At 26.8% G+C, this 60,948-nt stretch overlaps 4 protein-coding genes across 7 annotated transcripts; 2 read left to right on the forward strand and 2 right to left on the reverse strand.

Annotated features, from left to right (window-relative positions):
- Positions 1-27,710: 27,710 nt before the first annotated feature.
- On the forward strand, positions 27,711-34,971 carry LOC122503661. The gene is made up of 5 exons (XM_043614287.1): positions 27,711-27,989; positions 28,542-28,701; positions 33,646-33,811; positions 33,929-34,050; positions 34,769-34,971. The coding sequence occupies exons 2-5, from the start codon at positions 28,545-28,547 to the stop codon at positions 34,969-34,971; spliced, it is 648 nt and encodes a 215-aa protein (XP_043470222.1). The 5' UTR covers positions 27,711-27,989; positions 28,542-28,544.
- Positions 34,972-36,553: 1,582 nt separating this feature from the next.
- Positions 36,554-50,403, reverse strand: LOC122503639. 4 transcript variants are annotated; one of them, XM_043614262.1, is made up of 8 exons: positions 50,279-50,403; positions 49,396-49,733; positions 48,909-49,166; positions 48,180-48,389; positions 47,787-48,109; positions 45,759-45,895; positions 37,900-38,091; positions 36,554-37,822 (listed from the first exon to the last, which is right to left on the reverse strand). In XM_043614262.1, the coding sequence occupies exons 7-8, from the start codon at positions 37,927-37,929 to the stop codon at positions 36,827-36,829; spliced, it is 1,026 nt and encodes a 341-aa protein (XP_043470197.1). In that variant the 5' UTR covers positions 37,930-38,091; positions 45,759-45,895; positions 47,787-48,109; positions 48,180-48,389; positions 48,909-49,166; positions 49,396-49,733; positions 50,279-50,403; the 3' UTR covers positions 36,554-36,826. The 4 variants fall into 4 exon arrangements, with proteins under 4 accessions (XP_043470197.1, XP_043470199.1, XP_043470198.1 ...); XM_043614264.1 differs by lacking the exon at positions 45,759-45,895; XM_043614263.1 differs by lacking the exons at positions 49,396-49,733; positions 50,279-50,403 and having other exon boundaries at positions 48,909-49,268.
- A 1,481-nt stretch (positions 50,404-51,884) lies between these two features.
- Positions 51,885-54,836, forward strand: LOC122503633. The gene is made up of 8 exons (XM_043614255.1): positions 51,885-51,918; positions 52,196-52,232; positions 52,597-52,860; positions 52,953-53,102; positions 53,211-53,673; positions 53,793-53,952; positions 54,309-54,412; positions 54,599-54,836. Exons 2-8 carry the CDS (start codon positions 52,212-52,214, stop codon positions 54,823-54,825), a joined length of 1,389 nt encoding a protein of 462 aa, XP_043470190.1. The 5' UTR covers positions 51,885-51,918; positions 52,196-52,211; the 3' UTR covers positions 54,826-54,836.
- Positions 54,837-56,829: 1,993 nt separating this feature from the next.
- On the reverse strand, positions 56,830-59,786 carry LOC122503662 (protein ALP1-like). The gene is made up of 6 exons (XM_043614288.1): positions 59,747-59,786; positions 59,433-59,469; positions 58,940-59,081; positions 58,533-58,713; positions 57,752-57,989; positions 56,830-57,567 (listed from the first exon to the last, which is right to left on the reverse strand). The coding sequence occupies exons 2-6, from the start codon at positions 59,451-59,453 to the stop codon at positions 56,830-56,832; spliced, it is 1,320 nt and encodes a 439-aa protein (XP_043470223.1). The 5' UTR covers positions 59,454-59,469; positions 59,747-59,786.
- Positions 59,787-60,948: the final 1,162 nt, after the last annotated feature.

A 60,948-nucleotide genomic window follows, 5' to 3' on the forward strand; every position in this document is an offset into this window, starting at 1 on the left:
CCATTTTTAATTAAAAACAATTTTTTTTAAATATTTATAAAGCTCAATATATGTACTAAAGCATCAATAAATGTAAAGAAGTCCTACCTCAAACAGTTTTATCAAAAAAATTCCTAAAAAACCATCCGATTTTCCTGCGTTCAGGGTGGCGTAATTCTTTAAAAATTGCAGCAAATTCATTGGAACTTTGAGAATTGTATCTATTTTAATCAAAGCTTTTTTCAACGTGAACAATAATTGTAAGTCAGGAATTTCTTCCTTATTTGTCTTGCTAATTCGCTTCTATTCGAATTACCTCTGACATCATCATGTGAGATTTTGTGTATGCATTAGAATTTCTCATAATATTTTCTATAAATTTTAAACCGTCTTCATCCAAATTTTCGTTACTTTTTAATCTGTATCTGATTGATTCCTCAGGGTCATAAATAAATAATTGACCAAAACATGGAACCTCACCTTTATCCGGATATAAACAATGCCAGATTTGGATTTACTATATGTCCACTTTTAAAGTGGACAAATGGTGGACATATAATAGACATACGGTAAGAGTGGAAATGAACTATTTAGAAGGTGTTATATAGCAAAAGGAAGTATTGATAATGTAAAATTGATATTTAAAGATTCGATTTAATCAAAAATTGCAATAAATAAATCTCTAAATAATTAATAATTACTTAAAATTCCTAACAGATTCGATAAACATAAATGTACATAAGTGGTTAGACTTTAAATAGTGGAAAAAAGTTCATCAAAAAAACTAAAAATGTTAGAAAAAGCTCTTATAATTATTAAATTAACTATTCTACAGTCGATTTATCTATTATTTAAGTTGAATTAAATCGTAAATTGTTCAATTATTAATGATAAATATGCAAACTGTGAGACCTGTCAATGTATTCGTAACATGCGTGATTCTTGTAGCAGACTACGATTCACTACGATCAGGGTGGAGTCCCATGACAGCGTTTTGCGTTGCGTCGTAATGGGAGAGAAAAAGACGCAAATATACGTTTGCTGCATTCTCTCTTATTACAACGCAACGCAAAACGCTGTTATGGGACTGCGGCCTTATATTCTGAACGGCGGAACGAAAGGAACTGATTTGGATAAACGCGCGAAGTTTTAAAATGATGTGTAAATATAGTAAACATTGAAAAAAATTGCTTTCTTTGATTTAAGAGATATTACTAAGAAATCATATCTTTTACTTTTAAAAAACGTTTTTTTAAAACAATGTGATCAAAAATTAGAAATTTAGCAAAACTTTTTCGATTATTTAAATAAATGAATTTATTTAAATAAATATTATTTAAAGCTAAAAATCAGTATTTTACTTAGAAAAATAAATTTGAATAAAAATTTTTTAAACAATTTCATGTAAAAAATAAATAACATGAACAATTTATTTTGATTGGATATTGATTATTATTGTTATATTTAGTATAATATAAAAAATAACTCCTCCTACTTTAAGAAACCAATTTTTTTATTCGTTGGTTCAACAGTACAAAGAGGGAGTGAATATTTAATTTTTAAAAAGTTACATTTAGTCTTAACTCATTAAGAAAAAAAGGCTTCTGGCCAATAAAAATAAGCACCTCCTATTTTCAAAGTGCAATTTTCTATTTGCTGGTTGAGTTAAAGAAAATAGAGAAAGTAATTAATATTTGAAAATTAACATATATTACCAACCCTTATAGAAAAAATGGATGATTTAGACCAATAAAAATAATAAACAAACTCCTCCCATTTTCAAAATAAATTCTTTTTGTTTTGAGTTAAACAAAATGGAGAAAAAATTAATATTTAAAAAAGAAATCATATAATTCCAACCCCCCCCCCAAAAAAAGTTCATGATTTAGACCAATTAAAATAAAATTTAAACTCCTCCTTCTTAAAGAAAAATATTTTTTATTTGTGGCTTCATTAGAACAAAATAGAGAAAATATTAATATTTAAAAAATATAAAATTTAGTCTTAACCCCCAAAAGATAAAATGGATGTTTAAGACCAATTAAATTAAAATTTAATCTCCTCCCTTTTTATAAAAACTATTTTTCATTCGTGGGTTCAAAAGAACGAAATGGAAAAAATATTAAACTTTAAAAAATATAAGTCTCAACCCCTCACAAAAATAATGCTATTAGCCAATAAAAAAATTAAACTCCTCCTATATTTTTATCCATTGGTTCAGTTAAACAAAATGGTAAAAAATTTATTATTTAAGAAATAAAACATATAATTCCAACCCCCAAAAGAAAAAATGGATGTTCTAGACCAAGTAAAATAAAATTTAAACTCCTCCTTCTTAATCAAAGCTTCTTTTCTATTTGTTGGTTGAGCTAAACAAAATGTAGAAAAAATTAAATATTTAAATTTAAAACATACTATTCTAACCCCCAAAAGAAAAAATGGATGTTCTAGACCAATTAAATTAAAATTTAAACTCCTTCCTTTTAATAAAAACTATCTTTCATTCGTGGGTTTAAAAAGAACGAAATGTAGAAAATATTAAAATTTAAAAAATATAAGTCTCAACCCCTCACGAAAAAAACTGCTATTAGCCAATAAAAAAATCAAACTCCTCCTAAATTTTTATTCATTGGTTCAGTTAAACAAAATGGAGGAAAATTTATTATTTAAGAAATAAAACATATAATTATAACCCCCAAAAAGAAAAATGGATGATTTAGACCAATTAAAATAAATTTCAAACTCCTCCTTCTTAAAGAAACCTTTTTTCTTTTTGTTGGTTCAATAGAACAAAATGGAGAAAATATTAAACTTTAAAAAATACAAAATTTAGTCCTAACCCCCAAAAGATAAAATGGATGTTTAAGACCAATTAAATTAAAATTTAAATTCCTCCCTTTTAATAAAAACTATTTTTTATTCGTGGGTTCAAAAGAACGAAATAAAAATTTAGGAGGAGTTTAATTTTTTTATTGACTAATAGCAGCTTTTTTCGTGAGGGGTTGAGACTTATATTTTTTAAAGTTTTATTTTCTCCATTTCGTTCTTTTGAACCCACGAATGAAAAATAGTTTTTATTAAAAGGGAGGAGTTTAAATTTTAATTTAATATTGGTCTTAAACATCCATTTTATCTTTTGGGGGTTGGGACTAAATTTTATATTTTTTTAATATTAATATTTTCTCTATTTTGTTCTATTGAAGCCACAAATAAAAAATATTTTTCTTTAAGAAGGAGGAGTTTAAATTTTATTTTAATAGGTCTAAATCATGCACTTTTTGGGGGGAAGTTGGAATTATATGATTTATTTTTTAAATATTAATTTTTTTTCTATTTTGTTTAACTCAAAACAAATAGAAAAATTTATTTTAAAAATGGGAGGAGTTTTTTTATTATTTCTATTGGTCTAGATCATCTATTATTTCTTTAGGGGTTGGTAATATATGTTATTTTTCAAATATTAATTACTTTCTCCATTTTCTTTAACTCAACCAGCAAATAAAAAATTGCACTTTGAAAATAGGAGGTGCTTTTTTTTATTGGCCAGAAGCCTTTTTTTCTTAATGAGTTAAACCTAAATCGATACCTCCATGTATTACAATCCTATCTTATGGTGAAGGTTAATACAGTCCTATCTTGTGGTAACGTTCTATACAGTTCTATCTTGAAGTGACCGTTTATACCATTCTATCTCAAATTTGCCAATTTTGCGTAAGAGCCAAATTAAAAGTAAATTCCATATTAAAAATATTAATGACAGTTTGATATTCATAAGATAATTTTTATGTAATTCTTTAAAGATTTTTCTATCATAATATACATAAATAAAACACAATTATATAAAATCAAGCCAAGAAAATGCATTCTTAATACGTCTACAAAGGTTAATTAACCTAATTTTATGACAGGTTAATATTTCACGGGATAGTGGAATGATAAAAATAATGTTGTTAGTTTTCTTGTTTAATTTTAATTATCAATTATTATTAGTTAAAATAAACGTATCATTTTTATGAGTTTTAAGTATAGATACAAATATTTAAATAAGTAAGTAAACGAGGTTTTGATTGTAGAAAATTTTTACACAAGTGAGAATACAAATAGAATAATAATAAAATAATTTAAAAATCTACATTATTTTACTTTAATAAACGTTGAAAACGTCACTCCAATATAGAATTAATAAGTATGTTTCAAGGATTATATTATACTAGTATTTTATTATATATTTCACAAACGATAACAAGATTATAAATTACAATATAATTATAATAATAAAAGTATCTGTAATATTAGTCAAAATAGTCAATCCGAGTCTGAATTCGAATGATCTCAATTTCTACGTCAGAACAAGTCTCTCCTGGTGTAAGAAAAGTTAAAATAAAGCAAAATTAACAGATAAAATAATCACTTTATAAATTTATATATTTTTATTATTATTCAGTAAAGAATTTTTTTCCTGATGGCATACTTAAATCCAAAGGGATATCCATTTTCTACCTTTTGTTCTTTTTTGCTTTTCTAACGCGATTATACGAATCACATGTGTATATTTTTTTTGACAGATACAAAAACAAAAGAAAGATAGAACACTTTTACTTGGAAGATAAAACTTGTTATTATTTCTAATTACTGTTTTTTATAAATATCCTAATTAATATAACTATTTTAGGTGTTACCATCTAATACAGAATATTTTCTTCTATAATTTTAGCAAAAAACTGAAAAATTGAAAATTTTGAGATAGAATGGTATAAACCGTCACTTCAAGATAGAACTGTATAAAACGTTACCGCAAGATAGGACTGTATTAACCTTCACCGTAAGATAGGATTGTAATACATGGAGGTATCGAAATGTAACTTTTTAAAAATTAAATATTCACTCCCTTTTTGTACTGTTGAACCAACGAATAAAAAAATTGGTTTCTTAAAGTAGGAGGAGTTATTTTTTATATTTTACTAAATTTAATAATAATAATTAATTTTCAATCAAACTTAATTGTTCATGTTATTTATTTTTTACATGAAATTGTTTAAAAAATTTTTATTCAAATTTGTTTTTCTAAGTAAAATACTGATTTTTAGCTTTGAATAATATTTATTTAAATAAATTCCTTTATTTTAATAATCGAAAAAGTTTTGCTAAATTTCTAATTTTTGATCACATTGTTTAAAAAAAACGTTTTTTAAAAGTATAAGATATGATTTATTAGTAATATCTCTTAAATCAAAGAAAGCAATTTTTTTCAATGTTTACTATATTTACACATCATTTTAAAACTTCGCGCGTTTATCCAAATCAGTTCCTTTCGTTCCGCCGTTCAGAATATAAGGCCGCAGTCCCATGGCAGCGTTTTGCGTTGCGTTGTAATAAGAGAGAATGCAGCAAACGTATATTTGCGTCTTTTTCTCTCCCATTACGACGCAACGCAAAACGCTGTCATGGGACTCCACCCTGATCGTAGTGAATCGTAGTCTGCTACAAGAATCACGCATGTTACCAATACATTGACAGGTCTCACAGTTTGCACATTTATCATTAATAATTGAACAATTTACGATTTAATTCAACTTAAATAATAGATAAATCGACTGTAGATTAGTTAATTTTTTAATTATAAGAGCTTTTTCTAACATTTTTAGTTTTTTTGATGAACTTTTTTTCACTATTTAAAGTCTAACCACCTATGTACATTTAAGTTTATCGAATCTGTTAGGAATTTTAAGTAATTATTAATTATTTAGAGATTTACTTATGGCAATTTTTGAGTAAATCGAATCTTTAAATATCAATTTTACATTATCAATACTTCCTTTTGCTATATAACACCTTCTAAATAGTTCATTTCCACTTTTACCGTATGTCTATTATATGTCCACCATTTGTCCACTTTAAAAGTGGACATATAGTAAATCCAAATCTAGCAGGGAAGCACTATTAATTTGATAGTAAATTTGACCTTGTATTTTGTAACAGAATGGTCCTCTTCTTCTGCCATTAAAATTAATTACATTAGCATTTAAAGATGCAAAAAAAAGAATTATTATACAGCTTTATATTCTTTTTAATATGACCTGATTTTTTATGAAACTCTTCTAACAAAAGCCTTAATTCATCTGGATATTGTATTAAAGTTAACACAACACCTCCATGACTACAGCAGTCATTAAAACTAACTTTTTTACCAGTAACTTTTTCATCTTTAAAATGTTTAGCTTGACAATGTGTGCAGTAATTATTTATCGGACCTAGATAATTTTCAACATTTAACTCATTTTGAATTTGATGCTTTAATACTTCTTCACAATAATTTCTTTGACATCGAGTATTCTTTGTTTTTGACAAAGAACTTGTATCACTATTTTTATTTTTTAATTTAAGGTTCTCAGCATATTCTATTTTGAATGCGGTTTGAAGTTTTTTCTTAGTTGAAGTGTGTTTTTCACTTAATAATTTACGTTATTAATTGTACGTTTTAATTTTTGCCTCTCACGATAATTTTTTTAAATTTCAGCCCTACTTTCTTTAAGTGTTTTTGATGCAATATTTATTTCTTTATTCCATTTATAATTCTCGGGAAAGAAATGGATGTGTATGCTTCCTCTGAATAATTTTTATTATCAATTTTACGATTTAATTTTTGCCTCTCACGATAACTTTTTTGAATTTCAGCCCTACTTTGTTTAAGTGTTGTTGATGCAATATTTCCTTCATTTATTTCATTTATTATTCTCGAGAAAGAAATTTTTTCTTAATAGAGTTTTTAGAAAATTTTGATTCTCGATACTGAAGTTAAATATCTTTTTCATTTAAAAGGCAATTTCAGTCATACACAACTATGCAAGATCTTTAATTAGAAAGTTGTACAGAGGGAAATTTACATAAACTATTGATTTCGAACATTAACATTGTGTTTAACATGGATATTTGTATTTGTGTTAATATTTTCTTATAAACATTATATTATTTATATTTTGTTATCACGAAGGGATATTTAGTGACGAAGTAGGTTCGTCACAAATGCCCCCTTCTAATAGGCTGACGTCCCTTGTCAGCTGCGGAGAAGCGTTATCGAAGATCCTCTTTTGAAATTTATAGAATAGATATTACTCTTTCGAGTTTTACATAAATCGTGTCCTTGTTTTTTTATAAAAGTTCATCTTGGAGAAAAATTAAGTAAAACTTTTATGGAAAATAAGCTAACAAAATTAAATACATTTTCATTTAAAAAAAAGGATTCCTTTAAAAAAAGGATTTCACATAAAGTATGCTTAAGTCGTTGTTTGAAGTGTTTTTTAGCTAAAATGTTTTTGTTCTACCGTTCGTAAAGATATTAATGTAGGTTATTATTTTTTTAGTTTAGTTATATAAATTTAAAAGAGTTTTGTCGAATTTGACTTTAATCGCTGACAACGTCTTTCACTTTTGTATAATATGTGTTAACGTAACGATGACTACATTGTATTGCATGTGATTGTCATAATGAAAATTTTTTTTATTATTTTCGAAAAGAGAAGAAAAAAATTGTGACGACAATTCTGTTGTCATGCCCCCCTTTTAATTAGCCTGACGTCCCTTGGCAGCCATCTCTAAATGCTTTTGTTCTTTTCTTTTCTTTACAATTTTTGTAAAATCTTTTTGCGTTTTAAAGATTTATATCAATAGGGGTAATTTAATATTTTGAGTTATAGTATAGTTTCAAGTTTAGTTTACATTAGAAGCAAAAAACAAAACTGGTTTTCGATAGTTTACAAGTTATTTTTTTATTTAGCATGATTAATTTTATTATTTATATAAAAAAATTATATTTTTAATATTTTTGTTGATTTGCATATTATTTTTGTATTTATTTTGACGCATTTTTAAGTATTTTAAGGTCTAGAGTGGTAAAAAAACTGCTTTATTTTTTTTAAACTTAGCTTTTTAACTATATTACTAAAATAAACAGAATTTTAATGGTTTATATTTTAATTGCATTTTTACCAATCTAGGCATTCGTTTATTTCAAGATATGTAATTTTTCTAAATTTTCATTTCACTTTTTTTATAAAATTTGAGTAACAACGTTTATTATTTTAAGTATTTTTTAATTGATCCTTATCTTTAAATGTATATTGTAAATTATAAAACCTATAGCTAATTTTAGTATACAATTAATTTAGGGTGCTATTAATTTCAAACGAAGAATACATTAAATATTTTTTACTTTTAATGATTTGAAAAAACATAATTTCATAGTATCAAAATTTGGATTTATCATAACAAATTGTTTTTGCTGGAAATTTATAATTATAAACTTTTTTTTAACGAAGATTGTCGAATTTATTTATTATTTTAATTTTTCTTAATGCCGTTATAAAATAATTTTACATAGGTTGCAGTATATTTTTATTACACAATAATAAGATAACAAATTTTTATTTTCGCAAAAAAAAAAATACTTTCATAGGTTGGAATATTGTGAATTTTCATACTTCTCTTAAAAAAATTCTATTTAAAATATTTTTTTTGAATTGTAATAAAATGTTATTTGTATTCTTATATCATTAAATTATTTTAATACGTGATAGCGAGAATACATTTTGATTTAAAAAAATGTCTTTTTAACTATAAAACTTTTGTCATCAAAATAAGTAGATTTAGTCATTATAGATTTAGTCTTTGTGAATGTTTTATAGTTCTTTTAAAAGACGTTCAAAATTTAAAGAAAAAATGTAGGTGTAGTTAATTTTGTTAATAATAATGAAATTATGTACAATTGCACTTTTGTAAAAAGAAGAAAACGAAATTGTTCAAAACTTTCTTGATTTCATTTTTAAAATTTGTTTTAAAAATCAATTTTTTATTTTCATATTTTAATAGTTTTTTACAACGATAATTTTAATTTATTATTGCAGCATATCCCATTAGTTTAAGTTTATTATTTATATTAAAAGCATTTCCTAGGCTTATGTTTTTTTGTGTTAGTTTTTGTATTTTCATTAACTGTATTATGAATAACTTATTTTTTTACTAAATCAGTAAGCGAAATTATTTTAATAGAGTTGTTTGTCTTTATTTAACATTTTATTCTTACTGTTAAAAATATTTTGACTTTTTTTTGCTCTACGCGAGAATAAAATAGTATATATAATAAAATACAATACAATAGAAAATAAATGTCAAACCCAATTAATTTATATTTATATTACAATTAGTGTATGAGATTTGTAAGGAATAAGTAAGTTTAATATTTTACCCAAGAAAATTGTTAAATATGTTTCATGCTTAAACTACTGTGACTCCCCCCGCTTGATTTTGACTATGTCTAACCTATTCCTAACCTCTCCGAGTTAACTTTTGTTACTAATTTTCTCCATGTTTTATCCTGTAGTTTTTCGATTTCTTCAAGGTCAGGCGTATTTGACTTGCGTTTCGAATTTCCTTTAAGGTTAAATCCTTGCTCTTTAACCCCTTCAGTGTGTAGCTAAAATATAACAAAATGGTCCCAAAATGTGTAAGACCTTCTTGTGAATAAATTTTCATGACACTAGGTACTAAGAGGTTTTTGGGGTCGCTGATTACGATTCCGGTGTTAGTTTTCAAAAATTCAAAATGGCGGATCCAATATGGCGGACACGATTTTGAAAAATCCATTGGATTCGCTTAAAATTCATTACTCGTGGGTTTTCGTGGTTGCTGATTACGAATCTGACATTAGTTTTTTAAAATTTAAAAAGGCGGATCCAAAATAGCGGGCAAGATTTTGAAAAATTTATTGGATACGCTTAAAATTCGTTATTCGGGGGTTTTTGGGGTCGCTGATTACGAATCTCTTATTAGTTTTTCAAATTTAAATGGTAAGAATTTTTAAAAGAATTTATCCACTTTTGAAATTTTTCAAAATTTTTGGCAGCCATTTTGTATAAAAAATTATTTATTTTGAAAATCTTATTTCAGAATTGTGATCAGCGACCCCAAAAATTCCCGAGTAAGAATTTTTAAGAGAATGTATCCACTTTTGAAATTTTTCAAAATTTTTGGCGGCCATTGTGGATGAAAAATGATGTATTTTAAAAATATGACTGCAGAATCGTGATCAGCGACCCCAAATCCCTCAAGTAACAATTTTTAAAAAAATTTATCTACTTTTAAAATTTTTCAAAATTTTGGCAGCCATTTTGGATGAAAAATTTTGTATTTTAAAAATATGACTTCAGAATCGTGATCAGCGACCCCAAAAACCCCCGAGTAAGAATTTTTAAAAGAATTTATCAACTTTTAAAATTTTTCAAAATTTTTGGCGGCCATTTTGGCTGAAAAATTATTTATTTTGAAAATCTGACTTCATAATCGTGATCAGCGACCCCAAAAACCCCCGAGTAAGAATTTTTGCGAATATACGTTAAGATGTTTTCTTGTTTGGGCCATGACGTGTATACACGTCATCCACTGTTTGGGACAGTTTTTTTCATGACGTGTATACACGTCATCCACAGTCAAGGGGTTAACTATATGAACCCCTTTTTCTTTAACTAATTTTCGCAATATTGTCCGTATTTTTAAAGTGTGAAGTTTTCTTTTTGATTTTAACTTCCCCAAATTATTTTCCCGTGTGGTTGGCAGAATTTTCGTAGTAGACAATTTTTGCTGAGTTGTGGTGTTTAATAACATTACCTCCTTCTTTATTTCTGTGTTTATAGTGTCTGCTTTCATTTTTAAGTTATGTATATCTGTTTTATTTCTTATTTTCTTTTTCTTGTTCGTTTTGAGTAAAATTTTATCGCGAAAGTGTTTATGATGTTCTTCTTCTTCAATTGTTCCTTCACTTCTTTCTTGATCCGGTTTTATCTCGTTTAGTTCCTGACTAATTTCAGATTTAAAAATATTGTTTTCTTGCTGTAAAATTTCGTCATTATTACCACTATAATTCTTCAATTCAATCTTTTCTTCTGATTCGCTTATATTGTTGCTTCTTTCCGAATTTGGCCTTTGTGAAGGTTCCTTTTTATTCTCTTCCTCTTCTTCGAACGCTTTGCTGTCACAAAAATGAGTATCCACCATTTTCTTATTTGAAAATTCTTCACTGAGGCTGATATCTTCTTCATCGTCTAAAGTATCTATAACAGGATTCATGTACACTGCTGTTTGTTCTTCTTCTAGAGGCTTTTGTTTTTCGTACTCTAAAAGAGTTAGGTTTGTGGTCGAATCCTTGAAACGAATTTGTGGTATGATAAAATCATAATCATATGCTTTATTAAATTTTGGTCTTTTTTCTTTTAAATAATTTATTTCACAATAATCATTATTAAAAGATGGTTCCTTACAGCTCATATAAGATTCTTCGAAGTTAGTATATCTATGGTTTCTATGTTGCTCTCTTCTGTAAACATCCTGTATGTTGTTGTATCTTCTGTAGCCGTCTCCACATCCAACTCTTTGTTCATCAAAACTATATCTCTGTTGTGAATTACTGGAATTAATGTTATACTTGTCAAAATTCCAATTTTTCTTATCAAAATGCTGTCCTTCATAATCCTGTGACCTCATGTTCCTGTCTTGTTTACATTCTCTGAAATTCTTCTTTTTATTTAGATTGATAAATCCACTGTAGTTGTTGCTTCTTTTATAGAAATGCTGTTTCTGTTGTTGATTCCATTTTCGTCGCTGTTTCCTTGGTTCATACGAGTTATATTGGTCATTTTCGTCATAATAGGTCCTCGAAAAATTGTAGTTAGATTGATAGGTGCTGTATACATACTGGTCCACTTCGATGCCGTCTCTAAGTACTTCTTTCGCTATTTTAAAGGCTTCTTCTATTGTCTTAGGACCTCGTGCTGTTACTATAATTTTTGTATTGCTGGGAAGTGCGTTAGTAAATTTCTTTTTAGCCAGATTTTGTAAAAAATCTATTACACCCCGAATAGTATCTTTGTCATGATCTACCCGAAGTGTGTCTTTTGCATCACTAATGTAGATCCTTACTCGATCGTATAACTCATGTACATTTTCTTCTTTAAGCATGCGCAGATTGTTAATTTGATTAAAATAATATTCGAATGAAATTTTTGGAGAAAATCTATCTTTCAGATCGTCTAATAAGTCTGTCAAAATTTCAAATTGGATATATTTAGTGCTAGCTTTTGCGTCACCTTTTAATTTACTTAGTATAGCTGTTATCACGGAAGCTTCATAAATAACTGATATATGTGACGATGTGTATGCTATTTGTTGTATGAATTCTTTAACTGGTACATTATATCCATCTAATAAAGGAATGTCTTTTTTAAATTGTGCTAAAATCAATGAAAGAGCTAGTGCTTGATTCACTATCAAAGAATCTTCTCTGCGATTAATTTTCGACATTGTTTTAAATTTCAGTCTTCTGTCCGCGTAGTTCTGCTAATTCAGCATGATCTAGTAGATCTTCCGAGTGTTGGAGGTTATCTTTCAAAATGTTAATACCAATCCTTCTGTTTTATAGACTGATTTCACTAAAGTCAGAATATTCAAAATTTTTGTGCTATAAAATTTTAAATAAAATTCCTAAGTTTTCTTAATTTTCGAAGTTTAATAAAATACTGCACTTGCCTACATTTTTCTATGCGCTTTAACTAGGATGTTTATTCAATTTATAATTTTAGGTTTTTTAATTTCGTTAAAATTTTATTTGTTATTTATCAAATATGAATTTTATTGAAAAAGAAACAATAAAAAAATGTATTTATTTATTAAAATTATACAGAAATAAATGAGTTTTTTAATTGTCTATATAAGCATTTCTTTCAATGTTTACTTCCTACTGACCTATACACCTGAGGTGTAACCCGACACAGTGTCGCGTAACCGAGTTCGTATACCTATCTAATTTAGCACATTATCTCTCTATGTTTTATTTCAATTATTTCTTTTTATTATTCAAGAAAAATCTAATAAATTTCACGATTAATTTTTATCATTTTCTGAATATTATCTTCGTTGATGATCTTCAAGACGAAGGCTCCCTTTTTTTTGGTTTTTCTTCAAACTTTGAACCTTATTTTGTTGCTTGAGTTTCAATTCTTTATTTCAATTTTCGTTTATCAAAATTTTTTTTAGTTTATATTACTTATGTTGAAATAGTAATTTTCTTGTTATAAAATTTATTCACGATTTTCTTTTTATTAGACCCTTATATTTTCGATTTCTTTTTTCATTTAAAACATGAAAAGCTGTGTAGTATATTTTTAATGGAAGATTTTATTTAACCGAATAAGGTAATATTTATTTTAAATTGTTGTTTTACGCGATTACTTTTTTCGGAATTTTAAACCCCTCACTTGCCCAAGTGGCTACACACTTTCGGCAAGGTTATTCGGTGGAGGGGCGCGTTTTTTTAAAGAAATCACACTTGTCGATACAAGTGTAATTACTGGTCCCCTACAGTCCGACGTTAGCGAACTGCTTTAGCTACTACCCGCACTTTCTCTAAGCATATGTTTTTTTTAATATATTTCTTTTGTCTGAAAAAAGTTTAAAATGTATTAGTCACAATATAATTTTCATTCATATAAATTGCATCAAAGCAAAATTTCTCAACTAAAAAAAAATGTTGTGTAAGTGTAACTTCTGTTTTTTTTGTGTACCTACAACTTTTAAAAATCCAAATTCACTATTGCAAAAGTAAAGGAGAGCAATCCCACCGCTGCCACCAATTGTAATGTATTAAAATTATAAATAATAATTTAATTAACTAACAATAAAATAATTTAAAGGAATGTTACACAGTATGTACTAGCTGACACCTTTAAATCTGTTTGGTAGTGGATCCCCTCCTTTCTACTTATTGTTCAAGTAGTGAGGTGAGAATCTCTACTTTTCACTAGTGGAATTTTAGGAGATTAGAATGAGGTGTTAAATAAAGTTAAGATAATTATAAACAATTACAATTTATTATTCGTTCCTCGAAAACCCTAATACATATTTATTTATCCCTTTTTTATTCTCTTTTATATCTTTAATTTATAACTATAATATATTCGTGTTAATATGTATATATAATTCTAACATAATCTTTATTCTCCTCAAATGTATATTTGCGTGTGTGTGAAGTATTATTTAAGTGTATGTATACAATTGACTCACCTATTCGTTATTTGATATTATTCCATTAAACTTCTTATAATCCTTTTCTATAATATTTATTTTAGATCAACTTTTTATAGCACAATTTCTCATTTAGAACTTTTATTATTTTTCACATTTTATACATAATTATTAATTATCTGTAATAAGAATGAGAACTTCCTTATATTCAAAATAACGGCCAAACTGACCCACGACTTACTATCGCGAAGACTCACGGGCAAATGCCTAGATTTCCCTGTGTCAATCGATTTTATTAATCGACATTACAGTGGTGAAATCATACTTTAGTTTATTGCACCTGCTCGTTGGCAGGCGCTTTTCTGCAAGCTTGCAGTTTTAGGCAGTGGTGTGATCATGGTTCATTAACCTAGACACACTACTCCTTAAGTTTCACAATACATTGGTATCTGAAGCCTCATCCTTTTAATTAAAGTTAAATTCTTAATCTTTTTCAATGTAAATTTATAAAAATGTTAAATATAATTAACTGCAACAATTGAGAGATATTATATTTTATTAATATTTAAAATCTTTTTAAACGAGATTATAACGAAAAGATGAACTAAGTATGTTTCGTTATTGTGTTTAACATGGATATTTGTATTTATGTTAATATTTTCTTATAAACATTATATTTATATTTTGTTATCACGAAGGGATATTTAGTGACGAAGTCGGTTCGTCACATTTAGAATTTTTTTTATTTCATTTTTGAAATTTGTTAAAAATATGTTTTGTTTGACATTTTAATGTTTTCATTCAGTACTATAATTTGAATTTATTATTACAGCATATCCCACTTTATTAAATTTTGTATTCCATTAGAAACATTTACTAGACTTATATATTTTTTATGTGTTAGTATTCGAGGCATTACACAGCCACACAAAAAAAAAGTTCTGATCTGGGGGTCTCACTATGTAGACTTTATGGTTTTTGGGTCGCTGAATCCGAATCCGAGGTCCATTTAACCCCATCAGATCAGGATTTTGACATAACCTCAAAAAACCAATATGGCGGACACATTTTTGAAAAGTTTATCGGATTCGCTTAAAATTCGTTACTCGGGGGTTTTTGGGGTCGCTGATTACGAATTTAAAGTCTGATTTCAAAAATTCAAAATGGCGGATCCACTATGGCGGACACGTTTTTGAAAAATTCATTGGATTCGCTTGAAATTCGTTACTCTGGGGTTTTTGGGGTCGCTGATTACGAATCTGATGTCGGTTTTTCAAAATTTAAAATGGCGGATCCAATATGACTGACACAGACATATTGGATCCGCCATTTTGAATTTTTGAAATCAGACTTCAAATTCGTAATCAGCGACCCCAAAAACCCCCGAGTAACGAATTTCAAGCGAATCCAATGAACTTTTCAAAAATGTGTCCGCCATATTGGTTTTTTGAGGTTATGTCAAAATCCTGATCTGATGAGGTTAAATGGACCTCGGATTCGGATTCAGCGACCCAAAAAACATAAAGTCAACATAGTGAAACCCCCAGATCAGAACTTTTTTTTGTGTGGCTGTGTTATTAAATGTATTAAAAAAACTTATATTTTTTTTACTAAATTAGTAAGCGAGAATTTTTTAGCATTTCATGCCTTATTTTTCAATCTGATAATTGTATTCTATATTTTTAATCATTTACTTAAGTGTTGATTTAGTTTTCATTTTACTTTATTTATCATTTTATTTTGATTGTTATAAATATTTTGACCTTCTTTTTTTACTCATTAAAGCATTACTGTTTTTGAAGTACTTTACGTTTATTAATGAAGTTAGTTTGGAATTTTCTTAGTTTTATTTTTGTAATTTATCAGGCAGAAAAATTTTAGTTTGACATTTTAATGCGGCCCTTCATGACGTTAATTTTCATTTATTATAGCAGCGTATCATATTTTTTAAATTTACTAAAAGCATTTATTAAGCTTACATTTTTTTTACATGTTAGTAATCTGCTGTTTATAAAATATGTTATAATTACTTGTTTTCCTTTTTTTTACGGAATTTAGTTGGCGATATTTTTTTTAACACTGTATGTCCTTTTTCTTTTGGACTATTGTTTTATAAGTATATCAGATATTTTACTCTAAATGAGTACATAAAATAAAAATATAGTAGAATGGAAAGAGAATGATAAACACAATTAATTAATATATATATATATATTACAGTTAAGTCTTTGAGACTTGTAAAGTGCGAGTAAATTAACTATTTTACCCGAAAAAATCGTTGAAGATATTTTGTGCTTTCACTATTATTATTTCTGTCTCCTGCTTGATTTTACATACGTCTAACCTATTCCTAACCTTTCCGAGTTAACTTTTGTTACGAATTTCCTCCACGTTTTATCCTGTAATTTTTCGATTTCTTCAAGGTGAGGCGTATTTGACTTGCGTTTCGAATTTTCTTTGAGGTTAACTTCTTGTTCTTTAACTAGATGAACACCTTTTTCTTCAACTAATTTTCGTAATATTGTCCGTATTTGTAAAGTGCGAAGTTTTCTTTTTGATTTTAACTTCAACAAATTATTTTCCCGTGTGATTGGCAGAATTTTCGTAGTAGACAATTTTTGCTGAGTTGTGGTGTTTAATAACATTACCTTCTTCTTTATTTCTGTGTTTATAGTGTCTGCTTTCATTTTTAAGTTATGTTTATCTGTTTTATTTCTTATTTTCTCTTTCTTATTCGTTTTGAGTAAAATTTTATCGCAAAAATGTTTTTGATGTCCTTCTTCTTCCATTGTTCTTCCACTTCTTTCTTGATCAGGTTTTGTCTCTTTTAGTTCCTGACTAATTTCAAATTTTGAAATATTATTTTCTTGGTTTGAAATTTCTTCACCATGACAACTATCATTCTTCAATTCACTCATTTCTTCTAAATCGCTTATATTGTTGCTTCTTTCCGAATTTTGCTTTTGTAAAGATTCCATTTTATTCTCTTTCTCTCCTTCGAACACTTTGCTGTCACAAACATGAGTTTGATTTTACGCTAATGACAAATCGAATCTTCTAGTTGAGTCCACCATTTTCTTATTTGAAAATTCTTCATTGAGGCTGATATCTTCTTCATTGTCCAAAGTATATATAATAGGATTCATATACACAGCAATCTGTTCTTTTTCTTCCGCAGGTTTCTGTATTTTTTGAATGGTCTTTTCGTTAATTGATTCTTCGCTTTCGTTTACAACTTGTGGCTCATTCGCTGGGGTTGAGACACTTTAATTTAATTGATTTTTAACCCTAAAAGAGTTTTGGTTTGTGAGCGAGTTCTGCAAACACATTGAATTATAAATATTAGAATATATTTCGTTAAAGCTCATATAAGATTCTTCGTAGTTGTCATATCTGTGGTCTTTATGATCATCTCTACTCTTACCATCCTGGACGTCCTTGTATCTTTTGTATTCGTTTCTAAATCTGTGTTGAGAATTTCCGTATTCGACATTGTACTCGTCAAAATTCTGATCATAGTTATAAAAGTCTTCTGTTCCATAATCCTGCGAATCCATGTCCCTGTTTTGTCCATTTTTTCTAAAACTCTTGTCCCTATTCTGATTGTTAAATTTATTGTAGCCTCTATTTTTTCTTCTATGTTGTTGACCATATTTTTGTCGCTGATTCCTTGGTTTATACGTGGTGTAATGGTCAAAGGAATTGTAATTTGTTCTCGAAAAATCGTAGTTAGAGGGAGAGGAGTCGTCGAATAGAACATTTGGAGAAAAATTTTCTTTTAGATGATCTAATAAGTCTATCAAAATTTTAAATTGGATGCCAGCAGTGCTAGCTTTTGCGGTACCTTCTAATTTATCTAGTATAATTGTTATTATAAGCGCTTCACAAGTAATTGGCATTTGTGACGCTACAAATGTTATTTGTTCTATGAATTCTTTAACTGGTATGTTGTATCCATCAAAAGATTGTAATTGTTTTTCGAATAGTGCTAAAGACAATGCAAGATTTAATCTTTGATTGACTATCCAAGAATCTACTCCACGGTTTACTTCCGACATTTTTTTTAAACGTTTATCCTCTGTTTGCGTATTTCTGCTAATTCAGCATGATTCATTTATTCTTCTTCCAACTGATGAAGGTTTATTTTTAATATGTTACTTTTCATTCTTCTATTTCGTAGACTGTTTTCACTTAAGTCATGATCTTCAAAATTTTTGTGCTATAAAATTTTAAATAAAATTTCTAAGTTTTCTTAATTTTCGAAGTTTAATAAAATACTGAACTTGCCTCCATCTTTCTATGCGTTTTAACTAAGATTTTTATTAAATTTATAATTTTAGGTTTTTTAATTTCGTTAAAATTTTTATTTGTTATTTATCAAATATGTATTTTATTGAAAAAGAAACAGTAAAAAGGTGTATTTTCATTTAAATTATACAGAAGTAAATGAGTTCTTTTAAATGTCTATATAAGCATTTCTTTCAATATTTACTTCCTACCGACCTAGACACCTGAAGTGTAACCTGACATGGTGTCGCGTAACCGAGTTCGTACACCTATCTAATTTAGCACATTGTCTTCTTATATTTTATTTCAATTATTCTTTTTATTACTCATAAAAAATCCATCTAATTAATTTCACAATTAATTTTTCGTTATTCCCCGAATAATTATATTCAACATTCTACTCTCATAATTTTTATATTAAACCTGCGCGATATTTATCTAGTAGATTACACAGCCACACAAAAAAATAAAGTGTCTTGATCTGGGGCCGAGACATATGTATTCCGATGTATTTCGATGCGCTGAATCCGAATCCGCCATCAGAATTTGGCCAATGGGTCCTGGTTTCGCCCTAACCTCAAAAAATACCCTAAAATCGCTAAAATGGTCACTTTTGATTTATCGAAATTGAATCTAACCGCATGTTGATAATTTTCTAAGATCCCTTAATTTAAATAAACTATTCTATAAGCTTTTCAATTAAAAATTCCTATAAAACATTAAATCTATCGAACCTAACCTCAAAAACATATCTAAGATTCCAAACATACAAATTATACCATGCACGGCACAATAAAAATTATGTATGCTCATGAAAGTTACAACTTAGGTGTTTTTATGATTGCTGATTACGAATCCGGTGTTAGTTTATCAAAATTCAAAATGGCGGATCCAATATGGCGAACAATATAATTAAAATTTGTTTGGATTGGCTTAAAAATCGTTACTCGGGGGTTTTCGGGGCCGCTGATGACGAATCCCATGTCGGTTCTTAAAAATTCAAAATGGCTGATCCAATATGGCGGTCTTTATTATTTTAACGATTATTTTAAATTTATTAGCTGAAGTGCGCCAGTTGTGGGCACCTCTGCGTAAACTTCGACGGCAAGCAGACTTTACTGATCTAAGTATTGCTAGTCGTGTTCGTTTACAATACGGACTTTTTGTATTAATAACGAAATAAATGTATGCATTCGTGTAATAGCTGAGAGCATAATAAAGAAAATTTGCATTAAATAAATAAAAGAGTAATTCTGTATTGTTTTTAAAGAGCAACATATGATCAGCCATTTTGAATTTTTAAGAACCGACATGGGATTCGTCATCAGCGGCCCCGAAAACCCCCGAGTAACGATTTTCAAGCCAATCCAAACAAATTTTAATTATATTTTTCGCCATATTGGATCCGCCATTTTGAATTTTGATAAACTAACACCGGATTCGTAATCAGCAATCATAAAAACACCTAAGTTGTAACTTTCATGAGCTTACATAATTTTTATTGTGCTGTGTATGGTATAATTTGTTTGTTTGGAATCTTAGATGTGTTTTTGAGATTAGGTTCGATAGATTTAATGTTTTATAGGAATTTTCAATTGAAAAGCTTATAGAATAGTTAATTTAAATTAAGGGATCTTAGAATATTATCAACATGCGGTTAGATTCAATTTTGATAAATCAAAAGTAACCATTTTAGCGATTTTAGGGTATTTTTTGAGGTTAGGGCGAAACCAAGACCCATTGGCCAAATTCTGATGGCGGATTCGGATTCAGCGCATCGAAATACATCGGAATACATATGTCTCGACCTCAGATCAAGACACTTTATTTTTTTTGTGTGGCTGTGTTATTGACACTAATATCAAATATTAAATTCTAATATCAAAATAATTCAAATAATTATTATTTTCTTATCTTCGTTGATGCTCTTGAAGACGGAGACTCCTTTTCTTGATTTTCGTTGAATTTTAATTTTAATGTTGCGCCTCGGGTTTCTATTCTTTTTGTTAGTTCTCGTATTTATCAATTTTTTCAGTTTATATTACTTATATTAAAATAATAAATTCCTTATATTTTCGACTTTTTTATTTTAAACATAAAAAATTGTATAGTATATATATTTTTGATAAAAGATTTTATTTAACCGAATAAGGTAATTTCTATTTTGAACCGTTGTTTTGCACGATTATGTTATTCGGGTTTTTTAATCCCTTCACTTGACCAAGTGGCTACACACTTCCGGCAAGGTTATGTCAGGGAATTGGGCGCGGTTTATTAAAGAAACCAGAGCTTGCCGTTGCAAGGGTAGTTACTGTTCTCTGTGTTCAACTTTAGTAAACAAAAAAAAATCTCTTTTACCACACTTTTTTTTATTTGTATATTTTCTCCTGTGAAGAAACAGATAGAGAATTTTATAGAATAGAATTTTCAATGCATATGAACATATATAAATATTTATATCTCATAATATATTAACCTTTTGTGTTAATGTGTACAGTGTAACCCTGTGTGTATAATCAAATATATATTTTTTTAAAAATTATTTTCTGGATTTTTACTATCTTCTATTTTCCAAGAATAAAGAGAAAGAATCCCACCACTGCCACCAGTTTGTTAAAGTAGGATTTAGAAATTTAATTTTAAAAGATTAATTTTTAAAACTTTAACTCACGTGTCCTTCGGACAAAAGAAATTGTAAAGGTAGTGGATTCCCTTTCTACTTAGTTATTGATTCAACTAAGAGGTTGAGAACCCTACTCTTGAGTAAAATGAGAAGATAGGAAAATTATTAGGATGTTTAAATTAAAATGCAATATTAAGATGAAATCAATTAATTGTATATTTTGCCCAAAAGTCCCTAATACAAATAATCTAATTTTTATGTGTGTAAAAGAGAGTATTTTGTATATGTGTGAATAAAATTGTAGTGTGTGTTATGTGGTGTATGATGTTTATACTCACTACTCAGTAATTTGATCTCCTTGAAATAATAATCCAAATGACACTTTCTAACTTTGTATATTTTAAGTTGCTTTTCCGAAAAACTAAAGAAATACCCAATGTAGGTTCACTAGATTGATATTTCGTTTTGAACTTTAATATCCCTTTTATTGCACAAATTCAAGACTTAAACCCCGTAAATAAAGGCTGTCTTTAAAAAATATATTTAAATTGATATTCTTTTAATAAAATTACTTTTATTTTATTCTTGCTGATACTAGGCTTTTTAATATTCTCTTTTAATTCCTTCACTTTATATTTTTTTCACAAATTCTAATATTTCTTTTTATTCACTTTGTTATTTTTTTCAATATTTTCTTTTATTTCTTTTATTATTTTTCACTTATCACTTTTATTAATTATTTATATTTAATATAACTTTTAAATTCAACCTTTCTTTACTTTTTTAAATTATTTTATATTATTCTCAATTATAATTCACTTTACTGAATAAACTTTTATCAAACCCTTACTACTTTCTAAGAAAATCCCTTGCTCAGGGATTCCAAATTTAACTTTGATCTTCACGATCAACACGGCCAATTCCTGGACTCAGAATTGCCTGGCCAAAACTGCCGGCTACAACTACAGGTGACTTCGACCTGTACTAAACTGCGGGCCTAAACTGCCCGGGCTAACTGCCGGCTACAACGGCCTGGCTTAAACTGCCCAGATTTCCCAGTGTCAATCAATTTTATTGAAAGACGATTTAGTGGGAAAATCGTATGTTAAGTTTATTGCACTTGACTGCTGTCAAGCCAATTCTGCAAGCTTGCAGATTTAGGCAGTGGCGCGATCCGAGTTCAGTGACTTAGATGCACCACTCCTTATATTGAGCAATTTACTTTTCATATTTTGAAAAAAACTGATGTCAGATTCGTAATCAGTGACTCCAGAAACCTTAGGGTACCAAGTTTCATAAAAATCCATTAAAAATTTTTTCAACACACTTTTGGCCCAAACAGTGGAAATCTCGTTGACAGCTAAGGGGTTAACGAAATATCTTTTTATAAATACATTTTATCATAAATTTATAAATAAAATTAATCATCCATAATTAAAAGGGCAATCCTGGTTGTAATTTTCATAAAATCGGTTTTTCTTGTCTTGTATTTTTTCTAAGTTTACCCACACAACACCGAAAATTTCCTAAATATTTACTAAAAATTTACTTGCAAGCTTGGAAGTATTCACTTGCAAAGTTTAGTGAAAATTCTGCAAAGATTTAAATGTCCCACTTCAATAAATGTTGAGCTATGTAACTTTACAAGTAAATTCTTTGAAGTTTGCAAGTAAATCTTTAATAGATTTTTAGAAAAGTTTCGGTACTGTGTGGGTAGTACGGTCTCAGACATATGTTTGTAAAATAATAAGTTGATATTTTAAAAATTGAGTGAGATATAAAGTTTTAAAGATCTGAAGTAAGGTTCAGTTAAGTCTGGCTTCCTGTAGCCCGGAAAAAAATTTCGTCTAATGAAAGAGCACAGTAAAAAGTAAATCTTAATTTAAGAGCTGCCTTAAATTCAACACTGTCTGCTATAATGTTAAAGGATACGAAAAACTTGCGTAAATTTAACATTGACTGTCTTAAAAATGTTGCATCTTAATTTAAGGCAGCTTTCGTGCCTTAAAATAAGATTTTCTTTTTACTGAGAGTATGATAAAACTTTAAACTCGTTTTTCTTAAAACAGCATTTTGAAAATCGGTGATCGCACTATTTCTCAAACCTACTGCACTGAATCTCCGATTTTTCTTGAGTTTAGTGCCCACTAAACTCAAGAAAAAAATACATAAAAATCTACTCCTCACATCAATAGAATAATATTTTTTTTAAGAAAGGGGTCGTCCATAAAGCATGTGATATTTGAAGGAGAAGGGGGGGTCTATAAAATATCATGCTTCATATTAATCATTAATGGAAAAAGCATCAAGATGGGGGGGGGTTAAATTTCGTAAATTAAGTATGCTTTATGGATGACCCCAAACAATATTTTTTTACAGCTGAGAACCCACAGCATTTTTTTATCTTTTACTTTAACTAAATTCGTTTGAATTTTGTATTTGGTGGATTCCCCGTCAGTTCAACACACTAATTTTTATGACTTGTTGGGATTTGGCTGCAATTTTGTAAATTTATTACTTTTATAGTGATAAACAACACCACCAAATATTTTTTCAAAATTTTAAAAATTACCAAAAATATGGCATTTTTAAAATTTTTGTCATTTTTTTTTTAAGTGCCATAACTTTGGTTTTAATAAACCGATTTTAGATTTTAAAAAAAGGATTTTTTTGGTTTTAAGTATATTTTAAGTTAAAATAATTATAAAAAAAAATTCAAAAAATATTTTTTTTTTGAAATTTTGAAAAATTAAAAATCCGTTTTTGAAAAAACATCATCTTCGATTTTTTTCAAAATTTTACTAAATGTTAAGGCAAATGTGCTTTACATGTCCTGTAAGTTTTATCTTGGGATCTCAAAGGGATTCGGAGTAAAAAAATAAAACGTAACCACATATTACGAATGTATGGGGCAAAATTCCTGAACTACCCAGGTAAAAAAATGAATTTTCTCTAAACTTTGCTAAAATGTTACTATTATTAGTGGAAGTATAAATATTAATTTTTTTTTAATTTGATAAAATATTTTTTGATTTATGGAGTTTCAAAATTTTGATTTATGCATATAATTTATAAACAATATTATAAATATATCCCGTGTGAAAATTGAATCTGGGCTCTAGCCGTGCCATGGCCGGGGAGCCCGACTTAAAGTTGGGCGCTAGTCGTGTTATGGGAAGGGATCATAGACGTAACCTGGGCACTTATCGGGCTTCTGGCTGGATCCCAGCCAGAATTGATACACCATTTTATTCGGTGGCTATTTGGGCGAAATCTAAGAGCACTCTACTAGGGCCTGACTAATATTATAATGGTTTTTTGAAAATTATTTTTTTTAACTAATTCGTAATTAAACTTGTGTTTTATATGCAAAAACAAATTGAAATGTCAAATTGACATCCTGGAACAATAACTGCTCGCACTAGGTTTTAAAAAAGCAACCTCTTCAAAGAAGACTTGCTCAAATTTCAATTTTATTTTTAAAAGAAAAAGTAAGCTATTCAATGCACAGGAAATGTTTGGAAAATTTTTTGTTTTTATGTCTTTGGTTTCCTGAAAATTAAAAGGTTAAAATAATAATGTGAAATTATTCATCTTTTTTATAACTGTCATTTTTGAGGGTTAAAAAACTTTATCTTTTTTTTATAACCAATAAGATTAGAATTCGAAGCAGAAATAGAAGAATAATTTCAACTGTAAAAAAAAAATATTCTGAAGAATTTTCAAACAAGATAATTTATCGAGGTAAAAATATAATTTACACATAAACTTTGTTTAAGTTTTTGTAACCTAAACAATTATTCTGTTAAACCTTTTGCATAATTGAATTTTACTTTGCTAAACTTTTACACATATTTTTTTCTTTTAATATAAAATACACGTTTATAAACACAAACAGTATTAATTTTCTATATTTTATTGTTAATCAGCTGTGTAGTTTGACAGAAAATAATTAAATTTTGAAAAGTTCAAAAATTTTATATGATCTACATTTAAATAATTGAAATATAATTATAATTTAATTTAAATATAATTTTCTATTTTTTTTATATTTTCTATATTTAAATGTTTTCTATTTTTATATATTTATTGTATGTTATTGTGTCAAATTTGTTAACTGAAAATTTTTGTTTGTTATTTTGAAGTCAAAATAAAAAAATTCCAGTTTTCAACTAAAGATGCAGATTCAGTGGCAGGTAAAAACTTTATTAATATAAAAAAAGAAATTCTGGATTAAGAAATATTACTTTTATGTCAAGATTACGTGAAATTTTACGTGAAAAATTAGTCCATCTAGCCCCTGACCAGAAACCGACTTCTATTCGGGCGAACTTGGGCTTTTTCCACACGGGATAGGATTTTATGTTTTATTAATTCTGTCCTATCTTTTGTAGCCTTAATAAAATAAAAATAAAAATAATAAAATAGTACCTGTTAAGTACCTTGTACGTAACAATCCACCATGGAAATTTTCTGTTTTCGTCCCCGAGAACTTTTTGCTCAAAAGATAAGACAGAAACCACGTAAAACATATATTTTATGTTTTTTTAACGAAAATTTTATATATATATATATATATATATATATATATCAATTTAGTGAACATACATTTCGAAATGTTTGTCATAGATCAAAGAAATTTTTTTTTTATTCAATTTACTTCTCAACTATAGTTTTGCACGTCTAGTCGGTAAAAAAGTCAGGTAAAAAAATGAATTTTCTCTAAACTTTGCTAAAATGTTACTATTATTAGTGGAAGTATAAATATTAATTTTTTTTAATTTGATAAAATATTTTTTGATTTATGGAGTTTCAAAATTTTGATTTTTTTGAAAATATCTTTTTTCAATTTAATATATTGATAAGTAAAATTAATCAAATTTAAAGTATGAATAGTGATTTTTATAGGGGTTTTCACGGGCTATAAGCTGGTGACCTTTTTTCTATGAGCCATGTAAAAATCAGAGTGGAACCATGAGAATTTTTAAAGAAGATAATAATTTATCATTATTTTACATAGAAAATGATGATTTATAATTAATTTCTTCAAACAGTTCGATGGTCTCACTCTGATTTTTACATCGCTCATATGAAAAAAGGTAAGCTTTCGATTGGGATAGGTTGCAAAAAAATAAAAAACACCGATTTTAAGATACAGTAGAACTTGGTTAATACGATTCTGTAGGGACCGCACTAAGAATACGTCTTATGCGGGAAAACATATTAGGCGGGATATAAAATGTATGTCTTTAATTGCAGGGACCACCATAAATGAGCGTATTAAGCGGGAAGTCGTATTAACCGGGTTCTACTCTTTATTGAAATTAAGAATTTGACCTTGAATTTCAAGGTCAAATTAAAAGAAAACAACTTTTTTTTATCACCAGCTTCTAGCCCGTGAAAACCCTTTTAAAAATCACTATTCATACTTTAAATTTGATTAATTTTACTTATCAATATATTAAATCGAAAAAAGATATTTTCAAAAAGATCTAAATTTTAGAACTCCATAACTCAAAAAATATTTTATCAAATTCAAAAAAAATTAATATTTACACTTCTACTAATAATAGTAACATTTTAGCAAAGTTTAGAGAAAATTCATTTTTTTACCTGGGCAGTTGATATATATTCGTAATATGTTGTTACGTTTTATTTTTTTACTCCGAATCCCTTTGAGATCCCAAGATGAAACTTACAGGACATGTAAAGCATTAATTAACATAATGTTAAAAGCTTTATTTGGGTCCTTAATAACGTTTTTCTTTCAAAAGCATCAATTTGCACTTTTTAATTTTTCAACGCATATTTAGAAAAAATTTGTATAAAATTGTACTTTAACATTTAATTATTTTCATAAATAATAATATTTCACAGCAATTCAATTATTAACAAATTTTTTATAAATTTCTTCGCAATAATTCAATTAACCACTTCACTGGCAGGGCGTTCCAAATGGCGTTCCACGCGCCGAGGCCCAGACTGGCAAAAACACCGAAATGGCGTTCCTAATAAAACTTTATTTTTAACTTCTACAAAGCAATATTTCTATAGTTTAGACGTCACAGAACAAGATTATCACAAAAAAAGTTTCAGTTTTTGAGATTTTGAATGTTTCTTCGAACGTTGAAATACTCAATTTACCACTTTTCAACAAATGGCGTTCCACTTTTTTTCAATTTTTACGCAGTAAAACTCATATTTTTTATTTTTAAAAAATGTATTTATATACAATAATATACCCACATAGCACAATAGTATGAGGTAAGGTTATGTTGAGTACTAATCGTAAGGCTCATAAGGTTACACGATATTGCTGTGGTAGACCTGAGGTGAACTAAAAACTTCCGCCATGGAGGTAAGGTTACATGTTAGAGTGTGGTAAGTATATATGATAAGGCTATGGTAACCTTACACGTTAAGGTTGAGATAACCTTACACGTTAAGGTTGATGTAACCTGACACGTTAAGGTTGAGGTTACGTTACACGTTAAGTTTGAGTTAAGGTTATATGTCAAGGTTGAGGTAAGGTAATTATTAAGTTTAAGGTTGAGGTAAGGTTAAGGTAAGGTTGAGATAAGTTTACCAGTTATGGAAAATATTGACAAAATAATTAATAATATAATAAATAAATATTAAATTAGAAAGTTAAGTTTGTTGCTCTTCTCTATTTTGGAAACCTGACATGAAGCAGAAAATTTTGAAAACAAATTTGGGGGGACTGGGATTCGAACCCGGGATCGACGCGCATAAACCTAATGGAGAGTCCACAATAGGTGCAAATGCTAGGCTAGTGCAAGTACAAGTACAAATGCTAGTGTCACAGAGTTGGACTTGGTTGCGCGCGCACGGTGCCAACTGTTGCGGAGTTCGTGAAAAAAGTTTTTCCTTTTGGTTTTGAAACTTCGCCGTTAACAGCCGTTAAGTAGTAAAATAATCGCGTGATTACGATTTTTTTGACAAATTTGTCTTAATTTGACACCGCCCAGCACTTATTAATTAAATTATTTATATTCTTACGCATTTTCAGCAAGTAAGTAATTATTTTTTTTACTAAAATTTTAAATTACCTCACCAAAGTCACAAAATATTATAGGTTATGTTTACTATATTTAGATTTTATTAATTTTTTTATTATTATTAAAGTTATTTAATTATTAAACTAATGTTCTTATAACCTCTGAAATATTTAATAAATATTATTTTTATAAAATTAAAACGAAATATCTAATCGAAATAAAAAAATTACGTTCATAAACAGAATAATTTTTTCTATATACTCTTTTCTTCAGTCACATGCATATTTTTAAACATTTTTGCTAGATAATTAATAAAAATTACGAGAGTAGTACAAATTTCTATTTTTTGAAAATTTTGGTACTTATTTAAAAATTTTTAGTTAATTAATTTTTTTTTATTTTTCGAAACATATTATAATTTAAAAAACCAAAATTTGTTAGAAAAATAATTAACCAACCATAAACAACTAAAATTCAGATGAGTTGAAATTTCAGAGGTCCCTTCCGTAATTGCGACTTTTCCAAACAAATTTTAGAAATTTTTTCACTAATTTTGTTTTTTACAGACTATGGAGGATCTAAACAGCCTGTTGATAAGATTAGTGCAGAACCATCCGATAATTTACGATAAAGCCTCGAAGCATTATAAGAATAATTTTAAAAAAAAGGAAGCTTGGGAACAAATTGTTCTCGCGTTCAATACAAAAGTTAGAAGCGACATAACAGGTATATAAATAATTTTTATTAATTTTAAAGAACTGTATAAAAATAATTAAACAAAATAGTTTTGAATTAAAAATCATACTTTAAATTTTAAGTGAAATTTAACATTTTGAAACATAAAAGTAGTTATTCATAAATTACACAGCCACACAAAAAAATAAAGTGTCTTGATCTGAGGTCGAGACATATGTATTCCGATGTATTTCGATGCGCTGAATCCGAATCCGCCATCAGAATTTGGCCAATGGGTCCTGGTTTCGCCCTAACCTCAAAAAATACCCTAAAATCGCTAAAATGGTCACTTTTGATTTATCAAAATTGAATCTAACCGCATGTTGATAATATTCTAAGATCCCTTAATTTAAATTAACTATTCTATAAGCTTTTCAATTGAAAATTCCTATAAAACATTAAATCTATCGAACCTAATCTCAAAAACACATCTAAGATTCCAAACAAACAAATTATACCATACACAGCACAATAAAAATTATGTAAGCTCATGAAAGTTACAACTTAGGTGTTTTTATGATTGCTGATTACGAATCCGGTGTTAGTTTATCAAAATTCAAAATGGCGGATCCAATATGGCGAACAATATAATTAAAATTTGTTTGGATTGGCTTAAAAATCGTTACTCGGGGGTTTTCGGGGTCGCTGATGACGAATCCCATGTCGGTTTCTAAAAATTCAAAATGTCAGATCCAATATGGCGGTCTTTATTATTTTAACGATTATTTTAAATTTATTACTCGCGGAATTTTTCGGGACATTAGATAACGAATCGTATATAAATTTTTATAATCTTAAAGTCTTACGAATTGTTAGAAAACAATTATTAGAAATTTAGTGAAATGGAAATTTTTTGACAAAAAAATTTTTGTACCCGGTTGTAGGCACCCTTGAAAAATCCGCTAAAAATGGAAAAATATTACAAGAAACCAACACAAATAAAGAAGAAATAAAAGTTTATTTATTTTAAGAGACTTCGCCGGAATAAAGAACAAAAATGATGACACGTTTTCACACTATGCTCATCGCTAACAGAAGCATAATGCTACCATGTGAAGTAGCTGGCCCGCATATCATAACGCACTTCTAATGCACTGAACGACTATATTCATCGCATTTAATGGAGTTTTCGGCTGTCAATTTCCTTGGCAGAAAGTTTAGATAGATGAGTCAGTAGTCCACATCATTGTCAGTTGGTAGAGCCTCCTTAACATAAAGGTGCCCACAACCGGGAATGACAGTCATTTTTTAAAAAGACTGATGCAGGATTTTGGTTAAACACGAAGGTAAATCACAAAATATAATGACAACACTGCAAAAAAAAATTAAACCCTTTTTTCTGAACGAATCTACAGATTCTACACCCATATGTTGCTCTTTGAAAACAATACAAAATTACTCTTTTATTTATTTAATGCAAATTTTCTTTATTATGCTCTCAGCTATTACACGAATGCATATATTTGTTTCGTTATTAATACAAAAAGTCCGTATTGTCAACGAACACGACTAGCAATACTTAGATCAGTAAAGTCTGCTTGCCGTCGAAGTTTACGTAGAGGTGCCCACAACTGGCGCACTTCAGCTAATAAATTTAAAATAATCGTTAAAATAATAAAGACCGTCATATTGGATCAACCATTTTGAATTTTTAAGAACCGACATGGGATTCGTCATCAGCGGCCCCGAAAACCCCCGAGTAACGATTTTCAAGCCAATCCAAACAAATTTTAATTATATTGTTCGCCATATTGGATCCGCCATTTTGAATTTTGATAAACTAACACCGGATTCGTAATCAGCAATCATAAAAACACCTAAGTTGTAACTTTCATGAGCATACATAATTTTTATTGTGCCGTGCATGGTATAATTTGTTTGTTTGGAATCTTAGATGTGTTTTTGAGATTAGGTTCGATAGATTTAATGTTTTATAGGAATTTTCAATTGAAAAGCTTATAGAATAGTTAATTTAAATTAAGGGATCTTAGAATATTATCAACATGCGGTTAGATTCAATTTTGATAAATCAAAAGTGACCATTTTAGCGATTTTAGGGTATTTTTTGAGGTTAGGGCGAAACCAGGACCCATTGGCCAAATTCTGATGGCGGATTCGGATTCAGCGCATCGAAATACATCGGAATACATATGTCTCGGCCCCAGATCAAGACACTTAATTTTTTTTGTGTGGCTGTGTTATTGTATAGAAAAACTAATTTTTTTAGAACAAAATACCAGGGTTGCTGCGGTTTCAGTATATAAAAATTGCCTGACTTTTTCAGGATTTGCAGACCATTTTTCTTAAAATTACCTGACCAAATTAGTTAGTTATTGTTTTATTCTTTGATTCCTCACATGTTTAATATTTTTTCTTTTTAAATATTTTCAATTTTAAAATTAATGTATTGGACATCATTGAATTCTTGCATAAAGAATTTTATCAAAAAATTTTAGAATAATTCAATTCCTTCGGAGAATTTTATGATTTATAAGAATAATTTAATTATTGTGAAGAATTTTATGAAAATGATTGATAATTCAAATTAAATTGTTTAAAAAATTTGTTTCAATTTTTTTTAAATGGATTTCTTTTATAATTTTAATTGATAATTTTCAAAATAATTTAATTTCATCAACGATTTCTTTCAAGTTTATAAAATAATCGTGTTTCTTAATAATTGAATTTAATTAAAATTTGTAGAAAATTATTGATTATGTCAATTTTTTTAAAAATTATAATTAATAATTATAATGTAAACATTTATTAAAATTTTTCTAAAAAATTAAACTCTTTTAAACAATTTTATTTGAGATGTGGGTCAAACCATTTTATTTCGCCTAATGTATTTTTGACCTTCAGAAAAAATTTCAATACTTCGGGAAAATATTCTTACATGTTTTGGGATTACGAAATGCACAATGATTTGTAAAAAATAATTTCATTTCATATAAAAAAAGATATTATAAATTGAGAGTACATGAAAAAAGGTTACATTGACAGGCATTACAAAATATTTAAAAAAGGAGTAATCTCTTTAAGAAATATAAAAAAAGCGATTGCTATTTATTTTTAAAGACTTAATTTGTGATTTGAACTTGATAAAAGTATCAAATGATTTATAATAAACTGTAAAATATGTTATTTAAGTTTCTGTATGAAATGTCAAAAATCGATCATATTTAACAATTTTTTTTGACAAAGTCATTTAATTTTCGTAAATCAGAATTATTTAAATAATAAGTATTTTAAATACACTTTATTATTATTTAAATACTTTTTTGATTATCAACTGAGAAATATAAAAAAATTTACCTTAAAAATGAACCATTCTTCTTTTTATCGGGATTTTGAATGTTTGTAACTTCGTTGGAGAAAACCCGATTTATGCCAAATTTTTGGAGCATGTTGATTGAAACAATATCTTCCTGCTACTAAAATTTCGCGATGGGTTTTGCACAAGTTTTCAAAAAAAATTGATTTAAAAAAAGTGTTTATTTTGAAGGTTAATGACAAGTATTATAGCTGACTTGAAGTTGGTTCGCTACTTGCAATAAAAGTCAAATTCAAAATAAAACGATTTTTTTAAAGTCAGTTTAAAACAAACCAACTTCAAGTCAGCTATAATACTTGTCATTAACCTTCAAAATAAATACTTTTTTTAAATCAATTTTTTTTGAAAACTTGTGCAAAACCCATCGCGAAATTTTAGTAGCAGGAAGATATTGTTTCAATCAACATGCTCCAAAAATTTGGCTTAAATCGGGTTTTCTCCAACGAAGTTACAAACATTCAAAATCCCGATAAAATGAAGAATGGTTCATTTTTAAAGTAAATTTTTTTATATTTCTCAGTTGATAATCAAAAAAGTATTTAAATAATAATAAAGTGTATTTAAAATACTTATTATTTAAATAATTCTGATTTACGAAAATTAAATGACTTTGTCAAAAAAAATTGTTAAATATGATCGATTTTTGACATTTCATACAGAAACTTAAATAACATATTTTACAGTTTATTATAAATCATTTGATACTTTTATCAAGTTCAAATCACAAATTAAGTCTTTAAAAATAAATAGCAATCGCTTTTTTTATATTTCTTAAAGAGATTACTCCTTTTTTAAATATTTTGTAATGCCTGTCAATGTAACCTTTTTTCATGTACTCTCAATTTATAATATCTTTTTTTATATGAAATGAAATTATTTTTTACAAATCATTGTGCATTTCGTAATCCCAAAACATGTAAGAATATTTTCCCGAAGTATTGAAATTTTTTCTGAAGGTCAAAAATACATTAGGCGAAATAAAATGGTTTGACCCATGTTATAAATTATTAAATTCCTTTAAAGAATTTCTATAAGTGTTTTTGAAAATGTAGTTTTTTAAATTAATTTTAAGTAAAACTCTTAAAAATAAATTATTTAACAAAGAATTTTTTCAACTTTTTAAATTAATCGTTACTATTTTTTATTTAATTCTTGCGATAAATTTTTCTAAATACTTATAAAAATATTTGAAATGTTTCGAAAAATTTATTGAAACATTAGAAAATAATTAAATTTTTTTGGAAAATTTTATAACGAATTAAGGAAAAAATTGTATTGTTTTCAAGAATTTATTAAAATTTCTGAACATAATTGAATCTTTTCGAAAATTATTCTTAAAAATTAAAAACAATTAATTATAATCTTATTCTAATTAAGTATTAAAAATTAAGTTTAAATGAAATATAATTTTTTAAAATTACTTTCAGTTTTTCCTAATTAAGATTTTGAGAATAAATTTTGTGATATTTTTGAAAGAAAAATTTGAAAGTTACTTTATTTTTAAAAAATTTTGCATTAGTAAATTATAATAATAATTTTTGTACCTTTTATAATTTTAAATCTGAATTAAGTTAGTTTCAGTGCATTTTATTTTATTGCAGCTGATCAAGCATTCAAAAGATGGAAAAAATTAAAAGACATTTTTGTGAAGGAAAGAACAAAAATTAAAGCATATATTCCATCAGGTTCGTCTGCTCAATGCCATACAGAAAAATGGATGTACTACGACGAGTTGATTTTTTTAAAAGATATCGTCGATCACAAAAGGTTAGAATTAAATAATTTTTTTCTTAATTTCCTGTATAAAAATTTCCTGTATTTAATCTGCTGTATAAATCATAAAGTCAATTTTTTTTAATAACGGAAATAATCATTTACTTTCAGTACTGTTAGTAGTTTCCAAAGACCAAATGAGCACCTAGAAGAAGGTGAAGATGAAGAACATGAAGAAGAAGGTGAAGTTCAAATACAGGAAGAAGAAGGAAGAGAAGTGTTCGATGATGCAGGTGAATTTTAAAGTGGTATGGTGGTATAATTAAGTGTCAATTTTTAAAAAATGAAAATAGTTTATTAATGACAGGCTTCTCACTCATCTATTTGAAAATATGCTTATTTGTTTAAAAAAATGATTTAATTTAAAAATTTTTTTAAACAAATAAGCATATTTTCAAAACTGTGTATTTGTCTTTAAATCTGAGCGGTCAATTTTTTTAGATTATAATTGAATATTGAATGAATAATATAGTTAAATTTTGTTAAAATAAATGTTATGTTCTTTAACAAAATTCTTGTTTCAAAAAACTATATTTATATAATTTAAATTTTTAAAGAATTCTAAATAAAAATCTGGAAAATAATTGTTTTTTTATAAAAAATTAGAATTGAAGTTATAATCTGGATAAGAAAAAAAGTGATTTTTTATTTTAAATGAGAAAAATGTCGGGTAATACTCAGAATAAAATTTTTGTAAATTAACTCAAACGAGTTTATTAGTCATCATATTTATAATTTTGAATAGCTACTTTTTTCAGTCTTAAAACTACTTTTTGCTATTTTTTAAAATTAAGTATTGAGTGGGAGCCTTTAATGAAATCATGGAAATTCATTCATACATTTCCATAAAAAGATTTTTATTATTTTTGTTTTGAAACTCGATTTAAATAAAAGTTGATTGCTTGCTTTAAAAAAAAACTATATGAAGCATGTTTAATTTTCTATTTTCAGATATCTTCTTTTACTTTCCTCTCAATGCACCATCTTCTTCTCCGACCCAGATAGAATATTCTGAACCAGACGAATCATCACTTCAAAAAAATAATATTAAAATTGAGCGATTGATTGTGATAAAAGATATATGGGACAACATCCCTCAAAATCAAAAAGTAAATTGTTATAAAGAATTAAGTCAGTTAATGAAAGAAGGATAATCCTTATTAATTTTAAATGAAATAAAAACACATTTCGAAGTAAATGAAACAAATTTATTTACCGTAGAAATTATTTAAAGTAGGGGAGAGGGCCCCAAGGTGGTCAGGGCCCTAAGGTGGTCACCCTAAGAAAATTGTTGTATATTAGTTAGTATCTTCAAATGTTTTTTGTTATTGTCATTATTTGAGAAGGCAAAGATTTTAGTAAAGTTTTGAGGTAAATAATCGTATGAGTCTCTTTGTAACGTGAACGTCGTGAAATTTCTGTTTTTAAATGATCGAGAAATTTTTTTCTCAGGGTGTTAAAATCATCGAAATTAACCATTTTTAATTAGTAAAAATCGTTATAATTATCTTTATATATCGTACAATAGTATTCCAAATGAATATAATTAATATTGTGCTTTAAAAAATTTTTTCATTAACGTTTAAAAAATTGTGTCTTGGCCCTAAGGTGGACACTTTTTTGGCCCCAAGGTGGTCACTTTTGATTTTTTATGAAAATGTGCTTATACGCTATATTTATCAACATTTATCACTGTGAATGTGAATTTTATCAATTTTTAAGTTTTATGATGAATAATAATGAAATAGAATTATTTTCATAATTTTACCTGACTAATACATACACAAAAAGTATCATTTTTGAAGAAAGGACAAAGTGCAAAAAAATATTATGTAATATGTTTCTGTCATCCTGAAAAACAATTAATATTAAATAAACAACTTAATAATACGTTTTTTTACATTTTTTTAAAACTTTTTTAGTGAATTTTTGTATGGTGACCACCTTGGGGCCACTTTTTTAAAAGTCGAATTTTCAACTTTTTTTAAAAAGTGCCATAACTTTTTTTTTATTAATGAAATGAAAAAAACTTCATGATAGGAAGTTAGGTGATAAGATAAAGTTTCAAACGCCGTATTATTGACCTTTATATATAATTCCATTAGAAATCTACAGTCGTTTAAAAGATGGGTGACCACCTTAGGGCCCTCTCCCCTATTCTTTTCAAGTAAGAAAAATAATTTTTGGTTCTGTTTTTACTAATGAATTATAATAACTTATAATTTCTCTGAAATATTTAGAAAATATAATTGAATAATAATATATAATTTGTCAAATTTTTAAATATTCAGTTTTGTTTGTAAACAAAATAAACTGTTTATGGCTATTAGTGTATGAAAATAATAAATTTGTTAGTGTGAATAGTGAAAATTCACTTAACTTAAAATTAACTTAAACTTCAACATTAAATAGCGCGTCAATAGTAGTTAAATATCTATAAAATATAATTGAATAACATTATATAATTTGATATATTTCTAAATATTCAAATTTCTGTTTTTAAACATAATAAAAACTTTTTATGATATGTATCAAAATAATACATTTTTTAGAATAGTTAAAATTCACATAACTTAAAATAAACTTCAACTTCAAAATTAAATAATATACCAATTATTTAAAAACGATCCTTTCTGTCAAATTTTAATTTTGATTAACAAATATTGAAATCAGCAAAATGCAGTACATATTTCAAAACTTATTAAATTTTATAAAATATAACAGAAAATTGTGGTTCTTTGGCAAGTGGATAACCATTAGCACACACTTTAACCTTTAAAATTACCTGTGATATTTATTATTGTTGTAATTTAATAATTATTTGAGAGATACTTAACATTTAACAGAAAAAATTAATGACGAAGGGGGGCATTTTCAAACGAGTAATGTAAATAACATTTGTCGTAAAAAGCACACAGCGAAATAGTGCATCTAATCTTTTTTATATTTCAGCAAGATATCTAAGACTCTGTCCATTAAATCCTTCTGTTTATTTTCTTCAATCTGCATCTAGTCATTTGCACATAAATTAAAGAGAGCATCTCCACGAGGGACAGGAGTATCAGTCTTCTGCAACTGTTTTTGTAAGACTAATTGTTTCGTTTTCGCGAATTGAGTAAATGCATTTGACATTTCTTGAAAATTTTCAGACGTGCGCAAGATTGCTTCGTTAATACTGGACATTTCATTTTGCCTTTTGGCACATTTTTCTTTTGCAAATCGATCTATCGGCGGTAACTTATTAGCTTTACTAGTCAACTGAGTTTTAGGAATATCTTGTATTCGAGTGTATTGTCTCATTTTGGGAGCTGTAGGGAATGCATCAAATGCATTAGGTTTATCAGGCATTACTTTTCTTTTTAAATTTCGATTTAATGATTGCTTTTGGAGTTGATGAGAAGTCGTAGAAATAATATGCGGTTGAGAAATCGTGGAAGAATTTTTTGAAGAATCCCCAAATTGTAAGGTTGCTGATGTGGATGGTTCTTGAAGTTGAGAAAATGTTGCAAAAGGATTTTGAAGTGCAGAAATCGACAATGAATTTTTTGAAAATCCTCTTAATTGTGATTGAAATTCATCTTCTGTGGAATGTAATTGTGAATTAACTTGCGATTCGAATAATTCTGACTGTTGTCGACATGAAGAATTGCCACTTTGAAAATCATCTTCATTTGGCAAAGTTGAATATTGTGAAGGCAATAATGAAGATTGTGATTGCGAAAAAGTGGAAAACGATTGATGAACTGGAGAAATTTGTGAGAATGACGACGTTTGTAAAAAATCTGAAGCTTGTGATATCACATTATCGTCATCAACTGTAATAACTTCATCCTCAAAATATAAGACATCGTAATTCGAAAATGGTTTTTGGTCAGTTGCTTCGTTATCTTCTAATAAATTATGAAAATTAACATTTTCCGCATCAGTTGAGGATTTCTCTGCATCATTATTTCCATCTGATGATCTCTCCCCAAGAGCTGCAAGACGGTGAAGACATTTCAACATCTATAAAAAATACACATTTTTCGATTATATATTTTATAATGATTCAATTAATTTTAAAAAAATATTTAATTGCACACCTGACACTGAAAGATGAGTATTTTTTGCATTAGGAACAGTTTGAAGTCCGGAAGATCCAGGATTTTTGAATGATTTAATTCTGCTGTGCTGAACTAAAAATTGAAGATCATAATATAAGTACCAACTGGAATTGCATTTTTTATAATGTCCATTAAAAGATCTTCTTCATTGGTTCCACCTCTTCTGCGGATCTGTAAATTAAATAAAATTTGTTATAAAATTTTGCTCATTTCAAATTCCCTGACTTTTCCAGGTGTTCCAGGCAGGGCTCGAAGAAGTGAAAGTATTTAAAAATACGGACTTTACGGACCAACTGACAAAAATAGAATCAGGGCGAATCAAATAAGAGAATATTTTACTTAAAACCAGAAATTCAGTTTTTCATAACTAAAAAACATGAAGAAATCGAGAACTCCGAGTCTTCGACTCGAAGTCATCGTTTTCTTCACGTTTTATAATAATTAATAATAATTATTAATAAAAATAATTTATAATAATTAAAATCATTATCAATTCAATTATTATTTTTAAGAATTTTTATCTAAAACTATTCTTTATATCGAATGTTATTAAAATTTTCAAAAATAATTAAATTCTTGTAAAAATTAACAGGAATTCAATTATTTAAAAAAATTTTTAATAAAATTCTTGGCATCAATTAAAAATAACAAAGATCTTATCAGATCTTCAATTACTTTCAGAAATTTTAATAACATTTTTCGCAAGAATTTAAATATTTTTCGTAAAATAATAAAAATCTTTGCAGAGATTCAATTATGTACTTTCAAAAGTCTTAATAAAATTCTTCGCAACTATTCAATTATTTTCAAAAATATCTGAATTTTAGCAGAAATTCAAACATTTTAAAAAAGTTTTGATAACATTTTTTTTAGTACAAATTTAATTATTTTTAAGACAATTTAAAAATAATGTCTCGATAAAATTCAATTATTTTTAAAATTTTAATGAAATTCTTTGAAAGAATTCAATTATTATAATCTAAGATTTTAACTGAAATCTATTTTTAAATCAATATTTATGAGAAAATTCTACCAGAATACAATTATTTAAATACAAAACCAAATAATTTATTGAATAATTGAATTTTTTCTTGGAAATCAATTTCTATTAAAAATTTTGTCAACAAATTTTTAAATAATTAAATTATTTGGACGAATTTTAATAAAATTTTTAAGAATTTTTTCGAGGAATTAAAAAAATTCTATTGAAAATAATTGAATTCCTAAAAAGAATTTTATTACTTTGGAAAATAATTGAAATTTTTCAATGGATTTTATTAAAATTTTTGATATTTTTTATTACTTTAAAAATAATTGAAATTTGTCGAAGAATTTTGCTATTTATTTATAAAGATAATTGAGATGTTGACCGTTTTTAATAGATTTTTTGAAAATAATTGAATTTCGGAAAAGAATTTTAATATTTCTAAAAATAATTGAAATTTTGACAAGAATTTAAAAAAAATTTTGAACATAATTGAATTTTTGCGAAGAATTTTATTACTTTTATAGAAATAATTAACTTCCTGCAATCATTTGTAATTTCTCTAAAATTCTCAAAACTATATTGTACAATTTACGAACTTTTCTTCCTTTTTAAATGAAATAAAAATAAGTTTTTAAAACTACATATATGTTACAAAATTTAATAATTAATCCTTATAAGTTTTCCATATGAATTAAGATTTTCATAAATTTCAAATTAAAACCTTTCTAAAATTAAAAAATTTATAATAATATTAAAAATTACGGACTGATGGAATCATTAGTTCATATTATAAAATACTGTTACTGTAACTCCTTCAAAATAACTTTCATCAGTTGAATTCAATTATTGTTTTCCGGAATTTTTTACTAAAATTCTTCTTTAAATTAATTGTTTTTAATAATTTTTTAAAAAAAATGATTGAAAATTTTCAAATTCTTTTGTTTGCAATTTAATTTTATGAAATTTCATCGATTATTCTGAAATTGTTCAATCAAATATGTATTAGAAAATAAAAACTTCAAATAACTTAAAAAAATTCAATTAAACTTTTTAAGAAAATATTAAATCTACACAATTTTCAATTAAAAGTATAAAAAATTCAAACATTCAAAGATTGTAATTTGAAACCTTTTCAAAATTCAATTATTCCTAAAAATCCACGCTACAATACTTTCTGTATAAATTTGAATTGGTAAACATGTTTATTACTTGGAATTAGTGACTGACCTTTTCCTTTTGAATTAGCAAATTTTACTATTAAATTAGTAGAAACGACTATTTATTAGTAAAATCTGCTAATTGAAAAGCAAAAAGTTAGTCACTAATTCAAATTAGAACACATTTTTACTAACTTCAATTTAGAGAGTTTAATATTCAATAATTATCTAAAATTTTAACTGAAATTCATATTTAAATCAATTTTTATCAGAAAATTCTACAAGAATTTAATTATTTAAATACAAACATAAATAATTTATTGAAGAATTTAATGTTTTTTAAAATAGAATTTTCATAAAGAATTTTATCAACAAATTTTTAAATGGGTATAATTAAAATTATTTTGACGAATTTTAATAAAATTTTGAAGAATAATTTCATTTTTCGAAAAATTAAATTAAAATTGTATTAAAAATAATTTAATCTCTGTAAAAAATTTGCTTGAATTGAGAAAAGCTTTTAAGATAATTGAAATTTTGACAAAAATTTTATTAACATTTTTTTAAACATTTTTAAGAATAATTGAATTTTGGATTGAATTTTTGCGAAGAATTTTGTTATTTATGAATTTCGAAGATAATTGAATTCATTAGAAGAATTTTATTAAATTTTTTAAAAATAATGTAATTTTTGCACAAAAATTTGTTATTTTAAAGATAATTGAATTCATGATAAGAATTTTGTTATAACTTTTGCAAATTATTAAATTTTTGAAATCATTATATTAAAATTTTTAAGAAGAATTTATTTATTTTACAGAATTTTTTTAGAACTTATAAAAACAATTTAATTAAAATTGTATTGTAAAATGATTGAATTCTTGAGAAGAATTTTATTAAATTTTTTAAAAATAATTGAATTTTTTGAAAGAATTTTGTTATTTCTAAGATAATTGAATTCTTGATAAGAATTTTATTACAACTTTTGCAAGTAATTGAAACCTTGGAATAATTTTATTAAAATTTTTTATAAGAATTTAGTTGTTTTGAAGACTTTTCTTGAAAACTTTTAAACATAATTAAATTATTTCAAAAAATTTAATTAAAATTGTATTAAAAATAATTGAAATTCTGCGAAGAGTATTATTAATTATAAAAATAATTTAATCCGTTTAAAAAATTTGATTAAATTCATGAAAATAATTGAATTATATTAAAATTAATTATATTTAAATCGAATTAATTTTGAAATATTTAAGAATAATTAGATTTCAAGAATAAGCACAATAACTTAAGAAAACAATAATTTTCCAGGATTTCGATCAAAATTGCCTGACTATTCCAGGTTTCTTCAATGTTTATATAATACCCTGACATCCCTGTTTAAAAAAATTATTAAAATGGATAGGATTTGATAGAATTTTCTTCCTTCAATCCTTGAAATTCGAATCCAATTTAATCAAATATTAAAAATCCAATCCACTTCTATCCAAAGTAGAAAATGAAATCCATTCCTATCATAAGTTTTGATGTATTATCTATCAAAGTTAATAATATACTAAAATTCAATATTTTACTATCAAGAGTTTGGATACAAATTCTATCAAATTCTATGAATCGAAAAATCTTATAATTTTCTATCCATGAGTTTTGATTGAATACCTATCAAATTCTTTGGGGCCGTACACATAATACGTCACGCGGCTAGGGGGAGGGAGGGGGTCTGAGAATTGTGACTAAGTGTGACATGGGGGAGGGGGGGGGGGGTGAACTCATGTGTTACGTTACAATCTTTTAAATTCAAAGATTATAAGAAATTATATGTGACAATGTCACTTTTTCTAAATAAAACTAGTTAAAAATGCTTTAAACTATTTAATATCTATTATGTTCCTGTTTAACATCTATTGGCATATTATTTATAATATGATGATAAATAATATATTCTTTTAATTTGAATCAGTTAAAAATCATGGTTTTAACTGACAATCAGTAGTGACTGACTTTTTGCTTCTGAATCAGTTAAAAACAACTGAAAAATTATCCACAAAACACCGAAACTTTTCTAAATATGTATATTAAAGATTTGCTTGCATACTTCGAAAAATTTACTTGCAAAGTTTAGTTAAAATTGTGTAAAGATTTAAATTTCTCACTATACAATAAATGTTTATCGTCAAATTTTCTTAAAAATATAGCTTGAAACATTCCTGAACATTTTAATTACATTTTCGACTATAATTTCGTGAATATTTTCAGGAAAGTTTCGCGTTAAACATTTATTGAAGTGGGATATTTAAATCTTTACACAATTTTCACTAAACTTTGCATTTAAATATTTCTAAGCTTGCGAGTAAATCTTTAATAAATTTTTAGGAAAGTTTCGGTGATATAGGTAGTTAAACGTGACTAAATGAATTAATCAAAAAAAATTGTATTGAAACATCAGTTATTTTTAACTAATTGTCAGAAAAAAATATTTTTAACTGATTCAATAATTTTGAGTGTAGGATATAATATATAATGTCAAATGTATAAAATTCACATTAAAATTTACGTGTGTGACGTGACGTTATAGGGGGAGGGGGGGTTCAAGGTTTGTGACGAAGTGTGACATAGGGGGAGGGAGGGGTTAAAAATGGTCAAAAATCGCGTGACGTATTATGTGTACGGCCCCTTTCCAAATGAAAATTTAATATTTCTCTATCCAAGATTTGGATACAAATTCTATCAAATTTTATGAGTCGAAAATTCTTATAGTTTTCTATCCATGAGTTTTGATTGAATACCTATCAAATTCTTTCCAAATGAAAATTTAATATTTCTCTATCCAAGATTTGGATACAAATTCTATCAAATTTTATGAGTCGAAAATTCTTATAGTTTTCTATCCATGAGTTTTGATTGAATACCTATCAAATTCTTTCCAAATGAAAATTTAATATTTCTCTATCCAAGATTTGGATACAAATTCTATCAAATTTTATGAGTCGAAAATTCTTATAGTTTTCTATCCATGAGTTTTGATTGAATACCTATCAAATTCTTTCCAAATGAAAATTTAATATTTCTCTATCCAAGATTTGGATACAAATTCTATCAAATTCTATGAGTCGAAAAATCTTATAATTTTCTATCTATGAGTTTTGATTGAATACCTATCAAATTCTTTCAACATGAAAATACTATATTTCTCTATCAAAGATTTGGATACATTTTCTACCAAATCCTATTATCTGAAACGTCTTATAACTTTCTATCTATGAGTTTTGATGGAACACCTATTAAATTCCTTCCACATGAAATTTCACTTGTCATGTCAAATTAAAAATCAACAAGCTTGAGTTTGGATCTTGAATAATGTCATCTTGGTTTAATTTTATTCGGGGATGCATTCTATTTGGAATTTAAAGAGTTTGATTAATCGCGAATTGGAATTCATAAAATTGTCATTTTCGCCAATAGTTATTTTTGCAAAAAATTATTATTGCAAATTTACATTTTTACAAATATTTATTTTACTAAACTGTTATTTTGCAAATTTGTTATTTTTGCAAACTTGCATTCTTCGCAATTGACAGTTTTACAAATTGTTAGATACTTTTGCTAATTCTTATTTTTTCTTTTTTGCAAAACTGCTCTGTTATGAATCATTATTTCTGCTAATTGTTGTTTTGCAAATTTTATTTTTGCAAATTTGCATTTCTGGAATTGATATTTTTATGAATTTGTTACAGTTGCTATTTGTAATTTTGCCAATAGTAGGGTCAGACCGGCTAAACTGTGTTAAAAAATTTTCTCAATTTCATGCAATTTCATATGTAAAAATTCATTGTGTCACGTTTAGTGGAGACCCCCCCTCCCCCCAAAAACGTGACATCATTTGTGAACGCTCCCAATGTACATAACGAATTTTTTTATTAAAAACGCGCGCCAACTCCATAGTGGGAAAAAGTTGATTGTTGTGGAAAATTCAGTCTATAGAGGTCACAAATATTATTTGTTTTTAATAATTTTTTTTTAAATGAAAGTTTGTAAAATTGCGCACCGATCTGTGGCGGTAGAATTTTGAAAACTGTTAACAAATATTTTTTATTTAACAACATATATGAACAAAAGAGGAAAAAATTTCCAAAATATTAGTTAAAAAATGCGTAGCAATAATATTTTTTAAAGTTAAGATATCAGATTTAATCTGATTGGTGCACAATTTTATAAACTTTCATTTAAAAAAATTTATTAAAAACAAATAATATTTGTAACTTCTAGACTGAATTTTCCACGACAATCAAATTTTTCCCATTGTGGAGTGGACGCGCGTTTTTAATAAAAAATTCGTTAGGTACATTCCAAATTGAAAATACCAAAATTGTTTATTAGGAGCTTCAAGAAAAGACTACTGAGTATACTTCCTATAAGTTTTATTGCATTTGGAGGGGTAGAGAACACAAAAATAATTCAAATTGTTTATAAAATTGTTATTAAAAATAGGGAATTTTTAAATTTACAATCATGCAAATATTTTCTTTTAAAAGAGTGAACAATTTTGTGTAATCAGTGTAAATTTTATTAATTTATGGTAAACGACTTTTGAGTTATTAATTTTTTTTAAAGTTTGTAATATTTTGTTAATGCAAAAAAATAACAAAAATTTCAAAAAACGATTAAAAGTGTTTTATTGTTTTGTTGTGAACTACAGAGTTTCATAAAAGTTTTAATATTTTAGAAAATCATTGAAATTTTTTTAACACAGTTGAGCTGGCCTGACCCAGTCATTTTGCGAATTTTAATTTTTACGAATTTTCTGTTTTTTATTTCGCTTAATGTTATTTTTTGCAAATATTTGCAAAAAATTACAAAGCGGTCAAATGACATTTGAGCAAAAATGTATTAAATATTTAATTAATACTTTTAACATAATAGCATATATTGCAAATCTCTATAAATATTTTAATTTCTGCTTGTATTTTTTTAGGTACTTACAAAAATTATAATATTTTACATAAACTTACGTTTTTCAAAGTTGCAGTTTATATAGACAGGTCGAAAAATATTTCTCACGTCGATTCGATAGCCGCGGTCGTTAAGCGTTTAGATAGATAGGTCATAGGTGCGGGGTTTGATTCCCATAGGGTACAAGTTTTAATTTAATTCCTCCAGTTTAATTTAGAATGTTTGTATGTTTGGAGTGTGCTAAGAATATAATGTTACTAAAGGTCATAAGAATCTTTTATTATTTTTTCCACAAATTTTTTTTTAAAACTATGTTTTCAATCGGATACAATGGGAAAGAACTTTTTGTTATTTTTCGATACAGGATTTGATAGAATTTAAATCAAAAAATCTTATTGGATTGGAAACAATTTTTAATAATCAATTTTGATAGAATTTGATAGGACTTTCTTCGAAATCAGTGGGACAACGCATGGGACAATTTTCGGATAGACAAAGTATTGATTTGGATAGACTTTCTATTAAAATTATGTGATAGAAACTGATTGTAATTGTTGAAAATTTTTGATTCAGAAACAGGATTGAAATGGAAAGAAATTTTTTTCTTTCCATTTCTATCAAATTTTTAAACAGGGATTTCCAGGTTGCGTGACAACAAAGCATACAATATAAAATGTAGTTTTCAATGTAAAACTGTAAACATCTATCGCCTGCATTTAATTTAATACACAATTTATTACCTGTTATTGGGATTCTCAACTCTTTTAATTTGCAACTTATTTGGGACCACGTTCTTCCTAAGGTGCCTGGAGGTGATGTTTGTTGCACGTAGGGTATATAGATACACGGATTTTGAAACACCAAAGTAACTAAAATTCTATCAAAATTTTGTTGATTAATTGTGTTCATTTTAAATTTAAATTCTTTTTTTTATTGTGCAGATATGAGCTATCACTAACACGTGTTCAAACAGGCTTTTTGATATTTGTCTGTCTCACTCTGTCTACTTGGAGGAATGACAACGACTGCTACAAGTTGCGCGCTGCGCTTGCGCAACACTTTCATTCTTATTAGGTAGTTCGAGTTGGGTGGCGGGAAATTCCATATGGCTGTTTTACTGGAGGAGAAGCAATGCATTGAAGTGAATGGGAATCAAAAAATTAAATTTAAAAAAAAAATTTTTAAATCACGAAAATTTGACAAAATTCCCAATTAATTGCAAATTTAAATAAGTATTTCTAAATGTTTACGAGAATTTAACTATTCAAAGAATTTTAATTAATTTATAGATTAAATTCAAAACTTGAATAATTTTTATAAAGTAATTGAATTTTTGTAAAAAATTTTATTTACAATAGTAATGGAATTCTTAACAAGAATTTTATTGAAATATTTGTAAGTAATCGAATTTTTTTGAAGTGTTTTAAGAACTTAATAGAAAAATTAATTATTTTGAATAATTTAATCATAATCATACTAAAAAAATTGATTTCTTAGAATAAATATTAACGGATTTAAAGTTGTGTAAATTCACAATAAAAAGAAAAATTATGTTTTTATTGTAACAAATCTAAAAAAAGTATACAAATAGTAGCAAATCGAAAACAGGAATAATAGTAATTTGTTTTAGGAGTGTTACGTATGACTTCGTAACCTTTATATTTACATAGAAACTACGAATTTTAATTGAATTATATAGAATCCATTTAATAATTTTGACTTGTAACCTAAAAACACAATTATCGTTCTTACACAAAAATACATATTTATTGGCAACACCAATAAATTCCAACATTAAGCAAAATTCTTAACAACCCACTTTTAATCGGGTAATTAGCACAATTAAATTAAGCAAAGCACATTTTTCTTTTTATGTTAATATCGCAAGGCAAGGTTTCTTTCAATTATTTGTAAATTATTGCACAACAACGAAGTGGTCAAAATCTAAATTTTGCAAGTACCAAATTCTGCAAGCTGTCAGAATAAACTGCATTGAGGATTTCCCCACCTAATTGTCAATCAATAAAAAGAATTGACAAGAAGAAATCTGGGCAGTTGCCCGCGTAAACTTGGCGAAACTAAGTTGGGCAGTTTAATTCAGGCAAAGTACCTGAACGTTATATATATTGTGAGTCATAAAGACTAAAGAATTTTTATCCTTTTTGTGAATTAAAGGGCGTAGTCCCCATTTATTGTAAAATAGAAATATTGAATTGAGATTAAGTCCACTTTAAAGAATATCAAGTTTGAGACTAAATACAAGTAAGAGAAAAGGAAGATTGCTGCGATATAAATACAAATAAAAGAAGCAAACATAACGATTAAAAGTGAGTAAATAATTTCACATTACACTCATATACACAAATCAATTTTCATAAGTTGATTTCATGAGATTTTACTAAAAAGAATATTCACATTCTTTTTTTTATTATAATTTATATTTTAATCCCAGAACATTTATATATTGGAAAATTAAAGGTTTATAAAATATATGTAAATTTGATAATTAAATAAATATTAATTTAACCAATAATTTCTATTCTTATTAATTGTAACTACACAATTGATATTAATAATTGTGAGAGAGGAAAAGTCCCCTACCTATTCAAATTTATTTAATTTGCTGAAGAGCATTTTTCGTTATCACGACAGATTTAAATTGATAATAAAATAATTTATCTATTTTACTTTTATTAAATTAAATCCTATTCGTAACAAGGAGATGAATACGAAGCCGCAGTTTTTTAAAATTCAAATAAAAAAAATACCTTAACGTAGTGCTCCTTCTGGGGACATGAAATAGGTGGCTAAAAGATGTTGTTGATCATAAGCGTCATTAGGCATATTATGATGAACAAATAATTCATTCCTTGCTTCTTCATTTGCACGGACTCGCGCGGGAACAGAAACTCGTCTTCTCTCGGGATTATTAATCAGTTCCTCATTGATTACAAAATTATGTAAACATATGCATGCTTGAACAACGCTTATCGACTTTTCTGTATTAAAATCAAGTCGATTGTTGAAAACTGTCCATTTGCTCGTCAAGATTCCGAAAGAGTCTTCGATACAATTTCGTGCTCTGGATAATCTACAATAAATTAAATTATTAAATATTTTTCTTATAAATCATAATTGAATATAATAAATAATTAAAATACCTTTCATTAAAAATTCTTTGTTCTTCGGAAACAATATTGTTTCTGTTAAAAGGCGTCAGTTTCGTTCAAAAATTGCATCACCGATAAAAAAGTATGGCATAAGAATATTGCTTTGAGGTAGGAAATCGTCTCTAGGAAGATCAATTTCACCCATTTCTAGGGCTTTGTATAAATCGGTGTTGCGAAATGCAGACAAGTCACTCACAGAACCTACATATTTCAAAGAACTGTTACAAAAATTATAATAAATTTCTTTAAAACGATTCAATTATTTAAAAAAAAAACTCTAAATTCAATTATTCATACAAAATTTAACTATTTTCATAAACAATACAATTTTCATAGTAATTCAATTAATTTAGAATAGTATTTTCATAAAAATCAATTATTAAACAATATTTTTATACAAATGTTTCACAATATTTCAATTACTTTCAAAAATAATATTTAAATTATTATTTTAAACAATGTTCATAAAATCTTTATGAAGAACTCAATTATTTTCAAACATAAAACTTTTCACAAAAAATCAATTCTTTTTAAAACATTTTTAAAAAATTATTTGCAACAATTCAATTATTTTCATAAACAATAAAATTCTTCAAAGACATTGAACTATTTTTTTTGTAAATAAATAATCTTCGAAAGCTAATTTTTTAAAATTAATTATCGAGTGCATCACATATTGCTAATAATTTGAAGCTGAAAAACTTCTTATAATTATAATACATGCTGCCAGAATGTGGTGGAGCTTTAATCCGTATTTCTTTGCCATCCAGAGCTCCCATGCAGTTTGGAAAATCCCATCTTGCACAAAAACCCTGGGCAACAACTTTAAGCTCATCGGCAGATTTCCACGGAAGATAAATCGGCGACAACAATTCCCATATCAGAGGACAAACTTCTCCTACAATTTCATACGTTGTACTTCTACCCACGCGGAACAAATTTGATGTAGTGAAGAGGCTATCACCGTAAGCCAGATAACTATAAACAGGAAATGTTATGTTTATTTGTAAAGAGTATATTATGTATTTTTTTAAAATTTTACCACAGATTAGGAAAATCAACGAATTAAGGGAAAAATCCGAAAGAATAAAATTGGTAGGTAAAAAACAGAAAAAGAAACTTAATTTTTTTGTAGCAACCTTGGAACTTTGATTTAAAGAAAAATTTTGTCAAATGAAGAAATATTTTCCATAAATTTGGAACTTACCTCAGTGTTAAAGCAAGGCGCAGTTCTCCGCTCAAGGGCTTTCTCCAACTTTTTTTGATAAGTCTTAAACGCAGAAAACTATACAATTTTTGAAACGATTTCACATCCATTCTCATCAAACTATAGAAAGATTCGCTATCATGATTTGCATAATATAAAAACAACATTTCGTAGGCTCCAAAATTATCTCGCATGTCTTCTTGTATATGTGGCTTCACCCACCAACGTCGGAAAGGTAATCGTCTTTCATGAAAATACCTCTGCATCAAATGAAGGAAATTCAACCAGTGGTTTGAGATTACCACTATAAAATAAAAATTGAACATCCTTGTAAAAAACTGTAAAAAAATTCGTAATGTAGTTTTTGCTACAATAGTACTTCTATGAAATCATTTAATATCACGTCAGGTAATAAATAACAATTATTTTTTTTCAGTGATCACATGAAAATTTATTAACATTTGTAGAATTCCCAGTTCCTCATGATTAGAAAAAGTAAATTAAGAATTTATATACCAATTTTAAAAAATTTAAAGAATTTGAATTCGAACTTTGTGGGCCTTCAATCCAACTATTTATTAACAAATTTTTGTAACATTAAAAAATAATCTTTCTTTCAAATAAAAAAAATGTGTCGAATAAATAAAAAGGAGCAGAAAAAAATCATAAATAAAGTTTGATAAAAAATTTTCTTTCAATTTAAGAAAATCAAAAATAATATTTATTAAATATTTCAGAGGTTATGAGAACATTAGTTTATTAATTAAATAACATTAATAATAATAAAAAAATTAATAAAATCTTAATATAGTAAACATAACCTATAATATTTTGTGGCTTTGGTGAGGTAATTTAAAATTTTAGTAAAAAAATAATTACTTACTTGATGAAAATGCGTAAGAATTTAAATAATTTAATTAATAAATGCTGGGCGGTGTTAAATTAAGACAAATTTGTCAAAAACGGCGAAGTTTCAAAACCAAAAGGAAAAACTTTTTTCACGAACTCCGCAACAGTTGGCAACACGGTGCGCGCGCAACCAAGTCCAACTCTGTGACACTTGCACTTGTACTTGCACTAGCCTAGCATTTGCACCTATTGTGGACTCTCCATAATACCAATTGAGTAGCAGTGAACGGACCAGAGGCGCTCACTGCTCCTCGACTGGTAATAACGCTTGCGTCAGAGCACAGATCGAGTTGTTGCCGGTGGACGGTCAATTGCATTTAAGGTGATCGTTCCGCTATCTTTTGTTTAATTTACAAACTATTTATGTCTACAATTTATTTAGGGCTAAAAGCAAGAAAACTTGACAAAGTACGAGGTTACTTGAGAAACCTAACCTTATTTACATAAGAAATATTTCTAAGGGTTAACTATCGGTATTTGTGGGGGACGTCATTATATCCCAGAGATATCCCGCTGATTATTGGGATATCTAAGGAACATCCCTGGGATATTTGCGACATCTCAGAGGTATCCCTGGGATATCCAAATTTCCATCCTATGGGAGACTCGCGTGGAATATCCTAATATTATCCACACGGGTTATCTTACGTGAGAAAAAGTAATATGTTGAAAAATAATTAGAGCTTTAATTATTTTTCATGGCATACAGGAAGAATGAATAAATGCCCAATTATAATAATACTACATTTTTTTATTATTAAAATCCGTTTTAATAAAAATAAGAAATTATAAAAAAAATATCATCGATGATTTACTTTATTTATTAGAAGTTTCCTTCTAATGAAACACTTACATTATACTTTTTTGTTTTTTGTCTTAACAGAAGACATTTGGACGTTTACAACTGTCTTTTGTAAATAAGTGTCTTATTTGATCAGTTTGAGGTTTTTAAGTATGTTTATTCACCATACAAAACACAGCCACACGCGCGCGTTATTTTAACTGTTAATGATAATAATTAATAATGGATTAGTCCAATAAAATATATAATTAATAATTTCAATTAAAATTTTATTTATTTTTATTTAAAATTAATAAATAATGCTAGTTAATTAATTATTTATTAATAACATTAATAAATATTTTTAAAAAATAATTACCTAGTCTGTTTGTTTTTCTTTTAAAAACCTGTTCTTTTAATAATAAACAAAACTTTTTTAATAAGTAAGGGGCTGTACACATAATACGTCACGCGGCTAGGGGGAGGGAGGGGGTCTGAGAATTGTGACTAAGGGTACATTTATACGACGGTCGGTAGAAAAAAAATTTACCGAAAAAGTCAAAATCGCGTTCACACTTCGCTTTTCCGATAAAATGGAAAAACTGTTTCTAGCGGGAATTTTAAAATATATATTTTATTTAAAATGAATTAACACTGTTTTAAGTAAGAAAAATCAAGTTTTTATTAGATGAATATTGTTTTTTAATGATTTACAATAGGAAGATGAATTTTCTTGATAAATAACCGTGTAAATAAATATTAATTAACTTTTGTTTTGAAAAGTTGTAAGCAACGTTGACAGCTGTTGTTGATGCGGAATTTTGTGTGAAATTGTAAGTATAATGATAAATTATTAAATAATATTTATATAATTTAAATAAAAATGTTTAATGGGGATATTTAATATGCATTTTATTATGTGTATGTACATATAAGTATAACTTATTTTTCGAAAAGTAATATAGATTTAATTGTGTACATAACCTATAAATGTATGACAAGTACCCTTCAACATAAAGCAAGTAAATTTTTTGTAAACAAAATATGCAGTTGTAATTGTTTGATAATTTAAATCCCTAATAATTCTTTATTTGGTTTTGTTTAATTTAGACGAGGAACGTTCATAATGGATCTTGAGTATCAAGGGGTATGTATAAACAAAATTTAGTATATCAATGTTATATTCTAACCATAAATTTGTTAATTTATATTGTTCATGAAAATAGTAATAAATTTATCAAAAAGGTTTAGACATTATACAGTAGATGGTAAATTTCTTTCGATTTCTATCATTATTTTCAATTTATTCAAATACAAATGTACGTTATTATTTTCGAAAATGTTTACAAATTTGCGGCATTTCCGTATGGAAGAAAAAATAAGTGTTTTTGAAAAATAAAGTGTAAAATAATTCTCACTATAATTCAATTCAATTCAAGTAGGCATCCAATTTTATTTTATCTGTGAGGGTAATCGCTACTAATATATGTATGTCATTTTTTATGTTTTAGGTGTTAACGGACTTATATTGCAACAGTTGCAAGGAAAAAATTTCCTATTCAAATGGATGGAAACACTCATGTTTTGGGGACGCGGACTTTGATAATCTAATCCGCGTGGGAAATGTTATCTTTATTCAAAAAGACAAAAAAGTAGAAAATGGAGAGGAATTATTACCAAAAGTGTCAGCTAATAAGAAATTAGTACATCTCAATTTACAAAAGCCACCTACATTGCCACTCTCACTTAAGCCGGGTGATCAAGAAAAGAAATATGTAACATATATTTTATAATATTATTATCCTAAGAAATGGTTATAAATACAGTGTTTTACTCCTTGTATCAACAATTTCTATTATATTTATAGGTTTCGCAGCCAGTATTAAAAACAAATGATAACATGAAAGTTGTCATGTCTCCATCCATTCTCAACATTGAAAAGGGGAAATTCGTAAATCTTCATTTTAAAAATGCTTCTGTACTGTCACTTAGTCCGGTTGATAAAAAAGAGAAATATGTAACTTAATATTCATTATTACTACTATAATTATTGTTTTGAACAAAAATTATAAATACAAAAAATTCTAACATTTTTTTCATTTAATTAACTTTTTATTGTTATCAGATTCTGCAGTCAGCGTTGGACAAAAATGATAACGTCAAAGAGATTAATAATTCATCTATTGGAACAATTGAAAATAAAAAAGTCTTTCCCCTTAAGACAAATTTTCATAAGACTGACATTATAGACGATTTTTCCGATTACACAAAAGGAATGGAAAATTTTTATTTTGAAGATGGAAAAAGCACATTGGCTGCAGGAAATAATTTCCAGAAAGTTTCTGAAAATATTGAAGTTGTGAATTCTATGTTTACTGATTTGCCAATCAATCCTGTATATAAAAAACAAGGCAATAACATTGACGTAAATAGTAGTAGAACAGATGAGGAGAGTGAAGAAAATTTAATAGCACTGTTGGAGTTGGTCAGGCAAAACGAATGTATTTGGAATTTCACCTTACCGCTTGAAAAAAGAAATAAAGTTTTAATCGGTGATGCTTGGTACAATATTGCCAATAAATTTAATGGTAATTATACTGTTAACTTAAATTTTCAAAAAGACTAGCTTTTTCGCTTCAAAACTAAAGAAAAACGATTCAATTCAAATTCTATCCAGCTTTCATTATTTTCATTTTTTAAATTACAGGTTGGACTCCCAGGATTGCCAAAGATAAGTATACTTCATTAAAAGAAACGTTCATGCGGCGAATATCTAAACCGCGAAGCGGATCAGCAGCTAAAGTTAAAAAATTTTGGGTTTACGATGAACACTTCTCTTTTCTTAGAGGAATAATGGCCCCTGGTAGGCAAGTATCAAATTATGAGTATTATTTAATACTTTCTTTTATGTACATGTAGCACTTATTTTCAAAGTTAATTATTTAAATGCACTGGTTCTAACTGAATACTTTATATTCGAGATATTTTGAGAATTTCAGTTATAAAATTAAAAATATTTGTCTCTCCACGGTAAAAGGTATCTATTGGTATCTATCTCCGAAATAATATTAGACTCAATTTTCCATAACCATTGACGGAAAAAAGAAAATTCTGGGTATACGAGATATATAAATGTATTTTAAAGAAATACATTGCTTACATGTAATACTTTGCACATATTTATTTCAAAAATTTTTTAATATTATTCTTTTGATACTTGTAGTACAATATCTAACATTGCACTCGAACCACCTGAGGAATCAAGCAGTGATAATGCAAGTGCTCTCGGTTTTGAGAAAAATAAAGAAGCAGAATTGTCGGTGTCATGTAAGTTAAGCAAGGTCTATTAATTTTTTATACAGTTATATAAACATTATTCATCAAAATATTCATATGAAAAAGAAATACATAATATTCGTTATTTTTATTAAAAGACATGGACATTTTTTTCTTAATAATTTGTCTTAATATTCATTACAAATTTATTTGTATTAACACTAATAATCATTGCAGGTAAAAGGAGAAGATCTCTGGATCCACTGGAAATAGCACTTATTGAAAATTTAAATAATAAAAAAAATCATCGTGAATCTCGAAAAGCAGAGGATGAAGTTCATCAATGGGCACTTTGGATTTCTCAAGAATTGCATAAATTTCCAAGTGCAAACAGGCTTGAAATACAGTCTGCTATTACAAATTATATTTTTCAAAAGAAAATGACGTTAACAGCACAAAACTAATATTAATCTTATAATCCATTTTATTTTGTTTGCATCGAATTTAAAATACTTTTTTTCTTAAAATTTATTTTCCTAACGTAGTATTTTAATGGCGTTGTGCAATGTAATGTCACGTGTTATGAGTTGCGAAAATTTTTTAAAATTTAGAATATTTAAAACTGTTTGTAACTAGCTAATTTAAATTTTGCTTTAGTTATAATTAATGATGTATTATTAGTTCGTCCATAATCAGTATTTAATACTTAAAAGTACCTGATAAATCGAAACACTTGTGATATTAGGCAAAATAAGTATTAACGAATATTTGCTCAAGAAACAAGTTATTTTTTTCTATAAAATATTGTTCTCAAATTACTTATAAATAAATTTGTTTTTAACAAATTAAACGTTTCAAGAAAAGAACAATAAATTAAAAAATAAACGAAATGTACCAAATAAGTAAATTTCTTGTATGTACTAATTTAATATAAAATGTTATCAAGACTGTAAGAGATGTAAAACATTATTTGTAGCATCAAGAAATAAATTCTATTCTATTCTATAAAATGTTATCATAATTAAAATTTTTAAAATTTTATTTGCTGGGCTAGAAATAGGTCCGTAAATCCCGTAAAAGTTCGTAATTTGATTAAGAAAAGACGAAAAGTTTGTGAATCTGAATTCTACGATATAATTTGGATAATTGTAGAGAAATTACAAATGATTTCAGAAATTCTATTATTTTTAAAAATAATTAAATTATCACAGACATTAAATTATGTTCAAATTTTTTTAAAAATTCTCGTCAAAATATCAATTATCTTTAGAAATAATTAAATTCTTCTCCAAAATTCAATTATTTTTAAAAATTTTAATAAAATTCTTGGCAAAGTTCAATTATTTTCTAAAACTTTTCTCAATTCAAAGATTTTCATTATTTACTATTTTAAAAAAATTTTTCAAAGAAATTCAATTATTTACAAATTTTTTATACATTTCTTCGCAAAAATTCAATTATTTTCATAAATAATACAATTTTTACACGGATTCAATTTTATTATTTTTGGAAATAATAAAATTCTTTTTTGGAATATTCAACTATTTTCATAATTAATAAAACTCATTTCAGAACTCGCCAAAAGAATTCCATTATTAAAAAATTTTTAGATAATATTCTTTATGAGAATTCAATTTTAAGAAATAAACAATTATTCAATAAACTTTTTTATTTAAATAATATAATTTTCGTAGAATTTTCTAATAAAAAATGATTTAAAAATGAATTTCAATTTAAATTTTAGATAATAATAATTTAATACATGAAAATTATTATAGAAGACTGGAATTATTGATATCTTGATGTTTTATAGTTGTGAAAAATTTAATTTGTAATTTTAAGTAAAGTGTTCTCTTATTTGATTTGGACTGGTTATATTTTTGCCAGCAATTGGTCCGTAATTGTTCATTTTTTGTCCGTAAAGTCCGTATTACGAAATACTTTCATTGGTTCGAGCTCTACATTTGAAATAAGAATAGAAAACTTTAATAAAATTAAAAATCTTAAAAAATTGTTTTAGAAATATTTTGAATAAAAATGTTTTTTGGAAAAGACGTAATACTAAATTTTATAAATTATATAAATAAAAAGTGTTAGAAAGAAATTTAAGAAACTATTTGAAAAGATATAAAGTTGTAAATATAACTGTGACTTGTACTAAATTTTCGAAAACTTGTAATTTATCAGAATCAAGTAGCACATAACTTTTGTTTTATCAAAATTTAATGTTATTAAGTTAACGATTACAAGTTAAAAATAAATTATTTTGGAAAGTTCAGGAAAATATGGAGAATGTTGTAGTTGGAGCTTACCTAATATTGTTGAATGAAAATTTTAATTTCAGGAATTGAAACTGTTTCTTAAATAAATTTATTTATTTTAAAAAATACCTATTTATTTCAATAAATAAAATATTGATTTTCACAATTACAAAGTAAAAATTTTACTTTTCTTTGAAAAAAAAATTATTAGAAAGAACCTTCATCAACTCTTTTCTGTTGCCAAGATATTCTGCCCTCATTTAAAAAATACCTTTTGAATTCATCCCGGACATACATAGCAGCAAGTTTTTCTGCACGAATACTTTCAAATGACGTAAATGCATCCATTCTAAAATCCTTTCGCCAATCTCCATCAATCTCCACCTCATTTTCGAATCTGTCAATTAAATTTTGCGTACAGTAGTGACGCTCATCTTCATTTAAATCTTCTTCTTCTATTTTTAAAAAATTATGCAGACAACATGCTGCCAAGATGATCAATTCTATTAATTCAATGCTTCCATTAATGAAACTACGAAAGATTCTCCACTGTGATACTAATATTCCAAAAGTATTTTCTATGATTCGACGAGCTCGACTGAGTCTATAATTGAAAATCCTTTGGTCATTTGGCAAATTTCCCGTACTTCTTCCGGGATATGGTCGCATAATATTACAGGTCAATAAAAAACCTTCGTCTGCAACACAAACCTGAGGAAGATGTGGTCCTTCAGGAGTTAATTTTGAAGGAGGAGGCAAATGAAGAGTGTTGTTAGCTAATTTCTTTCCAAAATTACTATTTTGGAAAACACCACTGTCACTTTGTCTGCCATGAGCGCCAACATCGATAATTACAAATTTATAATTTGCGTCACATAGTGCCAATAAATGTACACTGTGGTGCCCTTTATAATTGTAATTTTTAGAACCACTATGTGGTTGGGCCTGAAATGACAGAAAATAATTATTAAGTGTTATGATTTTTTTAAATATTGTTAGGCAGAATTATCCCTTTAAGGACCAAATTGTTTCTCAAAAAATTGCAAATTTCTATTTTTAAATAAACTTTACAGGGATAATTGTTATTATCATCCATTCTTTATTTTAATGACTATAAATTAATAATTACCTGCATTATAACATGTTTCCCATCTATTGCTCCCCAACAGTGTGGAAATTGCCATTTTTCTTCAAATCCCTTTATAATAACGTTCCAGTCTTCAGGGCAAGTGGGTGCCTTTAACGTACTTTCTTGCAGTGTGTTCCAAATAGTTTTTAAAACTTTATAAACAATCAAATGAATAGTAGAAAGTCCTATCCGGAATTGACCTTGAAGGGAATGGAAAGTCTCCCCAGTTGCCAAAAACCTAAGCAAGGCATATATTTATTTTATTAAGGAAATAAGTTTTTCAATTTCTTTTGACAAAATTTTGAAATTTTCTTTTTCAAAATCTCGTTACCCCGTCAGCACTCGCGCTACAGAGAAAAAGTCTCACGCAACACTACTCAACCTATAGGGCACTTTTGGAGTGCGAGTGAGACAATAAAAAAGCGATAGTACTTACGGGTTAAGATCAGTTAAACTTGAGTGTTTTAAATATATTGAATAGTAGTTAAGATTTATTCTAAGACTAAGGACAATCTATTAGTAAATTGAAATACAGAAATTTGAAATTACTCCAAAATTATAAAGAAAATTTTAATTCTTCTAATGGTAAAATTTATTTATATGAATTAGAAAGCTGAGCTTTCGTAATTAGAGTTAGTTTTTTGTTTTGATAGTATTTTATTATTTATTTCTCTTTTAGTCTTATTAGTGTTCAGTTTTTATTTAGTAGTGTTTTAAGCTATTTGCATATCTGTAAAGGGTAAAATATACGATTGGAACAGATTATTTATGTTTAAATTACCTCAGGGTAAGCATGAGCTTCTGGGATGGAGTAATAATATCATCCCTAGTGGGGATACTCTTTAATTGTCCTCCAATTTGTTGTAACAATTTCTCATACTGGATTACAGTACATCGCATGTACTGCCTAAACATCAGTGGATCGGTTATGGCCATTTCACAAAAAAGATTATCGTGGACTCCTGTAAAAAAATTAAGAATAGGTGAGAATTCGTGGACAAGGTGTTAATTGATGTAATTGTTTATGTCTTTAAACAATATATTTTGTGTTAATTGATATATTATCAAATTTCATTTTCAGGAATATAACTATCAATTTTATTTTTCAAACTTTCGTGTTGAAGAATGATTTATTTATTTAAAAAATATATTTCCAAAAAACGAAATTAAAATTTAAAAAAGATTTACCCTGTTGCTTCCGACGTTTCCACAACGGATGTACCCAAAATCTTCTGTCGCACCTCCGCTTGCGTTTTCGTAGAAGCAACAATAAAACAATTTCTTCATCACTGCTTTCATCAGAAGAAAGGTCTTCTTCCCAATCTACAACCTAGTAAAAAAAATATTAGTAGCGATTACCCTCACAGATAAAATAAAATTGGATGCCTACTTGAATTGAATTGAATTATAGTGAGAATTATTTTACACTTTATTTTTCAAAAACACTTATTTTTTCTTCCATACGGAAATGCCGCAAATTTGTAAACATTTTCGAAAATAATAACGTACATTTGTATTTGAATAAATTGAAAATAATGATAGAAATCGAAAGAAATTTACCATCTACTGTATAATGTCTAAACCTTTTTGATAAATTTATTACTATTTTCATGAACAATATAAATTAACAAATTTATGGTTAGAATATAACATTGATATACTAAATTTTGTTTATACATACCCCTTGATACTCAAGATCCATTATGAACGTTCCTCGTCTAAATTAAACAAAACCAAATAAAGAATTATTAGGGATTTAAATTATCAAACAATTACAACTGCATATTTTGTTTACAAAAAATTTACTTGCTTTATGTTGAAGGGTACTTGTCATACATTTATAGGTTATGTACACAATTAAATCTATATTACTTTTCGAAAAATAAGTTATACTTATATGTACATACACATAATAAAATGCATATTAAATATCCCCATTAAACATTTTTATTTAAATTATATAAATATTATTTAATAATTTATCATTATACTTACAATTTCACACAAAATTCCGCATCAACAACAGCTGTCAACGTTGCTTACAACTTTTCAAAACAAAAGTTAATTAATATTTATTTACACGGTTATTTATCAAGAAAATTCATCTTCCTATTGTAAATCATTAAAAAACAATATTCATCTAATAAAAACTTGATTTTTCTTACTTAAAACAGTGTTAATTCATTTTAAATAAAATATATATTTTAAAATTCCCGCTAGAAACAGTTTTTCCATTTTATCGGAAAAGCGAAGTGTGAACGCGATTTTGACTTTTTCGGTAAATTTTTTTTCTACCGACCGTCGTATAAATGTACCCTCAGTGTGACATGGGGGAGGGGGGGTGAACTCATGTGTTACGTCACAATCTTTTATATTCAAAGATTATAAGAAATTATATGTGACAATGTCACTTTTTCTAAATAAAACAAGTTAAAAATGCTTTAAACTATTTAATATCTAAAATGTACCTGTTTAACATCTATTGGTATATTATTTATAATATGATAAATAATATATTCTCTTAATTTGAATCAGTTAAAAATCATGGTTTTAACTGACAATCAGCAGTACCCTAGTAGAAATTTGTCATAGTATCTTTAAGGGCACTGGACAGTTCCACTGGAAAATTTCGAGGCACTTTACAGTTAAACTGGCTAAAAACTATAAAGTGATGTCACGCTAATTTCTTCAAGTTATTGTCCAGTCAAATTTTACAGTTTCTGATCATCAGTCCTGTAGAAAAACTATACAAAATAATTCACTTGGAAATGTCAAAACTTTCTTTATATTGACGTTACGTATTAAACACGTACAAATTTGAAAATATAACGTTAAATTTTTTTGTCAACAAATTAAATAAATTAAAATTTTACGAAACTATATTTTTACTGTTGGTGTATCTATTGTTCCGTATAATAAATGATTTATAATAAATTATCTGTAAAATTATTTTTAAATAACTACATAATTAAAAAAAAATATAAAAATTACTGATTCTTGAACACATGTCATTTTTTTACATTAAACAACATTCACTTTTTCCTTTAATTAAGCACAACACTGAAATAAATATTATTATTTTATCACACTACAAACTTATAAGTAAACCCTAATATGAAGAATTAATTCATTTCAAACGAAAAATATCTAGCGGTTTCGGGGAGCGAACTCGGGTCACACTGGGACGAAATACCTAA

The sequence above is a fragment of the Leptopilina heterotoma genome, unplaced genomic scaffold (genome assembly GCF_015476425.1).
Source record: "Leptopilina heterotoma isolate Lh14 unplaced genomic scaffold, ASM1547642v1 Lhet_267, whole genome shotgun sequence".
Lineage (NCBI taxonomy): Eukaryota > Metazoa > Arthropoda > Insecta > Hymenoptera > Figitidae > Leptopilina > Leptopilina heterotoma.

Excerpts from the sequence above, each read along its gene's own strand:
- LOC122503661 (XM_043614287.1), top strand. The coding sequence starts at position 28,545 with ATGGAGGATCTAAACAGCCTGTTGATAAGATTAGTGCAGAACCATCCG. Across the intron at positions 33,812-33,928 it reads GATATCGTCGATCACAAAAG|TACTGTTAGTAGTTTCCAAA; the intron begins GTTAGAATTAAA and ends ATTTACTTTCAG. Across the intron at positions 34,051-34,768 it reads AGAAGTGTTCGATGATGCAG|ATATCTTCTTTTACTTTCCT; the intron begins GTGAATTTTAAA and ends TTCTATTTTCAG.
- LOC122503639 (XM_043614264.1), bottom strand. The coding sequence starts at position 37,929 with ATGCAAAAAATACTCATCTTTCAGTGTCAG. Across the intron at positions 37,823-37,899 it reads TACTCATCTTTCAGTGTCAG|ATGTTGAAATGTCTTCACCG; the intron begins GTGTGCAATTAA and ends TATTTTTTATAG.
- LOC122503633 (XM_043614255.1), top strand. The coding sequence starts at position 52,212 with ATGGATCTTGAGTATCAAGGG. Across the intron at positions 53,674-53,792 it reads TATTGCCAATAAATTTAATG|GTTGGACTCCCAGGATTGCC; the intron begins GTAATTATACTG and ends TTTAAATTACAG. Across the intron at positions 54,413-54,598 it reads AGCAGAATTGTCGGTGTCAT|GTAAAAGGAGAAGATCTCTG; the intron begins GTAAGTTAAGCA and ends TAATCATTGCAG.
- LOC122503662 (XM_043614288.1), bottom strand. The coding sequence starts at position 59,453 with ATGGATCTTGAGTATCAAGGG. Across the intron at positions 58,714-58,939 it reads GAAACGTCGGAAGCAACAGG|GAGTCCACGATAATCTTTTT; the intron begins GTAAATCTTTTT and ends ATTTTTTTACAG. Across the intron at positions 57,990-58,532 it reads AAGCTCATGCTTACCCTGAG|GTTTTTGGCAACTGGGGAGA; the intron begins GTAATTTAAACA and ends TGCCTTGCTTAG.